Here is a 72,089-nt window from a genome sequence, read left to right as displayed (position 1 = left end):
TTACTTCACTCCAGTTCGGAGTAAACATGAAGGTTAGCTTACCAACACTAAAGGAAATTCCGAATTTATAAACAACGTATGCAATAAAGGCTTAACGACATTATCCAAACAAAACGAAATGTGTTTGAACTGTTTCTCTGGACGTTGCACCGCTGTTTTGTCAGCGTCTCGAGCTCTGTCTCACAGTCAGGTTATGTGAAAAATCATATCTTCATTTCTGGTTAACCTTAAATTACAAAAAAGGGTCCCCTCACACGCCAGGTAACTCGACGGTAGGCTTAACTACATACACAAGGCAAAGTAACGTCAAATATGAATTGAATATGACCCAACAGATATTCACAATAAGTTATTTAACATTAAACGTACCTGCAAATGTCTGTGCTTATTCCAGCCTCTTTGAGTCCTTCAAGTCCATCCTCTGTCGAGAAGAACATCGGAACAGAAGTAAACAGCTCAATTAAAGATGAATAACTGTCGCACATAATCAGCTCGCATTATGAATGCACTGCGCGGGCAAAAATCCTATTGGACAACACGAATTCAAATTTGCTGGCTGCTACTAAGCGAAAGTCAATGGTTAACATCCCGCTGTGCAGACCCGCAAGTTTAAAAAAAATCTCATCCAATGTGTCACAAAATGTAGTTTTAAGAGTATTTCAGGCGAGAATGTAGTTGTTTTAAACTCGAATCGGCAGTTTATTTACAAAAATAGCGCGTCTTTAACAATGTGCTTCAGTGAATGCGGACTCTGTCAGTGGGAGCTTTATGATTCTCTCCCCCGCCAACAGCAGCTTTACTACGGCCAGTCCATCTCGGATCTGGCGCTGGATTCAATCTCCCCATTGTAGTTAAAACATGATATTTTATACATTTTGTGTATATCTAACGGTCTTTTAAATCTATTACTTGTTCTCAGGTGTATTATTTTGGCATATTCTGTTACATTTTATAATTGTTTTATTATTAATTAATTTATTAATGCTACACTGTTGTTATATTCTGTTTTTGTTTACCAATCTGGTTACCTTTAATTCCTATTGTATACAACTATACATCTCTAACTATATACTTGTATGTCCATTGTAGTAGTTTATTAAATCTGATAATCAAAGAAAGGTCTGTGTGTAATAAGCCATTTCACTTTACATTTAGGGGGATTTATGTTAACATTTTCTTAAGAAAAAAATTTTTTTATAATATTTATAAGGCCATGTTTTATAATTAAATCATGTTATTGTTAATGTAGTTTTTTTTGTGCATTTCTTCCAAATAACCAACAACTCATGACATAAATGAAGGACCATTTCATACACGTTGACTTGCTCCTTTTTTCTTACAAGTGATTGTACCTTTCTTTGGGCCTTAAATGGCCCAAACATGGACCCTTTGACAGTTGGGAACATATTTGTACTTTTTTTTACCCTTAAATGGTACATATAAGTATCTTAGGGTGCTACTTTGAACCATTGAGGATACAACTTCACCATTTGTACCCCAAGTGTTCACAAATGGACCCCAACCGTACCCTTTTTTCTGACAGTGCATGAACTTCAGGTGTGAGGTGTTGAGGATTAAGGGATGTGTAGTCTGGCTGCCTAGAGCTGTATCAAATATTTATTTGGGTCCTCATACTTGGAGAAGATCTGGAATATAACTGTCGAAGGCAAGTTAACTACTGGATGCTAAAGTTAACATTGTTAATGTTCCTTTGTAGTCCTAATTCTAAGAGAAAATGATACACAATGGTTATGAATCTTGATTGTACAGAATTTAAATATGGGATTTTGTTTCCTCCTTGGATGTGAAAGGCTATGGTTTCAGTACTTACGCTACCGTGTGGTTAACAGATGTTCAATAATTATTGAGGTAATTTTAAAATGTGTATGTAGGTTAAAACATCAGACTAAAACTTTTTCGTTAGAAAAATTATTTATAATATAAAACAATTTTGTAACTAAAGCAACTGCATTTAACTCAAATAAACTAATCATTAACTATTTAATTAACAAAGAACTACAAACACAGGGGTGCACAAACTTGGTCCTGTATTGCTGGGGTCTTGAATAGTTACATTTTAACCACAATCAGACACAATATGACCAGCTCATTATTAGACACCAGTCATCCAAGACCAACTTTGTCACTCCTGTACTAACTTAATTGAAATGCATATCTATTATTATACAAATTTAATTTCCGAAACTCTCCGGTTTGCATGCTCAATTGCTATTGTGCATGGAAGTTATTTCACCAAATCATCAATGTTCCCATTGTATAGATGGGCTAGGATCTCGAATTCGCTGAAATCGCTGCAAAGCAGCTGCAGGCTTTCTCCCTCTTCTGAGACCCCAACAACCTCTACTTCCTCAGTTTCATGTCTTCTCTCAGCAACCTGCATTGAGTGAGTAAAATTGACATGTTTACATCTGTAATTGTTACAGTGTTATTACAGTGATTGATTTTCATTATAACTTCATTACAGAGCTATAATAATCAAGTTAATAATAAAAAAAAATTTATATTGTTATTAGCAGACCATGCAATGGCAATCATGTATGCAGAAATTATAATGTAATATTTGATTATATTATAAAAGTTCTGTAATAAGAAGAGTTTCATATCAAGTGAATCTATTTTATTTTAATAGTTAAACGTAAATGAATATGCTTATTCACAGTTTATAATCAAAAAGATTTTATATCTTATAGTTTATTTGACTTTTTTGTGAGTTCTAGATAGAGATGCACAATATTATCAAACATCATTGGTGGTCATCACTTAAAGTGATGTACTGTTCATATTTTAAGATATTTTTTAAAATCAACTGTAAAATCATAGAATCACAAAACTACCAAATAGGTTCACCCTCAACAAATGGCAAATTTTTATTATATTGAATAAATGTAAAATCTAAATGTGTGCATTGTAGGTGTGCATTCCGTGTTTCAGGTGAGATGTTAAACTGAGGTCCTGACACACAAGAGTAGGGGTATAACTCCGGCATCCTGGCCAAATTTGCCCACTGGCGATTTGAGTGTCCAGAAAAGCGCTATATAAATGTAAAGAATCATTAATTATTATTGTAGTGATGCCTACACCAGCACTTTGTTCAAGTTGACTAATATAAATGTATTATCAAATGATCTTACTTTAATTTTTAACAGCAAATGATCAACTTTAGCTTTCAAAAATGTTTAATGTCTTTAATTCTTACTTTATTCTTGGCCCACTTTATATTAGCTGGCCTTATCTACTATGTTCTTGCATCAAAAAAATAAATACAATGTAATTACTGTGTTCATAATGTATTTGCAGAACACCTGTGGTGCTCTTGAGGTGAGATACGGGTTGGGCTAGGTACAGGTTTGGTGGTATAGGTAGGTGTAAGAGATGGACAACAATGTAATTACATTTAGGCATTTTATCATAAGTACAAAAAAGATGTATTTACACAATAAGTACATTGTAACAAATCACATAGTAAGCACATAGTAGTTTGAGCCACCTAATATAAAGTGGAACCAGAAACTCATAAAGGTTTATAACCACTACAGGGTTAATAAATAATAAATACATTTGAGTTTTTGGGTCAACCATCCATGTATATTTTAACTTAAATTGATTTAAAAAAAAAAAATACTTGCCTTATGACTGCTAATTGACAACTACTGTTCGAATGGTATAAACTTTTGGTCATGTATGTCTTTTTTTAAACTTGCTTGCTTCCAAGTCAAGTCTTAAACCTTGGTTTCAGTAAAAACAGAAGTGCTCAAGTAAAGTTCAACTTTTGTTTCATATGGTTTTGCTCACTTAAAAACATAAAATAATGCTGCTGGGTGGTACCGTGTTACACAACTCTTGCAAATTTATTATATTAATTCATGTATTTATTTTAATGTATCTAATACATTTTTGGAAAATGCAGGAATAATATAAAGTTATTATATTACTAAATGTCTTGCTTCATATTTTTTTTTTTACCTTTGCTGTGGTGTAAGTTGAAGAGTTTATTTTACCCTTCCCACTCTCCCAGATGTGAACTCTCATGTGAGAGGGCTCAATCTCATCTCCTTTGAAAAGCTCCAGTAGGGCTATGTCCCTCCAAAGTGAGACATTGATTGTGTTCTCTCCACACTTCAGACTAAAGTCGAGGATTGGGACCTGTTGTTCCTGCACCTCTGTCATCCTCAGTGGAATCATGAAAGCATGAAAATCCGCTTCATTCGCGGGTCAAATTCACTTCACAACAGACGCAGATTGTAGCTTCGTTGCTAAATGGCTAACATGGATTTTATTGAGAAAATAACAGTGTTTATGTGCTTTATGAAGGCTGAAAACCAATGTCGAGTCGTTTGGGGCAGTGTCTGAGTCCACTAGATCCTTTTAGAGGTGCAGCCAGCTCTGTGAGCTCATAAACTTCTCCAGAAACTTAACCTGGAGGATGGAGGCTTTCAGCAGTGCTTCTGACTGAACCGAGCCCAGTTTGATGAACTGTTGTCGGTGTAGGCAGGAGGATTTTCCCCCGGGACACCAACATCAGGCGATACATCATAATCACGCCCCCACAAGAGCAAACTCCTGATTGGTTAATGTGCCGCAAATGTCCGCTGAAGTTCAGATTTTCGAACTCGAGCATTTCACGCCGCGTGTATCGCGCCGCAGGATGTCTATTCGCGTCTTTGCATTGACTTAACATGCAAATCACTCACGCTTGAAGCGCGTCTGGTGTGAACACAGCATTAGGAAGAACAATCATTTAGGCATTTCAACTTTTGAGAGTTTGTCACTTTGAGGAACCAAGAAATGCAGATAACATTTTATTTTCTTTACATTCAAATGCCTTTGAAGTAACTCACATTTTCCACCTTCCCTTTAATTGTTAGGAAATCTCCTCTGGAAAAGATGTCAGCAGTCTCGGTGATGACATTTGAGGAAGGGCATAGGACCTCTCTTGCTGCATTTTCCATTTTAGGAGTTATTGTTAGCGGTGCTGCCCTGAATTTCACTGATGTTCTGCCAAAAAATGTTTTGGTGGCCATATTTGCATGAAACTGTAACATTTTTTAGAAAGTATGTAACCCCCTCCTCAAATTGTGGGGTTTCAGTGGTCATGGTGCAAACATAGATGGTTTCGCCATTGCTAAACACACTGTAGGTTTTACATACTGATGATTCAATGACAATTGTCTCTCTCAACCTCTTAAAAGACAGTGCTTTGGTGGTTGTTTGGTTGGCAACACATTTGAGCATCATTGGTGCTGGACGCGTATAGGGACTCTGGGTTGCCATCCTGAGGGGAAGAGATAAAAAAACAATGTAATACTAAACTTGACCTGGTGTGGGAGGGGGGTGACTTAGGTTCAAAACATATAATTTTATTCATGCATGATCTTTACAAGACAGTAGTTCATAATAGCAATAGTATTTTGTTTTTTTTATTTGTAACTGGTATTTTGTAATCATTGGGAGAATGTGGGGGAGGAGAAAGGCAGCCTCTGACAGGATTACTTTTTATTTGTCCATTTTTACAAAATTTTCCACATAAGCCTGTTTGATAATTCATGTTACATTGTCAGTTGATTGAAAGTCATTTGTATAATTTAATGTAAAGTACACTGTAAAAAATTCTGTAAAATTTACGGAAAAATACTGACAGCTATGGTTGCCAGAACTTTTTTTTCAGAATTTTTCTGTAAAATTGTTTTTACAGAAAAATGTTATATTTTTAACAAGAGAAAATTTTATTCATTAACTGATACAATGGTCATTTACAAACCTTTGAGTTAATTATTTATATTTGCAGAAAGCAACTACGTTTTAATTGGCATTTACTGGCATTAGAATCAACATTTTAAATGTCTAAGTAATATATCTGAGCATATTGACATTGAGAACCATTGAACATCAGTTCACTACAAAAACTTTTTAAATAATGTGAAGTCATTAAATGCATTATTGTGTTCATGTGTGACTGTAATTAACAAACAGACTTTCACTGCATTAGTAACAACACAGTTACCTTTAAACAAAAGAAGATGCAGCATAACATCAGATTCACTGAGTTCATCTTGGACTTCAATTCAATTCAATTCAATTCACCTTTATTTGTATAGCGCTTATACAATGTAGATTGTGTCAAAGCAGCTTCACATAAAAGGTCACAGTAAATAGGAACAGTGTAGTTCAGTTTGTAGTGTTTAAGTTCAGTTCAGTTTAGCTCAGTTCAGTGTGGTTTAATAATCACTACTGAGAGTCCAAACACTGAAGAGCAAATCCAACGATGCGCGGCTCTACAGATCCTGAACCATGCAAGCCAGTGGCGACAGCGGAGAGGGAAAAAAAAACTTCACTAAAGGCGGAAGTGAAGAAAAAAAACCTTGAGAGAAACCAGGCTCAGTTGGGCACGACCATTTTAATTTCTCCGCTGGCCAAACGTCTTGTGCAGAGCTGCAGTCTCAGTGGCGGAGGTTGGAAGCTGGCCTCAGCGAAGACTCGTCTGTCTCTGGAGCGTCATAGGAAACTTGCACACATAGACTTGCACACATAGCACACATAGACTTGCACACAGATGCTACTATCCTCCACAATGGAGACACAAAAATGTTTTACAGTATTTTGCTGTTGTTTTTCTTGATTTTACAAAAAAAATACTGGCAGCTGTGGTTGCCAGTGAATTACTGTTTTTAACATTTTACAGTCGTAAATTTAGTTTACAGAATATTTCTGTTAAAAATACATTCCACAGTCTGTATTTTTCATCCAACACATTTAACCCCTAAAATCCCAGAGCAAAATCCACACTGGTGTCCTCACTACAGAGGGTTGAACACTCAGACAGTGATGAAGTTAATGAGATAATTAAGTGTCTAATTAAAGGAGGATTAATAATTATTGATGAACACGTGTTAACAAGCAGAATCACTGAAGGAAAGAACAACAAGACCAAATAACACAAATTACAGCCAAAATCAAAGATGAAATCAACTGAGGATAAAACTCTAAATAAAAATAATAATTAATAAAAATAATTACACAATAAAACTTTTATTTGCCAAGATCACAGCAGAGATCATTAAACAACTCCACAAACATCAGGAGCTTCACTTATTACTGACCTTTGACTATGTTTCTGTCACATGAACAAAAGCTCTTAATGAAATTTCTGTTGTTCATTTGAAGTCACCATGAAGGAGGACAGAGCCTGTTTTAGTCTAGATCTTCAACTTCTTGATTTAAAGTAGTTTACATTCTGGTTGCAACAATTAATTGTGATAATCCCACTAATTCTATAGCATGAAAAGCCAAAACAAACATAAAATTAAGTGTGATAAGATTAACTATCATATTAAAGCCACCCTTGAATTCTTGTTAAATAACATCTTAAGTATGAAAACAGAATACAATACATGACTGAAACCACTGGAGCTTCAGCAATCAATGACAGTTTAACAGGTCTAAATACACCAGTCATTATGAGACCGTTTGAACTATATGGCAGAACTTGAAAACACACAGATGTCAACAATTAGTCTTTGAATCTCAATAATGGTGACAAACAAAAAATAACAATCAAATAAAAAACAACCCAGAACAATACAAAACACTCTACTGAAATATTACACCCCAAAAACAAAATAAATTAAAGGCAAAGAAAGAAATGTTAAGAGCATAAAGCTGCATAATTTATTCATGCTACAATGCATGCTGGGAGGTTTTTGTACTATGCTGGCAAATTCACATCCTGATTCTTGATGTCTGTGTGTCTTAGATGAGTTGCTTAAGCTCTCTAGGTTTTCTGAATGAAACTCTAATGATTAATTCCATCATAATTGTTTGTTGACCTTTCTGGAAGCTGTACTACTGTCTCAGATAACATCACATAAATTAAATATGATTAATTCCAACTTTTTTTGTGAATTATTAAAATCAATTCTGTAATAACAGCATGAAAGTTTTCATCTCTTGTCTTGCTGTAACTGATGAGTTTCAGAAACATTTTAATAGTAGCATTAATGTTTAAGAGCTCAAGTAAAGCAGCCTCTGATCTCCATGATGGTGAGGTCAAATCAAACATTTTCAATAAAAATATAAACCTCTGTTAATTATCAAATATTCTTGCAGATATGAGAGAATTGAACTCAAACTGTAATCAGTGAAGCTGCTAATGCTGTTATTTAATGGAGTTGTTTAATTCTCTGTTTTAATTCAGTTGGTTTGGTGTGAGGCTGTGTCTGTAGTTTTATTTCTGGTTGTGTCCATCAGTGATTGTGCATGTTAGCTGCAGGTGTTCATCAATTCACTTATTTGTGGTCATTCACTCTGTCTAGTGGACTAAACTAATTGACTAATTTAGGGACTAGTGAATGAGGGTGTGTGGTGAGATTTCAGACACTCTGATTAGGTTCTCATAAACAAAGGTTACATCTGTTACAGTTAATTTCCGTATGTTGCACTGAAATGAGCTGTTAGTCATTTAACAGGTTTTCACTGTAGATTGCAGACTTTTACTGCTAAAATCACGGACATTTTTTACAGTGTAATTCTAAACATGGATTATAAAATGTTGAACTAATTACTAATTACTAATGTTGTCAATGGAGTCATTCTGAAGCATGCTCTTTTGTTTGAGTCATTTTCTTGAGAATTGTGTGCATGTTCCCTATGAGTTTGTATTTCTGTCAGCGGTTTTACTTTACGAGCTGCTTCTGCGTATGTTCAATTTTGACAACCTGCATACGCGGCGCTATGTTCGCCTCCACAGTTGCAGCATTTCAACTTAGTTCCTTCTCTACACTTCCCATACTGATGCTCTTCACCGCATTTTGCACAAGGCATTATCCCCTTGCAAACAGCAGCCGAATGTCCTATGCGTTGGCAGTTATAACAACAAAGGGGAGGAGGAACATATTCTCGTACCGTATATGATGAAGCCTAGTTTCACCTTTGCTGGTAAATTTTTATCCTCAAAGTGTGTCAACACAGAAAGCCTCGCACATTTTGTAATGTCCCTCCACATCATTAGTCTCCTGGCCATACCAACCTTTCCTCCACTCAAGTTCCCTTTAATTTCCCCCATAGTTACATTTAAAGGTACACCTGAGATGACCCCACTCTTTTTTGACCCAACTTCAGTACAGTTTATTTTACCACCAGCCAATGTTTTTAGTTTTAGTATTTTTACTCTTTGCATTTCATATTTACATTTAATCAAAACTCTTCCATTACTTAGACATGTTGCCCCTTTTACTAATCCTATTTCTTTTTCTATTGCTTTTGATAGTTTAACAGGATGCATATATTGTTCTGACTGCTTGACAAACGTGACTAAGATTTTAAGATCTCTTTCCCTTTGTCCCATCTCCTTATTTCCGCCTGAACAGGTTTGCTCATATTCAGACTCACCACCCATGTTGTTTATTATATCGTTCTTCATGGAATTCTGTTTCCTGATTGTCATCGTCTGATTCATCATCCATTGCGTCTACCCAAGACTTATTTCAAACTGTCCTTTCTACTCTATATTTTACCACGAGTATCCTCCGATTCATAGCAGCGTCCTAAATCCAGCGTCGTCCAAAAGCAGCGTGCACCCAATCGCTAACTCCTCACAGCACACAGAAGACATTTAGGTCAGTAATACATGATGACGTTTGGGGTTTGTCAAATAAAGTAAAGAACTTTTTGGAGAAGTATTAGAAGACTCTATTATCATATCACTACTATTATGACTACACTATATATTTATATTTGTCACTGATTCTTGAGATATTGGACAAAACATGTCCAGCTATTGTAAAAGCTAAAAAATGAAAATATGTTCATTTTAAATACATTATTAATAGAATATTTAGCACAATTATCCCCTCTGATTTAATTTGACCATTTATTCTTTGTGGTTCAGTCATTCACAATCATTAAAATGAATAAAAAATTAATTTAAATGATGGAGAATATATTGATAAGTATATAGCAGTTTACCTCTGCACACCACATCAGTGTCTTTATGAATATATGACATTTATTTATATATATATATATATATATATATATATATATATATATATATATATATATATATATATATATATATATATATATATATATACTCTTAATAAAGTAAAGGTAAAGGAAAGCCATTTTAAAATATTACAGATATTTAATAATACAGATATACTATTATTAAATGACTGTTCCAGTTGTAATTACAATAAACCTATTGTAGTTCTTCGTTATCTCATAATTATATTTTAGTGTTCTGTAAATTTATCATTATAACTGATTAAAATAATCTTGTTTATGGATTGTGAAGTAAAATTCTTACACTATTTGGAAAACATCACATTCACAGAACACAATATATGCTAACTGATCCTGAATCTGTGAACTCTTTCCCACTGATCTAAAGGTTTTAATGATTCCCTGATTTCAGTCCTTTAAGATATTTAAGTTCTCTGTATTTAATTTGAAAATTCCCTTTTATAATGTTTTTTTTTACTGATAATAATAAATAATAAATTATTGATATATTTTTTTTTTACTTTTTATCCTTAATTTTTGAGAAATGATGACCAAAACAATAGTATTAAACATCTGTATTGTAAATGAGGGATCATTGTATAATCAAAACATTTCATTAAAGCTGTCCTATTCTTGTCTTAGGACAATTTAGAAAAGCTTTTTGAATCATTTCAAATGTTGACTGCTGTATATATACAATGCACAGTATTAATAAATACACTGCCTTATTATTAGCCCCCCTGAATTATTAGACCGCTTGTTTATTTTCCCCCCAATTTCTGTTTAATAGAGCGAATATTTTTTTCAACACATTTCTAATCATAATAGTTTTAATAACTCAATTTTAATAACTGAATTATTTTATCTCTACCATGATGACAGTAAATAATATTTTACTAGATATTTTTTAAGACACTTCTATACAGCTTAAAGTGACATTTAAAGGCTTAACTAGGTTAATTAGGTTAACTAGGCAGGTTAGGGTAATTACGCAAGTTATTGTATAACGATGGTTTGTTCCGTAGACTATCAAGAAAAAATATAGCTTAAAGAGGCTAATAATGACCCTAAAATGGTGTTTAAAAATTAAAAACTGCTTTTATTGTAGCCGAAATAAAACAAATAAGACTGTCTCCAGAAGAAAAAATATTATCAGACATACTGTGAAAATTTCCTGAATCTGTTTAACATCATTTGGGAAATATTTAAAAAAGAATAAAAAATTTGATGGGGGCTAATAATTCTGACTTCAACTGTGTGTATATATATATATTTCTAATAGTGAATATAGACAAACAGATATATTGATTAAAATAAGTTTGAAAACACCTTCAGAAATAGAAAGATAATACATGTAAATTCAAATTATGTGTTGCAAACAATGAATCAAAGACAAACTACAACATTTTAACTAAATGCAATACTGTTTAATCGTTTTCTTGATTTTTTCTCTGTTTAAACATTATTCATTTATGTTTGCTGTTTTTCTTCACTGTGATTTGAAGTTATTTTGTTCATTACTTCCAGTTTTGCCTTTGGTACTGACTAATCTATTGTATAAACACACTTATTGAATATTATTGAACAGCATCATATAGAAAATAATAATATAACAGAGAGATCTGTATGAGGTGTACTCATTTATATATAAATCTCTAATCTTATTTTATAGGTTCAACATTGCAGTAAATATTCTTCAGAGACCTCTCAGATTTCATCTCAAATACCTTCTCTAAATCTTCCTTCAACACACTCGTGCTCAGAGAAGCTGCACAGATGTCTTCAGCTCCAGTGGTTTGTGTGTTGTCTTGAGGACACACCCACAGTCAGGGGAATCTCATGAATATTCATGTCAGAGTCACTCAGTGGAGCCAATAATATTTCAGGATATACTTGTAGATCACACAGGTGTGTTTTAGTGAAGTGAAAGAGTCAAAGAGCTCAGATTGTGTTCCTGCTGCACAAGAGTGTCTGTACTTCTGCATGTGAGTTTAATTCTTCTACATTACGCTTATTTGTGGAGATGATGAAGGGGTTTTAGATGTGTGAGTGTGATTTAAATGTCTGATCCTGAAGATCAAATCCTCCAACACAGATTAAACACTGAGTCAAACACGGTCATTTAAACACTGTGTCTAAAAGCTTTATTTTTTAATCCCTTTAAAGTGTTTGTTCTCTTCTATATCAGACTGACTCAACAGTTTCCAATAATTCAGCATTAAATATAACTCTAAACATTCAGAGTCACCAAATCAAAAGTAAAGTTAAAGCAGACCTTTCAGTTGAACAGGAAGAAAAGCTGCTGAAAAACAACAAGCTGACGATCCTTAAACAAAACTGCATTTAACCTTTAACCGTCAGAGTAACTCATTAACTAACCAAATAGCCTCTTTAATAGATAAGACATTTTAATACTAACTAAATCAACAGTTGACTAAACCTGAACTTATCTTGATAAACTCTATATAACATGCATTTATCTTAAATCAAATGTGAAATAGCTGGGGTGTCAGATCAGGGGTTAAACCAACTGCATTCATGTAAAGGACTATGTATATATATATATGATTGTTTCCTGAACGCTCTGCTAATGTCTGCATTGGTGTTTTATCTGCAGCATGGCAGATGAGCGAGTAAAGGACTCTCTCTCAGAGAAACACAGGTATTGACTCTGTTTTTACACCATTATTTCAACACTTTCTCTGAAGAACAAAGACCAACAACAATGCACTTATTTGTGTTGCTATTGCCTGATCAAATGATGGACAAAGCTTCAGTTTAACTTCAGGAAATGAGTTTAGATCAGTCTAGATTACAGACAGCTTGATCTGGATATTATATTAAACTGAACAAACTCATATTTGTCTGATAAACTCTTGTAAAGGAGACTGAAGTTTGTCCTGCAGTTTATTCCTCTGGTGTGTTTGTGTGTTCAGTGTGAGATCAGGATCACGTGTGTCCAGCTCTGTGTCTCTGAAGAGTGACTGGTCTAAAGGTGGTCATCCTCCAAACCTCAGTGAGAAAACACCATCATCAGTCAAAAGGTATTCAGTGTTTTACATTAAATGACTCAATGAGTTTTGCTGAATTAAGACATTTACAGACACCTAGTGATGGTTTTAGTTTCTTATTCAGAGTGTCTTTTAGACAGGCAATGGGACAAAACAAGCAATCATAATCAAGGGTAATCCACAAAGTATAATCCAATATCCAGACAGCTAACAATAAAAACAGAAATAGTCTTAAGATTAAAACACAAACCAGTGAAACACGCTCTAAGTGTACATGAACGAGTAACACACCTGTAATCCACAAGAGTACTCCAGTAAACAGAAGCAGGTGCGCCGCTAGGGGTGGGTGAGTTAGGACGATTCTAAGGGCCCATGCATTTAGGGGGCCCCTAGAGACATTATTAAGGGCCCGCTCCTACACACCCCCAACCCCCCCTACCCCCCCTCTTCACTTGCATCCTCGTTCTCAACCGATCACCCCCCTCTTCACTTTTAAAAGCGACCTCACAATCCCCCCCCCAACCCCGCTCTTCACTTTCATCCATGATGACTTGTCAGAGGGCCCGTGGCAGCTAGCGGCGCCCCTGAACAGAGGTAATGGCTGATTTTGGAGCACTGCTTCATGAAGCTTCAAAACCTTTACAATTATTTTGTTGTAAATCAGTGGATTAGAGCACATATCAAATGAGCAAAGTCATGTGATTTCAGTAAATGAAACTCTTGATAAAGTTCATAACATGAAACAATACTCAGCCATGGTTGTCTGTCAAATACATGAGTGAATTGGCTGCAGGTCATCAGACGCAATTTTATATGAATCATGGGAGGTGTGAGGTGGAAAGCATTGTGGTACATGTAGACCAGGGTGTCAAATTCAGTTCCTGGAGGCATGCAGCCCTGCAGATTTTTAGATTTCTACTTCAACCCTACTTTAACACACTTACCTGGTTTCAAACAAGCCTGAAGGACTCAATGAGTTTCATCAGGTGAGTTTAATTCGGGTTGGAAATAAACTGTGCAGAGTTGCGGTCCTCCAGGAACTGAGTTTGACACCTGTAATGTAGATTGAGAGTGGACCTCTGTGAAGTTGGCACCCCATAAAAACAAATAATCTCCAAAACCATGCCATTCTTTGTGCTGATTTATGCCGCAAAAACAAACGTTTGTGCTGAATTGAGGTCTGAGATATTTAGCTTTATTTTTTTGACCGTGTGACGTCACTTTCCACCCCCTGTTGCACAAATGACTTCAAATCAGTACTGGTCATTTGTGCTCAATTTGTGCTGGTTTGTGCCGTTTAAACAAACCCTGTATGTGTTTAATAAGCTAAATATTTTGAGAGCCGTGACATCACTCTCCACCCCATTTCCTCTAAATTGCACCAAACTGATGTCATTCGTTTGTGCTGTTAAAACAAACACTGTATCTCTTTTCGTTGTTTAGATACAACTAAAATATTTCGGAAACCGTGACGTCACTCTCCTCCCCAGATTTTACAAATCGCACAAAACTGGTGTCATTCGTTTGTGCTGGTTTGTGCCATTAAAATAAACACTGTATCTATTTTTATTGTTTAGATAATGCCAAAACACTTTAAGAGCCGTGACGTCACTCTCCTCCCCAGGTTTTACTAATCGCAAAAAACTGATGTCATTTGTTTGTGCCCTATTTGTGCTGGTTTGTGCTGTATAAAACAAACACTTATTTGGATATAACCAAAATATTTCAGGAGCCGTGACGTCAGTTCACTCTAGTTCCTCTAAATGTCACAGAAAGTGCAGTCGTTTTGTGCCGTTAAAATGAACATCAGATATCCAGCAAGAAGAGGACTGATAATTTAGTCTGCTTTAGCCAGTCTGAGATCCTCCACGACCGAGAGCAGGGCAGTCTCAGTTGAGTGGCCTTTCTTAAAGCCAGATTGCTTGTTGTCCATGAGGTTGTTTTGAGTAAGAAAGTCCAGGACTTGATTGAACACTACTTTCTCCAAAATCTTGGCCATGAATGGAAGCAGAGACACCTGTCGGTAGTTTTCAAGTAGCGTTTGATCCAGGTTGGGTTTCTTTAGCAGTGGGGTTACCCTAGCCTGCTTAAATGAAGTAGGGAATAAACCAGAGTCAAGAGATGTGTTAATTATGTGAGTCAGTGTTGGTATGAATGCAGGAGAAATGGCTTAGAAGAGATGAGAGGGAATGGGATCAAGCGGACAGGTGGTTGCATGGCTAGATAGCACGAGATTGGACACCTCAGACTCAGAGAGCTGGGAAAAAGGTGAGTGTGTGTGGTGTTGGTGGTGTATCTTGCGTGTTTGTTGTAGGTGCAGCAAATTGAGCACTGATTTTTGCCGTTTTGGTGCAAAAGAATGTAGCAAAGTCATCAGTAGTGAGTGTGGAGGATGCGGGTGGAGGAGGAGGATAGAGGAGGGAGGAAAATGTTTTAAAAAGTAAGTGAGGATTGGTGGCACTGTTGATTTTCTGACGGAAGTATGTCTGCTTTGCAGAAGTAACCTCAGCCGAGAAAGAGGACAGAAGAGTTTGGTATGTTATGAGCTGTTCAGGATTTTTAGTTTTTCGCCAAATTCTCTCTGCAGCCCGAAGTTTTGTGCGATGCTCACGGAGAACATCAGAGAGCCAGGGTGCAGGAGGACTGGCACAGGCTGGCCTGGATGTAAGAGGACATAGTCTGTCTAGACATGATGTTAGTGTGGAGCAGAGTGTATCAGTGGCACTGTTCGTATCAAGTGCAGAGAGTTTTCAAGATGGAGGAAGAGAGTCTGAAACAATGGTGGATAGTCTATTGGGTGAGAGAGAGCGTAGGTTTCTGCGAAAGGCAACTAGAGTTGGAGTGTGTGGCGGCTCAGGAGTAATGTGGATGTTGAGAGAGAGAAGGAAATGATCCGATGTTTGTAGTGGAGTTACTAGTGTTTGATCAGCGAAGCAATGTCGAGTGTAAATAAGGTTTAGCTGATTACCTGATTTGTGAGTAGCAGAAGTAGGTGCTCTTTTGAGGTCAAAAGAGGCAAGCAGAGTCTGGAAGTCAGCAGCTTGAGGTCTTTCAATGTGAATGTTGAAGTCATCTAGCACCAACAAGGGAGTGTCATAATCAGAAAAAGATGAGAGAAGAACATCCAGTTCATCTAAGAAGTGACCTAATGTACCCGGTGGGCGGTAGATGACAACCACATTTATGTAGAAGGTGTGGATAATGGTGACTGCATGGAATTCAAAGGAGCTGATTTTTGGCAGGGACGGTCTCTGAGTGAATTTCCATTCGTTGGAAATCAGTAGTCCAGTCCCACCCCACTCCCTGTCTGACGAGGAGTGTGGGAAAGAGAGAAATTAGTAGAAAGAGCTGCATGTGTAGCAGTGTCCGCCGGTCTCAACCAGGTCTCAGTCAGAGCCATGAGTAGTCAGAATGAGTAGCTATGGAGGTTATAAAATCTGCCTTGTTAACAGCAGATTGACAATTCCAGAGGCCCACGGAGAGAGAGTTGTGAAATAGAAGATACAGGAATTGATCGAAGGTTGTGAGGATTGCACCTGCAGCCTACCTCTTGTGCTTTGCGAGTGATAGTAACAACAGGAATTAGTAAACACATAGTAAAACTGCAAGGAACACAATAATAAGTGCAGAGATAAAGTAAAATAAAAAAAAGTAAAGTACTCAAGCGCTTTGTCGGCGTCTTTGCTCAGTGGAGTCGCGCAGGTAGAGTCGATGGTCTTTACACTCGTCGGCCTTCACACGAGGCGGCCGCGACCGCTGCCTCGGTGAGACTAGCTGCTTATATACACCCCTGAGCGCTTTGCTGGTTGAAGTCAGCTGGACACGCGTCCAGAGTAAAAACACCCGAAACTGCGGCGGGGGGTGCGAAACCTTCCGCGCTCGACACACAAGCTCTTACAGTAACCAAGGAAACAGGGTAAACTTTTCTAGTACCATTCACAGACAGCTGAAAACAAGTTTAAATGTACTTACACGGTGTTGGTCTAGTTGCTAAAGTGCTTCTCCTAAAGTGCTTCTCGCAGTGGCCCAATAGCACAAGTCTACTGTACTGACTGTCTCCTTATTATGTGAACTACAGAAAATGTATTGTTTTCAATGTTTTTCAGATATATCTGTATTTGTTTGTCTTAAAATATTTACAGTAGTTTTATCTGTTACCAGTTTTGAATATGAGTTACCAGATTCAAGAGACGAGACTCACAGAAGCCAAAAAAGTTTCACAGATCTCTCGAAGATCTTCCAGGTGGGAAAAATTATTTAAAATTCATATTATAACAGACAATATGTTTATGGAAAAGATCTTATATCTGTCAAACATCTCATCTGTAGTTGTAGTAATTCAGACATTAGTCAGGTTTTTGTTCTCAAACTGCTCCTTGTGTCTAGGACTTGTTCTTTACATATCTCATCCAAAGCCTTCTGCTATGTTTTAATGTGGTTTGATTGTTGTCGTTGTGAAATAAATGAAATTGTTCAGCATAGTGATATGGAAATGTAATGTGCTCAAAGCCTGCCTGAACAATTTTAGCTGAAAAAAACAGAACACCATAAAAGGTTTAACAGCCAATCAGAATTGAGCACTTACATACATGTATTATAATATATTTACTGTATGTGAATTAACGTCTTTGTGAAATATTGTTCTTCTCTTTTTTGAAATATAGAATCTTGAGAGTGAAATTATCAAGTTTCTGAAGAAAGAACTGCAAAAGTTTAAGAGAATCTTACAAGACGAAAACAGACAAGAGTTTGTAAAGGAGTTTAATGAGAACAGAAGCAGAATCACAGAAGCAGCTCTTGATCTCACACTCTTCTTCCTGAGAGAGATGAAGCAAGATCAAGCTGCTGATACTCTCCAGGGTAAGAAACTCATGGGTATCTGTCAGACTGACACTTACAAATATAGCTGGAAAAGTCAAGACTAAATCTATCTGTTTCTTTACTCCTGTGTTTAGGCGAGCTGTTCTTCATTTATCACCTTAAATGTAGCCTGAAGAAGAAATATCAAAGTGTGTTTGAAGGAATTGCTCAGCAAGGAGACTGCACACTTCTGAATAACATCTACACAGATCTCTATATCACTCAGGGTGCGAGTGAACAGGTCAACACTGAACATGAGATCAGACAAATTGAAGCTGCTTCCAGACGTCATCAGTCACTAGAGATACAGGTTGAATGCAAACATTTGTTTGAAGCAGCTGAACAAGACGAGCAGATCAGAACTGTCCTGACAAAAGGAGTTGCTGGCATCGGGAAATCAGTCTCTGTGCAAAAGTTTGTTCTGGATTGGACTGAAGGAAGAGAAAATCAAGACATCAGCTTCATATTTCCTCTTCCATTCAGAGAGATGAACTTAAAGGAGAAAGAAAAACAAAGTTTAAAAGACCTCATAACTCAGTTTTTCCCAGAGACTAAAGGACTGAACCTTACAAGAAGCACACGATTCAAAGTCTTGTTCATCCTTGATGGATTGGATGAATGTCGTCTTCCTCTGAACTTTGCTGGTAATGAGACGTGTCGTGATGTATCTTTAGCAGTCTCTCTGGATGTTCTCCTGACGAACCTCATCAAGGGAAATCTGCTTCCTTCTGCTCTCATCTGGATCACCAGCAGACCAGCAGCTGCCAGTAAGATTCCTGCTGACTGTATCGACCGGCTGACAGAGATACGAGGATTCAATGATGCCCAAAAGGAGGAGTACTTCAGAAAGAGACTCACAGATCAGAATCAGGCCAGAGAAATCATTGATCACATTAAACAGTCAAAAAGTCTCTTTATTATGTGCCACATCCCAGTCTTCTGCTGGATTTCAGCCACTGTTCTCCAGAACATTTTGAAGGAGAACAGAAATACTGAACTGAAACAATGGGCTAATGCTGAAACACTGCAGGAATCTCCCAAGACTCTGACACAGATGTACACACACTTTCTCCGCTTTCAGATCCAGCAGAGCAGAAGAAAGTATGATGGAGAAAACACACCAGATGTCTCCTGGGATCCAAACTTTATCCTTTCACTGGGGAAACTGGCCTTCCAGCAGCTGGAAAGAAACAATGTGATCTTCTATGAGAGCGATCTGAAAGACTGTGGCATTGACGTCTATAAGGCATCGGTGTACTCAGGCATGTGTACCCAAATCTTTAAGGAGGAGACGGGGATCATTCTTGGTACCATGTACTGCTTTCTTCACTTGAGCATTCAAGAGTTCATTGCAGCCCTTTATAAGCATCTGTTTCTAGACATCAACAAGAAACCTTTACCTATTTTTAGAAAGAAAAGCAAAACTAAATGTATGATTGATTTGCTGAAGACTGCAGTAGACAAGGCTCTAGAAAGTGAGAATGGACATCTGGACCTTTACCTTCGCTTCCTTCTCGGTCTGTCACTCCAGTCCAGTCGACAACTCTTACAAGGTCTGTTGACACAGCAGGATGACAGAAACCAGAGCAAAGAGGAAATAATCGCATACATCAAGAAGAAACTTGAAGGAAATCTGTCTCCAGAGAGATCCATCAATCTGTTCTACTGTCTGAATGAACTGAATGATCAAACTCTCCTGAAAGAGATTCAGTCTCACCTCAGTAGAGGAAGTCTGTCATATGCTGATCTTTCACCTGCCTAGTGGTCTGCTCTGGTCTTTGTGTTGTTGACCTCAGAGGAGGAGCTGGAGGAGTTTGAGCTTCAGAAATTCCAGAGATCAGATGAGTGTCTCATCAGACTATTAGCAGTCATCAAAACCTCCAAAAGAGCTCAGTAAGTCAAAGTCTGTTTTGTTTTCATTTAAGAAATAGACATTTGCTGATATTAAATAACTAATTGATCATGTTAATGAACGTGTACAGCATTGTTATTGTCGGCACTTCAAAATACTGTGAATAATTGTTTAATATTTAATATTTCAGATTGTTTTTAATAACCTTCAGATTAATGTATTGGCAGTGGTTGTGCAAATTTCTTCTTTTAAATTTCCTGGCATTAAAATAGGATCCAAATCCCTGCAATTCTGAGACCCACCAAAACTTTGTACCAACATTGTGTGTGACTCATCGTTCCAGAAAGGCTTTAATTAACTCCACAACAAATACATCAAATAAGCATAAGTTCTTACTGTAGTATTTCTCATTCTTGTCTGTCACTGTGCTGTTTATCTGACATGAGACGCAGCAGGAGCAATAAACATACCTCAGAGCAATATAAAGAGATCTCTGTGACTCTGACATGTGGGAATGGTGGGTGGAGAGAACCGGCTCATTTACATTAAAGGCACAGGCAACAACACAGCTACAGTGTGTTCAAAGTTGAAAATACCCATATTCTGAAAGGTATAATAAATAATCTTATGGGTATTTTGAGCTGAAACTTTACAGATACATTCTGGAGACCTTTATATAAACCATTTACTTACATTATCTGTGAACAGTAGCTGATGTTACAGGAGAGGCAAAAGCTTTTTTAACAGTACAGTTTTCTAACCTTGTCTTCTGCTTCTCTGAAATATAGTAGATGAATTTGAGAAATGCAGATCTGCTCCTCATCTGTTGTCCTCTCTCATTGAGTATCATTTTATAACTGACTTTGTATGTGTTGTACTGTTTCTGCTGTGTGGAAATTGAGTCCTTTCTGATAAGAGTGGAAAATCACACTGTTGTTTTCTCTATTCTGTTTATTTTGACCTTCTCTATTCTGATGATAATAAAGTAACACTCATCTGTGTGTATTTGCCATTGTCTTCTCATTAGTGTAGTTCACTAGTGTAGAGTTCAATATAAAGCTGGTTAGTTTAACTTCTTTATTCTTCTTTAAATCTAGTAATTCATTTATTATCATCATTTTTGTTATGAATTGTGCAGGCAGGCAAAGCAACATGAGAGGTGGATCTTGGTGATACGCACATACAGGTCTATGATCAACAAATAAGAGCTGCTTAAATACACAGAGATTAGTAAGTAAACAAGGGGGTGAAGAGTAACTGGGCCAACTAACAATGGGGTTAAACTGGGGTGAAACATAGAGTGAGCACAGGAAACACAACAGGACAAGGACAAGACAACCAGGATCAATCCGACTATAAATGAACCTAATGGTCTGATATAAAGGTCATGCTGATATGACAGTCTGCAGAACAGGAAGTGGAACAGGGGTTGATGAGCTTACACTTAATTAATTAGACTATTAATTGCACATTCTGCAGCTTGAAGTCTCGTCCTAAGCATTTGCAAGCCCTTTTTTATCTAAATTGCGTAACTGATGTAAAATTCCCATCAAACACATGACAACAATAAGCTAATATTTTGTCAGCTAATTAATTGCAAAGTTTCTCACATGCATTAGTACATTAGACTTCATAGTTTAACGTTTGCAGCTTCACTTCATTGCCTCTAAGAGTCGCCAACAGACAAAAACACAAGAAATTTGCATTCACCTCTCATGAAGTTAGTATGGATTAACACACATACTCATGTTCATTTTGGTGTTAGTACATTTGATCATAAGGGTGAAAGCTGGTGTACACATAGTTTTTGTGAGTAAGCATTGTTGATCAATGAGGTCTCAGATGACCACCTAAATATTGTGTTTGTCCTCTACACAGGCTACAGGGCTGTAATCTCAGTGTTCGGTCTTGTGAGAGTTTGTCTTCAGCTCTACAATCCTCAAACTGTGTCCTGAGAGAGCTGGACCTGAGTAACAATGACCTGCAGGATTCAGGAGTAAAGCTTCTCTCTGATGGACTGAAGAGTCAACACTGTAAACTGGAGACACTGAGGTCTGAGATCAAGGACCTGATTGACTAATTATAAATATTACTTCTAGGCAAATTACTCAAAGTCACACTGTTTATGTAGTCTGTGTTCTTCTTTCTCAGATTGGTCACATGTAATCTCACTGTTCAGTGCTGTGAGAGTTTGTCTTCAGCTCTACAATTCTCAAACTGTGTCCTGAGAGAGCTGGACCTGAGTAACAATGACCTGCAGGATTCAGGAGTGAAGCTTCTCTCTGATGGACTGAAGGATTGTCAACACTGTAAACTGGAGACACTGAGGTAAATGATTCTCCACTCAACAGTGACTACAAAAAGATAGTTACATATTGGTTTAACAAATATGGGAGCCTCTTTCTCTACTCAGTGTATTATCAGTAAAATAAATAAATTTAGTCATATATATAAAATATATGTAATTTATATATTCATATATATATATATATATATATATATATATATATATATATATATATATATATATATATATATATATATATATATATATATATATACAAACGTATGTGTATAGACAAATGTGTTTAACCCTTCCACGTGTACAAACACACCGGTGTGATCAGCCTCGGCTGGTCCCTGGGCCTGGTTTTTCAAGAGGTTTAACCCGGATAAAATTTATCAGGATTTAGTAATCCTTTTTTTTGCGATCCGTGATCATGTTATCCAGCTTACTTTTCGAGCCAGTTTTTCAAAACAACATCGGATTGGACTAGTCTGATATGGATATGAACTTTTTAGGATCACTAAATCTGGATAACTAGACCAGTGCTCAAACAGGATAGGAAATGACAATGTAGAACTATAGATGTGTAAAGAGCAACAAGTAGAATAGCCAGTGTGGGGTCAATATAACCTTAGTGAAAACACACTCATTTAAAAAATAAATAAATAAAAACAAGAAACCCCCCACCCCATCCTCTTCCAGCAGTCTGCTCATCTGAGACCTACAACACAAACACTGTACATTGAGGATATTTATAACAAGTTTCAAATATAGATGTATTGAATTAAAAAAAAGACTTAATGTCTAAAACTCCACAATAATTTCAGGCATCTGATGTGGAGAGAGCAGCTTGTCTGAGCGTAGCCTTTAGGAGACGGATCTCAAGTCTGGCCTTGGTTTACTGCAGTTTGGTTAGAGTCAGTTGTTCATTTGCCAGACAAAGCTGTGCTCCTGCCCTTTCAGTCTCTTTTTACAATTGTTAAAAGTGATTTCAAAAATCAGTGATTGCCATTTTTTTTGTGCATTTTTTGGTTATTCTGTAATCATTGCATACATCACTAATAAATATTATAAAAACAACAAAAAAAATCCCATTGTAATGAATATATATATATATATATATATATATATATATATATATATATATATATATATATATATATATATATATATCAATTAGTGACAGAATAAAATGTATTTTTTTGGTCAATTTTGACAGCTGTTTGGGGGATTATTAATATGAGGCCAAATACTTTTTACTTTGCTGTAGGCCTATACTCAACGGCTGAATATGTTAAAGCCTACCTAATCACTGTAGCCTGATGGATGAACAAATACAACTAAAACCTTATGAATAAACAGGATATCTTGTAAGATACTGCATGATCCACATGTAGTATTATTTGATACGTTTTTAAAGTTTTCATTACATTTTGGGCATGAAATCCACGCTGAATCCACGCTTCTGATGGGATCAGTTTAATCCAGACTTTTTGGATCAAAGTGATCCAAATCCTACAAAAAAGGTCTGAAAAACCCAAACTAAAGGTTTGATCCAGATCAAAACCAAGATTGGATTACTTGATCTAATCCGATTATGTAATCCGTTTTTACTTTTGAAAAACCTGTTTGCCGTTATCCAAAATCCTAGTGGATTACTTTCGAAAAAACCGGGCCCTGAAGCATGTGATCACACCGGTGTGATTAGAATGTTCAGAGCACACATCATCAACTGCTAAACTCAAATCTGACGGCACACACTGAGGTACAGAAAGAGGTGTGCTGTGCTTGTCACAATTTATCTGTGCTTTCAAACAAATTAGGTTTCAGACATTCAAATACACACAACTACAAGCAAAACATACCATTTAAGGCTTGTAAAATACACGTGCAATAATACTTATGTGTCAATATAACTGGACGATGTGCTTTATTCACGTAAGATACACACTGTTTATGCTGCTAGAATATTTTCTCTATTCCTCACTCAGATAAACAGTTGTTTACCTTCATGTATTTCAGAAGAAAATGTAGTAAATCCAGCAGCTCGGATCTCTCTTGCGGTTGTTGCTATAAGGGATACAGCTGCGATCGAAAGTTAACGAAAAGTATTTATATTATTCATTAAATTACTCATTAATTGTATTTTATTAGCAACTAACCTTACAGCAACCCTAAACCCAACCCTCACGGTAATGTACAAATATTATTTGTTGAACAGTGTCACAAAAATGATGCTATGTTGATGCGAGTATCCTCAGCTGTATCTGATCTAGCCTTCACCGTGCTACAGGTGAGGGTGAAGTCTAGATGGGATACAGCTGAGGATACTTGTGTTAATATAGCATAATTTTTCTAGCAACAACAGCGCACCATTAATAATAATTTTGAGATCTCAGGGCTTGATCAATAAGGAGAGCTAATCAGGATGTGTGTGTTCATCACTGCTGTTGACATGAGCAGAAACAGCAGTCAACATCTTCACAACACAAAGAGATGTGTGATTGTCCAACTGTGTGATGTGGACTATTGCTGTGTTTGTAGATTGTCTGGCTGTATGGTGACAGAGGAAGGCTGTGGTTTTCTGTCTTCAGCTCTGACTTCAAACCCCTCACACCTGAGAGAGCTGGATCTGAGCTACAATCATCCAGGAGATTCAGGAGTCAAGCTGCTCTCTGAACAACTGGAGGATGCAAACTACACACTGGACAAACTCAAGTATGTGGAGCATCACTGGCCTTGTGCTTTTACACTGAATGGCTTACAACAAACTAAGCTTTACTGTGAGGGTTATGGGGTAGAACATACAGGAGATACAACTTGTGTGAATTAATAATATGAAATAAGGTTAAGGGAAGTGTACACATTTTTAAATTAGTTTTCATTAATCACAATTGTTTAATTATTATTATATTTGTAAAAGAATTCGTCAATTTGGCCAACTATAAAACAAAAGCTCTAATGGCAATTTGTTTTATACAACATAGACTACATCTAGCCTTGAGTAAAGTAATTGTAAACAGGTTATTATTATTACACTGAACCTACTTATTCTGAACCATTTTTTGTAATAGTTTTGAAGATTCATTTTGAAAACAGAAACTCTGTAGCCTACTTCACTCCTCTTCTAGTCTCCATATATTAATCCAAACCTGTTAAAATATTTCAGTGCACTGGGGCTCATTGTGGGTGAAAGTGGGTGAAAAGTGACCAGAAGTTCCTAAACTCAAGCTGCACTTTTCCTCAAATCCTGGTTTTCTTAATTATACTTGTGCAATACTCCTCTGATCTAAAGAGATTTATCAAAATTAAAAACAAAAAAGTGTACACCTCCCTTTACATTATTCATATTGAATGACTCTTCATAGACATTACTGCTCCATTTAAACACACGTCATTATTATAGGGGTGATGTCTTGAGCATCTGATTTTACCTCAGTGCTTGTGTGCTTTCATTTTCTCCATCTCACTCACAGTGAGTTCAGACTATTTTAATAAGTAAAACTGGCCTCAGATCAGTGAATCCTGCATCAGACTGACACAGAAAGATCAGGCTTTGCTGAAAGGATGCTTATTTTACTGTCAATGAGGGACAATATTGGTCACCTACTAAAGGTAATGTGAGTCTCTTAATATTAAAGAGGAAATGTAAGCTTGACAACATCAGATTCTGTCAATGTCGAAACACTGAATGCTCTGACCTCTTTCCTGACAGTGATTTTTTTTTGTTGTTGACCTAAATGTGACAGCCCTCTGAATAATATTGACTAGGAATATCTGACCATATTATATATTAAATTAAAGAACCACCCTGCTATCAGACAACAATAAAACTGTTTAATCTATTTTCTTAATCATCTGTTTGTGTTTTATACACACTTAAATGCAGGAAAGATTCATGAAAAATGTAACCTTTATTACAAAAAACTGAGAAAAATATAGTTTTCTAAAAGCTTAAAAAGCATTTAAATATCTGCATTTTCAAGATCTAAAGTATATACCACACACACACACACACACGCACACACACACACACGCACACACACTATCAGCTTCAATAGTGACCATTACTGTTGTTGTGAAAATACAGTAAGTGTTTGTCTTTGAGCTCCACAATGAATCCGATTTCTCATCACAATTATGAATCTGTAAATCAGTGATTACAGCAAGTCTCATATCACTAATCACACACTCTCAGTACTGACTGAGGGACAATCTGTGTGTGTGTGTGTGTGTGTGTGTGAGAGTGTGTCTGTACTTACTGAAGGACAGTGTGTGTTGGTGTGTGTGTGTGTGTTTACTGACTGACGGACAATCTGTGTGTGTGTGTGTGTGTGTGTGTGTGCGTGCGTGCGTGCGTGTGTGTGTGTGTGCATTATAAGCTGATGTTTGTTTACTGACTGAAGGACAATCTGTGTGTGTTTACAGTCTGGATCATAGGGGAGAGACGAGGATTACAGCAGGACCACACAAATGTACGTTTACACACACACACACACTCACACATGCTCACTCTCTCTCTCACACACACACACGCACACACACACACACACAGACAGACACACTCTCACACACACACACACACACACACACACACACACACACACACACACACACACACGCACACACACACACACACACACACAGCTGTGGTTATAAATGTGTGTGTTCTTGGTTTCAGATGTCTGTTTCCTCACACTGGATCCAAACACAGCACACACTCGTCTCAAACTGTCTGAGGAGAACAGAGAGGTGAAGAGTGTGGAAGAGGATCAGCCGTATCCTGATCATCCAAACAGATTTGATGGTGTGTATCAGGTGTTGTGCAGAGAGAGTGTGTGTGGACGCTGTTACTGGGAGATTGACTGGAGTGGAGATCATGGTGTGTGTATATCAGTGTCATATAAGAGCATCAGGAGGAAGGGACGAGCAGGTGGTGAGTGTGTGTTTGGATATAATGCTCAGTCCTGGAGTTTGATCTGCTTTTCCTCTGGTTTCTCATTCATACACAATAACACACACACTGATCTCCCAGTGAAGCGGCTCAGCAGGAGAATAGGAGTGTTTGTGGATCACAGTGCAGGAACTCTGATCTTCTACAACATCTGTAGAGACACAATGAGCCTCATCCACTCAGTCCAGACCACATTCACTGAGCCGCTCTGGCCTGGGTTTATAGTTTATCCTGGATCATCAGTGAAACTGTGCTGAAGACTGACAAGAGATTTACCCACAATCCTCTACAGGAGCAGTCAGCAGCAGCTGTGTGTGTGTGTGTGTGTGTACAGGACAGACCTGCTTTCAGAAAATGTGTGTAAATAATTGGGAAGAACTGTAAGTGAGTGTGGCGATTCATTGGGAGATTTGTTTCTTGATTTATTTGTAAAACATGTTTTATCAAGTAGTTAACTTCAGCAGAACTTGCACTTGATGTTTCATTTCATCCGTTCTTCTTCTTGTTAGTTTTTTGGTGAATTGCATTCTTTGTGCATATCGCCACCTACTGTGCTAGTTGTGCATCCAGATTCTGTGATTGCTCTGCCCCAATCCCACCCTATATGGGGTATCTGCAGACTTGGATCCAGGCAGTTTTACGCCCCTGTTGTTCCTAATGCATCCAGTAGGGGGGGATGAAAGACACATGGCCAAATAATAGATTTGAAGTCAACGCTCCAGATTATTAAATGTCCTGTTTATAAATATATATTTTAATTATATCACGCTAAATATAAACGCTGAGTTGATGTATCAGGAAGTGAGTTATACACTCACTATAGAATATGCACAACTGATACACTCACCAGATAATTCAGATAATCAAAAGCCCAAGTGCAGATTAATTTAATTCATTTAATTAATCAAATTCAAACACAAATAGTTGGATAGTGTACTGGTTAATTGTAGCCTAGTTCTACGTTTACATATAGGGATATGCATTTAGTTGTATTGTTTATATCTAAAGTTACATTCTGAAAATAACACAATGATAACCAAACAATAGAGAGTAATATGGATTATTGATATGCTTTGATGAGAATGCAGTGGTATTGACTAGCAGACAGCTGCAGAACACTTACACAAACAATTGACTACTTTCTAAAACTCCAGCACCATTTAGCTACCTGACGAACACAAACCCAGACAACATTAGATTTTTCACATTTATTTATTGACCACAGCATCACTAGAGATAGCCAGTGTTCTTTAAATGAAGCTGAATCCTTGCATCAGATTCTTCACGCTTACTGAAAAATAAATCAATTCAGTTATGTATTAATACTCTGCAAAAATCCTTTCCTCACTCAAGAGTTTCTGACTTGCTTCTAATCTAAATATCCACAAATTCTTAATCCTCATAAACAGGAAGAAATGGAAAATGATAAGCAAAAACAAACCATTTCATGCCATTTTATATATTATCTGGACCTGTGCAAAACATCTCAATATATTTAAAGATTTGATTTAGGATTTTAAAATATTACGAGTTGCATCTCCCAGGATACTCTGACAGTTTAGGGCACACCAACAGTATAAGGCACACCAACAGTACACATTTTCAAGCTCTCCCTAATCCAACACACCTGAATCAACTCACCAGAACATTAGAAGATACTCCAAAACCTGAAGTGAATGGGTGAGAAAGTTGAGAAATATGTTCTGTTGGTGTGCCTCCAGGAACAGGGTTGGGAAACACTGGTTTAGGGTATGACAAAAGGACCAAGACATTATTTACTTTTTGTTGTTTGCAGCTACAAATTGTGATCCTGACTTCCCCATTTTTAACATATTTAATTACTTTCTTTGTAACAAATTGTTACAATAAAAAAATCTGAAACATTTATTCATTTTCTTTTCGGCTTAGTCCCTTTATTATTCTGGGGTCGCCACAGCAGAATGAACCACCAACTTATCCAGCATATGTTTTACGCAGCGAATGCCCTTCCAGCTGCAACCCGTCTCTGGGAAACATCCATACACTCTCATTCACACTCATTCACTACGGACAATTTAGCCTACCCAATTCTCCTGTACCGCATGTCTTTGGACTGTAGGGGAAACCGGAGCACCCAGAGGAAACCCACGCAAACACAGTGAGAACATGCAAACTCCACACAGAAACACCAACTGACCCAGCTGAGGCTCGAACCAGCGACCTTCTTGCTGTGAGGCGACAGCACTACCTACTGCATCACTGCAAATCTAAAACAATAAGTGATAAACAATATGAATGCATGTGCAATGAAACCTTTCATGCTGATATATCAAATGTACCGTATAGCTTTATGAACAACATTAGCAGAGCATTTATAATAGTGAGTTTCTCTATGCATTTATAGACATATGATAGTTTAATTGTTTAAACTAGAACAGGATTGCATTATATTACATGTAATTGAATGCAGAGCAATTTTAAAATTTAAAATCAATTCAATTTTCAGCTCTTTTAAGATTTGTTTAGATTTATTTCAATATAAATTTAGGAAAGTCAAATTTAGAGAAATAATGTAGTGTAGTTGTAGTGGAGATTTGGCTGACAACCCAGACCATGCTATAGTGTGTTGTTTAATCTATGAGAAAATATACAGTTGAAGTCAGAATTATTCACCCCCTTTGAATTTTATTTAATTTTTTTTATATTTCTCAAATGATGTTGAACAGATTCAGGAAATTTTCACAGAATGTCTGATAATATTTTCTTATAAAGTCTTATTTGTTTTATTTCGGCTAGAATAAAAGCAGTTTTTAATTTTTTAAACACCATTTTAAGGTCATTATTAGCCCCTTTAAGCTATATTTGTTTTCGATAATTTACAGAATAAATCATCGTTATACAATAACTTGCCTAATTACCTTAACCTGCCTTGTTAACCTAATTAATCTAGTTAAGCCTTTAAATGTCACTTTAAGCTGTATAGAAGTGTCTTGAAAAATATCTAGTCTAATATTATTTACTATCATCAACACAAAGATAAAATAAATCAGTTATTAGAGTTGAGTTATTGAAACTATTATGATTAGAAATGTGTTGGAGAAATCTGCTCTCTGTTAAACAGAAATAAATGGGGGCTAATAATTCTGACTTCAACTGTATATCTTTAAATAAACTATTAAATATACATTAAAGGGCACCTATGGTGAAAAATCTACTTTTCAAGCTGTTTGGACAGACATATGTGCATGTATGGTGTATAGAGCATCATATTGGGGTGATATAAACACACATAGTCATCTTTTTTTCTCATCTTTTTTTCAAATTTAGCAACATATAAATGGTGGACCAATTAGAGCGGTTTTCAGATCGACCGCAACTTTATGTAGGAGTGCAATCCCCCCGCCCACCGAATTGATTGACAGCAGTGCGTATTAACATGTCCAGGTAGTCACATGTATAATCATATCAACAAGACAAGACGTGCGCAAAACAACCGGGAATAAAAGGTGTGTTCAGTTCGCTAGGATCATCAATCATCAATAAATATGATCAAGAGTGAGTTTTACAAGTTTAAAATGTTTTTAAAACAGAGCATGTGTGTAATGAATTACAGCGATTTAGCTTAGCTTTACTTCATCAGCACAGCCGCGTGTCAGAACAATTATAAAGGAAGACGCTTCAGTCCCGGTTTGTGGACGTTAAATCAGGTTTATTTTGTACATTAATATAACAGATATCCATACAGCAATGGATATTAACCTGTATCCTGTCACATATGCGTGCAAAAAGAGTGCAAAGCTAAACGGGTGCTCTGTCTGTCTGTGTGTGTGTGTGTCTGCTGCGGTCTCCAATAATATCCAGCTGCAGACCCGCAGAACCATACACTTTTCAGGCACACACACACGATCAAGGCAGGAAAGACCATATATGGTTATCCATTGGGGTATATAGCATACGCTGTCCCGAGCACAAAGAAAGAGAAATGTATAATTGATTAATTAATTATTCATCTCCATCATTATTTTTTTATTGATAATCATTTTGATTAATCTAATAAACCAGAACATGCTTGACTAGGTTATAATGAGATATTAATGTTTGCTTTGTGACAAATACTTAAAAGTCAGAGAATACTTCTGGGCCAGAAATGAGAGCAAACCATATAGAATTAATAAAATATGTAGCACTGTTTTAATGCATTAGATGCAATAAGACCTCTCAAGTATGATCATAATATTTATATGTATTTATTACAATTCATGAAACACTTAAGACAGATCTTTTTTTACTTGATATTCATTTTGTAGTCAGGATGGGTCATTTTAATTCATGTTTGCTTTATGACAGATACATATAGACACACAAGAGTGGACGTTTTATGTCAAAAAAAGTTTATTTTAAAATATTAAGTAAACATATACTAGTCAAATAACTGCAACCCTTTACAATATGGCTGCGTTATGTAATGTAATAGTTAACATGAATTTTGATGTCATGATAATGAACAACACATCTGTTAAGCATTACTTGATATTTGTTAATGTTAACTAAACATATATGAATGGTGTTAGTAATGCATTAGTTGTGTTAACATTAACATTTAACGATGATTTCGTTCAGCATTACATAACTTGGTTAGCATAACTTTTCAACATTACATAACTTCTGTTAACTAGCACATATTCTAATGCATCCCTTTACATTAACAGCTAAATTAGTTCATGTTTACGTACACATACACTAATGCATTTGTTAATGGATTAGATAAGACCACTTAATGAAACACACAAATAATGTAAACTTAGAAATATAGTAATGTGTTGGAGAATGCATTAATTCACAAGAACAAATAATGAACAGTGACTCACTACATAAGCACTACACAATAAACAGAGATTAATGGACATGGTTTCAGGGTGTTAAAGTAGAAACCACAGCTTCAACTTGTAGGTTATTCATTTTTGTGTACTCAACTAACATGATTAATTATGGGAACCTTATTGTAAAATGTATACTATTCCTACATTATCTAATGTGTTACTTATATTTGAAGACTCTTTATTAACATGACTTACCACTAGCACTAAATTAACTGATGTGTTAAACAGTTGAGGTCCAGTAAAATCAATAATCGCTGTTCCGCTGTCGCCACTGGCTTGCATGGTTCGGGATCTGTAGAGCTGCGCATCGTTGGATTTGCCCTTCAATATTTGGACTCTCAGTAGTGATTATTAAACCACACTGAACTGAGCTAAACTGAACTGCACTTAAACACTACAAACTGAACTACACTGTTCCTATTTACTATGACCTTTTATGTGAAGCTGCTTTGACACAATCTACATTGTATAAGCGCTATACAAATAAAGGTGAATTGAATTGAATTGAATTGCTTTGTGATAAACCCATACGTGTTAGTAACACATCAGTTATTATTGGGTTAAACTTCTTTAAACAAGATCAACTAATTAGCATTAATTAGTATGGGTAAGTTAAAATGAACAATGGTTATGTGTCATGCTGAAGCGCAGTCGTGATTCATTATTTGTTATTGTGAACTAATGTATTACCTAACACATTACTATATTTGACACATGCATGCTAATCCATTAACAAATACATTATTGAATATGCAAGTAAACATTAATCATTTAAGCTGTTAATATAAAGATATGCATTGAGTTAACAATAACAACAAATACGTTTAAGTAATGCTTAACAGATGTGTTTTAATTCATTTGAACTAATGCATTAACTAATGTTACCTAATTCAACATTATAAAGTATTACCAAACATTTGAACAAAATTACACAAAAATTCTGTTACAATGGCAAACTAAATTGATTTAGCTAGTATTAGCCAACTCTTTCATTCTCCAAACGAAGAATTCACTCTGAGATTCATTTTATCATGGCACTCTGTTAAAAAAATCTCCATGTCTTTCCTCAATGAAAAACAAACTGTGAATGGGCCTCTGTCTCCCATGTTGAAGAGGTTTTGGAGAGCTTTTTCCCTGTCTTCCTCTTCCATTTGGAGGAAAAGTGGCCCTTCCACAGGGCCCACGAACATGTCTCGGTTGGCATGTCTCCACTGTTCTGCCATTTTCATGTCTCTGATCATAGGAAGCTCCTTAGTTAGAAAATAACAAGGAATACAATTTTACTACTTTTTATAACTTTATAAACATTTCCAAATTCACATATACACTGACAAATACCTCACTGCTTTTGGATACAGCCCCATGTACCAATAGTGTCCTCTGGAGCTTTTCGGTCCTGTAACACACACGCACCATAGGATAGGGTGCAATGTGGTATGAATTGTAGGGAAATAAACAAATACCTTTCTGGGAAAGTTACTGGGAGAAAACCAGTGCCCACCATCTTCTGATTTTCAGGAAATCATGCTTAAAGACAGAAATACAGAGAAATCTTTTAAATATCTATATAGCATGCAATCCAGTTACAGTATTTGTGCTCCTAATAACTTACCGTTGTGAAGTCAAAGGGGGCTCCCTAAACAACATATAGAGCACACTGCAACACAATGAGTTTGAAAGATAAAAAATAACAATGATAGAAGAAGCAAATTAAAGTCAATCTGGCAGCAATTATTGGAATAATGCATTAGTTTATGTATAGACAAAAATTATATTGCCTTACCATCAACATGAAGACTCCACATTCCACGTCGCCAAGTTGCTGGGCACATCCTTAATAAAATGAAAACGATTTAGGTTAATTGCGAGAGATTGACATATGTTGACAAATCTAACCTTGTTTTTCAGTAGCATCCATGTTCCTTGCGCAATTTCAGCTGTCATCTTACTAAAGAAAAATACAGAAGAACAAACATGAATATTCACGAACGAGTACTCAAACTACAAAAACAGTAGCCCACAGTAACTGGGACTTTGCAAATTCAGAACATCATGCAAACATTCAAATAACTATTAAGGAAACGTTTTGAACGCAAACCTTGTATGAACTCTAAACCAAGAGCAATGAACCGAACCATAAACATTTCTAAAGCAACCTGAAACTGTGCACATAGCGCTCATCACCCAACTCATAAGGATTGGTTGAATCTAAGAAGTACATGTGTCTATCTTTTGGCTTCATTACATGGAAAATACAAGTGTTATCATGTTGGAATACTACAATAGCAATTCTCAACTCTGATCACACAAGTGCGAGCAATTTACAGATACAATCATGTATTTCCAAGAAACAAATCGCAAAATACTTACACACAACATCCAGTGTCCTGGCATCCAAGCAAGAAAGACAATTGAATCTTTAAATGCAATGTCATCCTACAGATAATTGCAACAGCAACAAACAAACTATGAATAATAATGAGTACATTGTTTTTTAATTTGATTAGTTACTAATTACATTTTCAGTACTATGATTACTGGAAAAGACAGTGAAGGGTCCAAATTATTTGGAGGTAACCAGGTAGCCACAACGTATGCATCTGCTGTCCAGTCCAATAATATCCAGCTGCAGGGCCGCAGAACCACACACGTTTTAGGCAAACACAATCTAGCACACACAATCTAGGCAAACCATGGTTACAACGGATGTTATTGTTATTAACGTCTTCTAGGACAACGTCATCGATATAAATTTTAATATATATAGTTAATAAATATTGTACACAATAAACAAGTGCTTACTTTTTCACAGATATTGCGATCGAGACGGGCGAATGAGGAGCGTTGTTTCCGATCGCCAATCAATATAATAGACTGAACAGCTTTCTATCAGTCATCATAGATGATCAGTCATTATTATCTGACAGAATCAATATAGCAGATACTCGTTTGCTGGCCTTGCTGAATGCTCTACTTTGAACAGGTTTAATTTATATAATGGATTCATTTATAATGAAGGAAATAATAGCAAGTTAATACAGACAATAATACATTTTATATGTAATAAATGTATAACACTATATTAATATTTTACTCAAGCGATTTAATAGTGTGTATTTGCTTAATTTTCTAAACTTTTTCATTAATGATTTCCCACATTAAATACTGTAGTAATTTATAGTAAGCAATATATTGTTTTTAAACCAAAATTTAGCAATATAAACAAATTAACTATTAATAACTAATTAAAAATAATAATATATATATATAAATAACTAACAGCTGTGACAGTTTATTAAAGATAGTAGTTTATAATCAGATAATCAGTTAAGATAATCAGTTTATAACTATATTATACATTGTTTAAATGATTAACTATAGTAATTCATTTTAATGTGACACATTATTGTTTGCTTTTATATTTTACAACAAAGTGATTTTAACCAAGTATGATAATATAAAGATCCTGAATTAGTTTATTACACTTAATCCTACAATTAGACGGTCTATTATGTTTTCTTTGTGTATGTGGACTCATGTGTCTTTAACTAATTAATTGTATTTACATAATTTGAGTTCAGAAACTGCAGAGATGTTAAAATGATCGTTACGATATAATAATAATGACTGAAATGGGAAATCATATTTGTGAACTTTAATAGGTGGCGATAATGCTAAGGAGTTAGTTAGTTACCATATATGGTTTGGCTAAATCGTGTGTGCTAGATTGTGTGTGCCTGAAACGTGTGTTGCCGTAGATCTGCCTGGATCCAAGTCTGCAGACCAACATTATGAAGCTGCAGGCCCGGAGACCCAACCGCACGCTCAGACCTGCTCGCTCAGACCAGCACTTCCAGACCTATCGTTTTCTCAGACAGTGCCACCTGCTGTTGGAAAAATTGCCTAACCTGAATTCAACGATTTATAAATTGTAAATTACACTATTTTTCTACTATAAAATATTACACTATGATTGAATACATTATTATATAAAATATTAAACATACTAGATTATGATTTAATGCATTAAGTCTGTTGTATTTTAATTAACTGTATTTGTAAATAGATATTGTTCAGTTACTTAAATATTTTCAGTCATTTATTGTTTTTGTTGTTGTTTTTTGTTTTAAAATCATTAAGGATTTATCAAACTCTTTAGTATTGAGTTGAGGGAATGAACATTATCTCTTTATTCACATACAATAAATGATAGTACTCTGAGTAATTTTCTCACACCAAACTTTATTTTTTTATAAATATTCATGAGGTCCTACAAGTCATCGAGCTGTAAAAAATGCAGAGAAAAATTGTGAAAAACAATACTTGGATTAATAATGTATTTATTACGTATAAAATAAAATAAAATGCTTTACATTCTTATTTGGGAGATTTTTCATTTCTCAAGCAATTCTTCTGTTAAATTCCTCAACTTCACTCAAAAAAATAAATGCTGTTGTCAGAAATTGTGTTTAACATAAAAACTTAACAGCTTTTGTACAAAAAAATGTAAACATACCTTGCGTGATAAACGGGGCCCTGGAGGAAGACATCTTCAGCCTCCTGCCAAGACAAGCCTTGTAACTCGGAAATGCCATGAGTTATGGCCTGTACAAACATACAGATAAACCAATTAATAAAATAAAACACACACTGCTGAACATAAGCATGCTCATGTACATACATGTTTTGTGATTACCTCTGGGAGGAGACATCCACAAATGAACTCCACCTCATCATTGAAGGTCAGCTGTGTTTTGGTTTTATTAAGAATTCCTCTGATGTAGTCACAAATGATTGACTGGGACTGCTCATTCTCAATGTAGACAGGCACTTGAGAACGGGGTTTTAGTGGAAACCAATTTGACCTTTTCCCACCGAGTATATCCTTTGGGCCATAGAGGAAATTATATTTCATATGTAAATGCACAAGTAATTAATTATATTTGGCACATAATAGTTAAATTGTCACTTGACTATATTTAAGTCAACCATATTCAGAGTCTAGAGGAGTAATTTACAGTGGAACCATCTATACCACCAAATGCTGCTCTGCTGATTTTGATGTGATAATCAAGTCCACTAATCTTTTGTCATTCCTTTCCCGATCTTGAACTGCTTGGACATGTGCTGGAAGATTGGATGTGGTTTTTCTTTTCACCCTAAAAAGGGGCAGAATCTTTCCATCCAAGACACTTCTTGCCTCCTCAGTCCAGAAAGCAAATCTGTGCCCATAGCTTTTAATAACAAGACAAGACAAAATCCATAATAACTGGTCACCGGTAAGAGAGATTTTAAGTATGTTTTGTTATTCATGCACAAGCAAATTATATTTGTTTTAACCTAAGAGAGCTCACATTGTAAATGTTATGCAGATTAATTGATATTTTGATTTCCAGAGATCTTATTTACAATTGGTAAACTGTTATTGTGTTACTATTATTGTCTGTACCACTTTCAGATAGATAATACAGTAATACGTTCAGTAGACCTACATAGCACTTTAATATGTTACAATTAATAATTGCTTTATATACACAATACATTTTATTTTAACATTTTTACTTCAAAGTTTTTTATTTTGCCAGAAATCATTGCTAGAAAAGTGTCCCAGAATGGTACAATAACAGAAAATAAGAGCACGCTGTAAATATCATAAAATAATGCTATCTTTTGACTAATTCAAATCAAACACTGAAATATTGTTTGTTAGTGTAATAAGATGTCACATTGATTTATGCCATCAAACCTGCTAATTTTAAGAATCGCTTTAATAAAATGAATAACCTTACTCACGTGTCCGATGTTGCTACTTCCTAGAAAGTGCTGGTCTGAGCGTGGGTCTCGATACCTGCCGCTTCACCCAACCCAACAGCAGGTGGCACTGTCTGAGAAAATGATAGGTCTGGAAGTGCTGGTCTGAGCGTGCAGGTCTGAGCGTGCGGTTGGGTCTCCGGGCCTGCAGCTTCACCCTACTCAGAGAATCTGATGTTATGCTGCAGCTTCTTTTGTTTAAAGGTAACTGTGTAGTTACTAATGCAGTGAAAGTCGGTTAATTACAGTCACACATGAACACAATAATGCATTTAATGACTTTATTTAAAAAGTTTTTGTAGTGAACTGATGTACGATGGTTCTCAATATGCTCAGATATATTACTTAGACATTTAAAATGTTGATTTTAATGCCAGTAAATGCCAATTGAAACGTAGTTGTTTTCTGCAAATATAAATAATTAACTCAAAGGTTTGTAAATGATCATTGTATCAGTTAATGAATAAAATTTACTCTTGTTAAAAATACAACATTTTTCTGTAAAAACAATTTTAAAGAAAAAGTTCTGGCAACCATAGCTGCCAGTATTTTTCCGGAAATTTTACAGAATTGTTTTTACAGTGTAACTTACTTGCACCCTCTTCGTGCTTCGAAGCATGTTATGGCAAAATTGAGTGTCATCTTACCGAAAATAGTTGCAAAAACATACACGTACACATATGTGCCACAGTCCAGCCTCCATCGGTAAAGCGGCAAAGTATGTGATGAGGTGGCCGAGTGGTTAAGGTGATGGACTGCTAATCCATTGTGCTCTGCACGCGTGGGTTCGAATCCCATCCTCGTCGTTCAAATGCTCTGGCATTTGAGAGATCCCAGTAATTCAGTGGAAGGTGTATTACTTGTACCCTCTTAGCGTTTTGAAGGATGTTGCTGCAAAATTTAATGTCATCTGTATCGAAAGTAGCTGCAAATACATACATATATGCCAAAGTCCAGCCCCCATCAGGAAAGTGGCTACATGCATGACGAGGTGGCCGAGTGGTTAAGGCGATGGACTGCTAAACCATTGTGCTCTGCATGCATGGGTTCGAATCCCATCCTCGTCGTTCATTTAAGGGAGCCCGGTGCTTCCGGGGAAGTTATCTTACTCGCACCATCTTCGTGCTTCGAAGCATGTTATGGCAAAATTGAATGTCATCTTACCGAATATTTTTGCAAAATAGTTGCAAGAACATACATATACACATATGTGCCACAGTCCAGCCTCCATCAGGAAAGCGAGAACATATGTGACAAGGTGGCCGAGTGGTTAAAGCGATGGACTGCTGATCGATTGTGCTGATGAGGTGGCCGAGTAGTTAAGGTGATGCACTTCTAATCCATTTTGCACTGCATGTGTGGGTTTGAATCCCATCCTCGTCACTCATTTGCTCTGGTGTTTGAGAGAGCCCGGTGCTTCCGTGGAAGGTGTTTTACCTGCACCCTCCTAGCGTTTTGAAGGATGTTATGGTAAAAGTTAATCCAGCCTCCAGCAGGGATGGACGGCAAATCCACTATGCTCCGCCTGTGTGGGTTCAAATCCCATTCTCGTCGTTCAATTGCTTTTGCATTTTAGAGAGCCTGGTGCTTCCATGGAAGGTTTCTTACACACACTCTGCTTGCATTCTGAAGAACGTTACGGTACAGGTTAATCCAACTGCTGCGTGTTTAGGAGCTCAACGAAAGTTGCAACATGTTAAAGAAACAGAAGCACAGCTATCCTTTTCAACCGAACATTAAGCCTACTAAGAGGCTGACAAAAATTGCCAGAGCTGACTGTATTTCAAGTCATCTCAGCGAGGTATTGGGTAAAGTTTTCAACCAGCAATGATCACGCCTCGGATAGACCTCATAGGCTACGATATTGCCTCTGCGAAAGAATAGCTGTAACAGCTATGAACTCTTCTGTGTACCAATCTGGACATGCAACGACAAGGTGGCATCAAACTTTAAACTGCCAGCAATCAGCCCTCTGGCACCAATGAGTGCATGCTGTGTCTGCAGAACAGGTTATTGATTTGTCCAAAAATAATTACTTATACATTGTTTCATTTTTACTTAAAGAAAAGTATACACTACTTATGTGAATCTGGGAGAAGAGAATTGTGGGTAATCTGGTAAAGGGGGCGGAGTCACAACGCTGAAGGGCAGAGAAAAGGGAGGAGATTGGGATGTATTTATTGGGCTGTACAGGGATTGGGGTAAGGTAATGAAGAATGCAAGGGCACTGAAACCATATTTTGACAGAAATCCAAGGTCAGCGATGCTGCCGTTTTTAGACTCAGGCATTCTGTCTAGTTTCTCTCCAACAAAACCAGAAGAAACATGTTGCAGTTTATGTTGAACCATGAAGCCTGGTTTATACTTCTGTGTCAAGGGATCAGCGTGATCCACGGCGCAAGCCTTGCGTGTAGCCGTGCACTTATACTTCTGCGCACTGTTTCTGTTGCTCTGCAATACACTTCCGAAACGCTAGCTGGCAGTAGGTGTTTATGTGTCTCTGTGTTGAGTTTCTTCGCTGGTGTTTAGTTTTTTTAGTTGGGTTGCAAAACTTTACTGTAAGACATTTTCAGATCATGGTGATTTTTTTAACTGACTGAAGTTTCTATTGCTGACGACATAATGTTGAGTCCTAACATCCGCTTTAAAAATCTAAATTTCCCATCACCAGGCCCGGATTAATAATTCAGAGGCTCCTGGGCACAATGTCTTGTATGCAACCGCCTAGCGACACATTAGCAACTGTCTAGCAACCACCTAGCAACACCTAAGCAACCACCTAGCAATGCCTTAGCAACCTCCTAGCAACCACATAGCAACCACAGAGCAACACCTTAGCAAACGCCTAGCAACACCTTAGCAACTACCTAGCAACGATTTAGCAACCACCTAGCAACACCTTAGCAACCACCTAGCAACACCTTAGCAACCACTTAGCAACACCTTAGCAACCACCTAGCAATACCTTAGCAACACCTTAGCAACCGCATAGCAACCACCTAGCAACAACTTAGCAACACTTTAGCAACACTTTAGCAACCGCCTAACAACCACCTAGCAACACCTTAGCAACCACTTAGCAACCGTCTAGCAACACCTTAGCAACTGCATAGCAACCACCTAGCAACACCTTAGCAACCACCTAGCAACACCTTAGCAACCGCATAGCAACACCTTAGCAACCACTTAGCAACCGCCTAGCAACACCTTAGCAACCACCAAGCAATCACCTTAGCAACCACCTAGCAACACCTTAGCAACCACCTAGCAACACCTTAGCAACCGCATAGCAACACCTTAGCAACTACCTAGCAACGCCTTAGCAATCACATAGCAACACCTTAGCAACCACATAGCAACACCTTAGCAACCGCCTAGCAACCACATAGCAACACCTTAGCAACCGCCTGGCAACACCTTAGCAACCGCCAAGCAACCTCTTAGCAACTGCATAGCAACCTCCTAGCAACACCTTAGCAACCGCCTAGCAACCACCTAGCAACACCTCAGCAACCACCTAGCAATACCTTAGCAACCACTTAGCAACACCTTAGCAACCGCCTAGCAATCACCTAGCAACACCTTAGCAACCACCTAGCAACACTTTAGCAACCACTTAGCAACCGCCTAGCAACACCTTAGCAACTGCATAGCAACCACCTAGCAACACCTTAGCAACCCCATAGCAACACCTTAGCAACCACTTAGCAACACCTTAGCAACTGCCTAGCAACACCTTAGCAACCACCTTAGCAACCACCTAGCAACACCTTAGCAACCACCTAGCAACACCTTAGCAACCACATAGCAACACCTTAGCAACTACCTAGCAACGCCTTAGCAACCACATAGCAACACCTTAGCAACCACATAGCAACACCTTAGCAACCGCCTAGCAACACCTTAGCAACCGCCTAGCAACCTCTTAGCAACTGCATAGCAACCACCTAGCAACACCTTAGCAACCGCCTAGCAACCACCTAGCAACACCTCAGCAACCACCTAACAATACTTTAGCAACTGCCTAGCAACACCTTAGCAACCGCATAGCAACCACCTAGCAACACCTTAGCAACCACTTAGCAACACCTTAGCAACCGCCTAGCAATAACCAACTGAGCTACCCGGGCTCCATGACAGTGCCTTGCAAGTAGGCAAGGTTTAGGGTTGTGGTCGGCGCAGACCTTTACGGTACGCAAAAGTTACCGTGAGGTGGGGTTTGGACTTGTGGTTGGTGTAGATGTTGCTAAAACACAACAGGTTACTGTGAGGTTGGGTTTATGGTTGTTGTAGGTGTAGACGTCAGTAAAACACAGTAGTTTGGACTCTATGTCATGTGGGAGACATTAAAAAGATCAATGACAACTGCAGAAGGTCTTTCTGTTGTTGTGGCAATAAATGGAGACTTAACCATTGAAACGATTCCTTCCATTCCTTAGAAACGTGACTTGATCAATGCTTACCTACACAGCATGCTGGCATCAAAGGACCCGCTGCTCATATCGAATCCCTAGTCTTCCACACTTTAGGAAACGTAAACATTCAGGACGTGCCATTAGCACAGCCTGCACTAAAAGGAGGCTGGAGATTACGGATGGCATCACAGAGTGCAACGTCAATGCCACCTTGTAAAGCATGCCGTGACCCGGATTCGAACCGGGGTTGCTGCGGCCACAACGCAGAGTACTAACCACTATACGATCACGGCGAGCTACGGGACAGCCGCTGGAGCCTCGCTCTCTGTCATACGTCTTTGAAAATGGAGGGCCCCCAGGGCAGTAAGTTTGCGCGCGCTGCGGTTTTATTTTTGTTGCTTTTGCCTACCAGCACATCCCTTTTCCCCAGAAACACTGGGGTTGCAAACAATCAAGGAAAGTCGCAAACTAAATCCTGCGCGCAGCCTGGACGTAGTCGGCAGGATTCGAACCTGCACGGGGAGACCCCAATGGATTTCTAGTCCATCGCCTTAACCACTCGGCCACGACTACGAAGCTTGACCATTCCATTGTGCTCTTGCCTGGCGCATTGGTCGTGCTGCCCAATGACATGTAGAGCAAGCAAGAGCTCACCAGCAATAGATGTCGCTTATAGGGATGGTATGCAGTTTAACCCAAAGAATGACCAGTCTGTCAGACGAAGAAGAGCCGGAGTCAGAGATTTATATAAATAAATAAAGGTTACTGAAGATAGTTTGCAGTTACATCAGCAGAAGCCAGCTTCAACACTCGCCATGACTTCCTAGGCCGCTCTGCTTACAATCACAAATCAATAACAATTTTACTCTCACATAAGGTCATTAACTGCGTCACGCATATAGGTGTTCTGACCTGATTGGATAAAACACAGATAGACTAGGAAAATGTCCAGGTGGGGTGCGTGCGTACAATTCTGAACAGTATCTCAAGCATAAACGTCAGACATCCACTAGACTGTTCAGAGCTGACTCCAGACCTATGAAACTGATCCACAATCAAATAGAACACACACACTTAAAGAATAATCTGTTTCTTATCCGAGGCTGAGTGTAGTCTCAGCCGTCTTTATCAAAACTGGTTAAAAACTGGTATAATCTACATTCAGGCAGTCATATCCTTACTACACAAAGTCTATCTTGAATAAAAAGTAGAATCACCTTAAAAGAATTAACCGTAAAAACAGCAAGATCCCTTAAGACATTTTAGATAGTATTAACTCTTAGAAATAACAACGGAGACAGTTGCTTCCGGTCCTCAGCCCTCAGCTCCACTCAAGGCCTCCGTGACCTCTGACTTAGTTTGGTGGCTCCTGAAAAAGTTATAAAGAGACAGGCAAACGCACTGAACGTTCTTATATTAAGCAATGTGTTAACTTATTCATTAGTTAAAATCAATTCAAAGTTAATTACTCATTCAGATAATCAAATAATTATATAAAAATAATGAGAAACAAGATGATGAGGAAAGGATAAACGTTGATTCATGCTGAGATGGATAGGAAGGTAGAAATCCGAATCCTCCACGCTCTACAAAAGTTGGCTTACACGCCCAAACAGGGACTTGAACCCAGGAACGTCAGATGAAAAGTCTGACGCTCTACCGTCTGAGTTATCCGGGATCACTGGGGGATTAGCTTAGATTTTAGCGCTTGTGACGTGTCACAGTAGCAGCGTGCACTGAAAAGTGGGCTGTACAAAACAGGTGGCAAGAGGGGGGCGTGATGCCAATGTCACCGTAAGGAATCCTGCCGTGACCCTGATTCGAAGCGGGGTTGCTGCGGCTACAATGCAATGTCCTCATGCCTAGTACACGTGTTGTGCATCCAGATGAAACTTTCAGCAAGCGATAGTTCACTGGCAAAAACTGTGGCTCCACAAGAAGAGCCTTACACGCCCAAGCAGGGACTTGAACCCTGGACCCTCAGATTAAAAGTCAGATGCCCTACCAACTGAGCTACCCGGGCTCCACAGCTGTGTCTCGCAAGTTGGCAAGGTTTAGGGTTACCGTGAGGTGGGGTTTGGACTTGTGGTTGGTTTAGATGTTGCTAAAACACAACAGGTTACTGTGAGGTTGGTTTTATGGTTGCTGTAGGTGTACGAAGCACGAAGAGGGTGCAAGTAAGTTACCTTCCACGTAAACACCGGGTTATCTTAAACGAATGACCAGGATGGAATTTATTTTTTTTATTATTTGTATATGTATGTTTCTGCAATTATGTTCGGTAAGATGACTTTCAATTTTGCCATGACATGCTTCGAAGCACGAAGATGGTGTGAGTAAGATAACTTCCACGAAAGCACCAGGCTCTCTTAACGACGAGGATGGGATTCGAACCCATGCATCCAGAGAACAATGGATTAGCAGTCCATCGCCTCAACCACTCGGCCAACTCATCATGCATTTAGCCACTTTTCAGATGGGGGCTGGACTATGGCACGTAAGTATGTATTTGCAGCTATTTTCGGTACAGACGACATAACATTTTGCAGGAACATCCTTCAATTTTACTTGTCCCACCTACCTATGTTCCTATTGCCTAGACAGTGATCTACACCTACGTGCAAATGGCTTTTGCTTGGAAGCCAGCTATGCTCACCACTATACCACCAACGCTTGCAGACATCTCTTGCCAGAGGAGCTCTTACTCCTCCTAAGCGTCCTCTTACACTGCAGATCCTCGTTAGTATAGTGGACAGTATCTCCGCCTGTCACGCTGAAGACCAGGGTTCGATTCCCTGACGGGGAGGCCCTTTTTTTGTCTTTTACTTTTTAGCTGTTGCCTTTCAAAATGGTGGCAACAGACTAAGTGATATATACAGCAGCCAAAGGAAATGCAATGGCAGGAAATCGAACCCGGGTCAACTATTTGGAAGGCAGCTATGCTCAACACTATACCACCACTGCTTGCAGATGTCTCGTGCCAGAAGAGCAAAAAAAGAATGCTTTCAACCAAGGCCCTCTTTGTCTTGGTTCTGCACTGAAAAACATGTCCAGCATATGGATCCCAACCATCTCAAGATGCACTAATCTACCCACATGTCATGGGACATCTTCACAAGAGTGGCGCCTGGCCATGTAATGTTACGGCAGCCAAAAGGTATACATTGGCTGGGAATCTACTTAGAAGCCAGCTATCCTCACCACTATATTACCAACGCTTGCGGACATCCTCTCACAGAAGTGTAGAAATTAAAAGCTTTCGACAGAGGAGTTCTTTGTGTGAGCGAAAAAAAAAGTCAAAATGCCATCTCTTTCTGACTTTGAGGTTGGATAAAGCGTTCGAAGGTACAACCTCACCAAAAAAAAACAGAGGTCAATAATTTCACTCTGCAGTGGTGGAGTTCTCATCTTCTGTCTCCCAGTATTCACTGTAATGAGCTCCCCCGGTTTGAATGTCATTGCAAGGGTTGACTGGATGCAGCTCATGAAAGGGCAAGCTGACATTTTGTGGAGTAAAAGCTGGGCTATGTGTATGATTGAATGGGGTGCTTTGTTTGCTGCAAAACATGCTAATAATGTTCTGTGTGCACTGTTCATGTTACTGCTGATGACCAGTCGAAGGCTGATGAAGAATTAAGGAATATTAATGAAGAAAAAGCTGTCCAAGCCCAGTTTTCAACCCTCCTCTTGCCTCCTCGACGTGAATCCGCCTATTTTTAAATAGCCAACTCTTGACAGCTGCTCTCGCTTACAGCCGTACCACCCTGGAATGCTAGAGGGCAATAGTGCACTTGCAGAAAAGGAAGTGGTAGGCAGAGAGTGAGAAAGGATCACTCGATTTTTGTTTTGTTTGTTTGTTTTTTTCAGAAAAAGTTTGAGTTTTTTTTAGTTTTTCTTTTTTTGATAATTTTGTCCACTTGCCAGCAGCACTTTGCTGTCTGGGAAGTTTGTGTTCTGTTATGAGTGCAAATGTGGAAGGACTCAAACGTAAAGATATGGACATGGATAGAAAACGAAGAGGGCAACTGGATAATGGACTGGAAGTAGAACAACACTTTGGACACGGACAAATGGGCGATAAAAGGATCTATACTAAAGAAGCTACAGTGATTGTTCATATGACAGAAGTGAATGATGCTAGAGCAGAAGACATCATAAAGGCTCTGACTGAGAAGATAGGAAAAGGGAAGGTTCTGGCTGTAAGACCAAGAAAGGAAAAGGAATGTGAAATAACTCTGCCAAGTTAAGAGGACGGCGAGGATTTGGAAGATGGACTCATGATAAAAGGGAAGAATTGTGAAGTAAGACACTTACAAGTAAGAGAGTATATTGTATCTTTTATACATTTGCCGGCTTATATTGAGGATGATGAAATTCTGGATAAAGAAAGTTTTGGGGAGTAACACCTGCATCTGATATCAGAAGGCGAATGTATCCGGGTACAGACATTGCAGATGGTACAAGGTATTTAAGGGTTAAATTCCCGAAGGAGGTGATATCACTCCCAAACAGTGCAAAATTTGATTCTGAAGAAGGAACACAATGTTTCCGAATTATGCATGACCGTCAAGTGAAAACTTGTCGCTTGTGTATGGGTCCTGGACATGTGTTTAAAGACTGTCCTGATTTTAAATGCTTTCAGTGTGAGGAGCAAGGACATTTCACAAGGGATTGCGATGCAGTGAAATGCCTGGATTGCAGAAAGGTGATGCTAAGATGTGAGTGTTGGATGGAGAAAGAAAATGTTACACAAATCCCAGAGACTGTTAAGGAAGCAAGGCAAATGATGGATGAAACAGAGTTGGGAAAGATTGGTGAAGTTGAGAAAGTAATTATTGAGAATACAGAGAGTAATGCGGGAAATCGAGATGAAATTGAAGATAATTCACTGGGAGGAGCAATGGCTGAGTGGGAGGTTAAAAACTTTTTTTAATAGAATATAGTAAATGTATGAAAAAACAAAAATAAAATGAAATAAGAAAGAAGCTAGATAAAGAGTTAAGAAAAGGGACAGAGGGTGAGGGAAACGAATATATTGAAGAAATTGTAAGGTTACAAGAAAAGTAAAAATAATAGAAGAAGAAAAATGCAAAGGTGCAATAATAAGAAGTAAAGCAAACTATGCAGTAGAAGGAGAAAGATCTACACAGTTCTTTAATTTGGAAAGCAATAGGCAAAGAGCTGAATTAATAAAAGAGGTATTAAATAAAGAGGGGAAAGTAGAAACAGAAACTGAGGGGATTTTAAAAACAGTAAAGGATTTTTATAGTGATATGTTCAAAAAACAAGGAACAAATGAAGAAGAGAAAGAATATTTTATATAACAGATCAAATTAAAGGTAACCGAAGAAGACAAAAAATTTTGTGATGAAGAAATTCAAAAAGAAGAAATAGAGGTGGTTATTAAGCAATTAATGCCAAGAAAAAGTCCAGGTGTAGATGGCAAAAAAAATGAATTTTATAAATATTTTAAAAATATTTTAGTACCAATTTTAAAAGAGATCTATGAAGAGGTTTTTATTAAAGAATTATTGAGTGAAAAGATGAGAATAGGAATGATAAAAATGATATACGGCGGAAAAGGGGACAAAAAAGATCTAAAGAATTTTAGACCAATAACATTGTTAAATACAGATATGAAGATTTTAGCAAAAGTTTTAGCAAATAGGTTAAAAATAATTTTACCCAAGATAATTAAAACGACACAGGCTTATGGGGTGCAAGGAAAAAACATAACAGATGTGGTGAAAAGTATAAGGGATACAATAGACTATATGAAAGAAAAAGAGAAAGTTTTTTTTAATAGGTTTAGATCTAGAGAAAGCTTTTGACTGGGTAGAGCATGATTTTTTATTTGCAGTTCTTAAAGAGTTTGGATTTGGGGAAAAGTTTAGGAAATGGATTTAGATTTTTTCTACAGATATTTTAACATGCATAAAATGTAATGGCTTTTTAACAGAATGTCTTCAACCAACAAGATCAATAAGGCAGGGATGCCCATTGTCTGCTTTATTATACACACTGGTAACTGAACCACTGGGATTGGCAATAAAATCAGATAAAAGCATTAAAGGGATACAAATAGAAGAAAAAGACAACAGAAAAGCTGTGTATCAATACGCGGATGATACTACATTGTTGGTTGAAGATATTCAGAGTATTAAAGGGGCGATGGAGATTTTAGAGCGATATTGTAAAGCATCAGGAGCTAAGGTTAATGTTGGAAAAAGTATATGCATGAGGGTGGGAAGAGTAGAATAAATAAGACAACACATACCCCTTAAAGAAGAAAAGCAACATACAAAAATGTTGGGAATTTGGGTGGGGATGGATTCTAATAAAGCAGATATTTTAAATTGGGAGGGAGTTTTAAATGGAATTGAGAAAAGACTTAGATTTTGGAAAGCTCGAAATTTGACGTTAAAAGAGAAAGTATTAATCTTAAATGCTTTAATGTTGTCAAAGGTCTGGTATGTGTTGAGTGTAACTGCATTGCCTGAAGTATACTATAAAATAATCAAGGATGTAGTTTTAAAGTTTTTGTGGGGAAATGGAAGAGCCAAAATTGCTTATAATACTTTGATTGGGGAGGTAAAAGAAGGAGGTCTGGGACTTTTAGATAGCTTTTTAAAAATGAAAACATTAAGAATTAAGATTATTCAAAGGTTTTTGGAAGGGAAAATGGATGTGATTTGGAAAAGTGTGTTAGACTATTATTTGAAGAAATGTGGACATTTTGATATGGGATGTAATGTTTTATGGATGAAAATGAAAAAATGGATGACAGCAGGTCTGCCAAGATTTTATGTTGAGGTCTTAGATCCATTGGAAGAATTTTTAGAAAATGTGTTGATTATACCAAAAGAAAGGGCTCAGACTGTAGAACAACCACTTTTTCAGAATCCAAATATTTTAAGAGAAGGAAAAAAATTATATTTTAAGGAAAGGTGGGATGGAAGACAAGTTAAAGATGTATTATATGAAGTGATAAAAGGATTTGTACCATTACAAGTATTTGTAGATGCTGTGGAGGATGGTTATAAAAGAGTTGTTAAAACAAAATTACAAAGACAATATCATGATTTGAAAAAAGCAATACCAAAAGATTGGATTGAAAAAATGAGTTGGGGGATAAGGAAGAATTACCAGAGGTCTATTTTAAGAAAAAAATGGAGAAAAGATCAATATGAGCTTATGTACAGTTAAGAGTTTTTATGTTGTTTTTAGATCAAAGGCTTTTATAAGACCTATAGCATTCAACTACTGGAAGGAAAGATATGAGGATTTAAATGAAAAAGAAATATGGGCAAATGTCAGAATGAAATATATGGAACCAATTTTACAAAATTGTAATTATTTATTGAGACATAATTGCATATTAACAGAAATGAGATTGTGTAAAATGGGAATTGAACAAGATATAATGTGTAAGGTGTGTATAAAGGAAGGGGAAGGTTTATTGCATTTGTTCTTCTATTGTGAAAAGTTGGAGGAATTATGGAAAAATTTAAGAAAATTGCTAAATCGTTAATAGGGGACATATATGTGGATGAACAAAAGAACTGGGAAAAAAAAACATTTATTTGGTCAAAATGAATGTGGTATGTATGCTGTTAATCTATATATAACAATTGCTAAGTATGTGATATGGATAAGGAGAAATATGGCTAAACATGATGGGAAGAGAGTGGATATATGGCGTATGTTTAAAAACAGAATGGAGATGGCTGTAAAATTGATATTCAACTATTTTATAGTACAAGAAAAGGAGGATGTATTTATAGAAATGATGGTAAAAGGGAACGTAATGGTTGAATACAAGGACAACATTTTAAGTTGGTTATGGGAAAAATATGAAGTCTAATAATGAGTGTTGTAAGTATCATGTGATTTTTGTGTGATGTGATCATTTCTTAATAAAAATGTAAATATTTGATTTTAATGAAAAATAAAAAATAATATCTCATCTGAACTCGGAAGCAAGGCAGGGTTGGGCCTGGTTGGTACTTGGATGGGAGACCACCTGGGAATACAAGGTGCTGTAAGCTTTTTAAATTCCTTCATTTGGCAGCTAATACACTTCCCAAAATATAAAAAAAAACAACCTCTGAATTCCTCTCTGAACTCTGGAACCAGCCAAGTCAGTCTACCCACTTCCCCTGATTCCATTCGGGGGAAAGTGGGTACAGTGACTTGGCTGGTTTAACTTAGCAAGAGCTGTTGGTGCCCCGGAGCAGAAACATAAAAAAAAACAAAAAACAGGTAAACAATTGAGGGGACAAGGGCCTTGTTTCTGTCGGTGCTGTGTCAATGCAAGCTGAGCTGCGCTCGGCTCCTGGTGCTGCGCCTATTTTTAAATAGCTAACTCTTGACGGCTGCTCTCGCTTACGGCCATACCACCCTGGCAATGCCTGATCTCATCTGAACTCGGAAGAAAAGCAGGGTTGGGCCTGGTAGGGACTTTTGCAGCAAGTAGGCTGGGTTTACGATTGCTAAGCTAGAATCCTCTGATCCATAGTCATAAGCGTTATCCTTTGTGCCACTGGCATTCCGTTCAGCACCTTGTTAGCACATTGTTTGAAACAAGGACAAGGCTCTGTCAACCTGGAGTTCCGTCACCACACATTCTGCTTTGTTTTATAGCAAGACGTTGTGTGGATGGGATGCTCTTACAGGATTCCTGACAGTCCCTCCATAGAAGACCTGAGATCCAGGGTCGGAGACTCTCTTCTCTCCAGGAGGAGGTTAAAAGCCATACTTTCTTTTATGCATGTTTTATCAGAGCACTTAGGTATTGCTACAGCTCAGAGACTTACAAGTGGAAGAGATTACGCTGCAAGTTGGCTGGATGACTTCTAAGTGGTAGGGACTTTTGCAACAAGTAGGCTGGGTTTACGATTGGTGTAGCTGTAGTAGACGTTAATAAAAATCTAGCAGTTGGGGCAGCCTTTGAAAACAGGGGAGCACCCCACGGGTCTGGTGGTTAGGCTTCGGCGCTCTCACCACCGTGGCCCGGGTTCGATTCCTGGTCAGGGAACTTCCTTTTGAGCTCTAGCTATGAAGATATAGTTGCATTAGCGTCTGAGTCTCTGTGGCGCAATCGGTTAGCGTGTTCGGCTGTTAACCGAAAGGTTGGTGGTTCGAGCCCACACAGGGATCCATCAAGCTTTTCTGTGCCTTGCAACTGCTAACACATACACTGGCCACGTGCTTTCTGGCGTTACAAGATGACATCAGGATTTAGCAGAAGTTTGTTGTCCAGTGCCTGGATTGGCTAAGTTACTTAATCCAGTTGACTAAAACACAGCCTCAGTCTTTACACAGGTACGGAAGGTAATGATCAAAACAGTGACTAGAAAGAAAGTGTAAGAAGCCTGGCTAGCTCAGTTGGTAGAGCATGAGACTCTTAATCTCACGGTCGTGGGTTCGAGCCCCACGTTGGGCGTTTCTGTTACCTTTCTCTCTCTCTTTTCGCCAGCTTTCATTTGCATTCATCGAGCATACCTATCAAGACAAAGTTCAGCATTTCTACCACAGTTGCGTTAGTGTTTGAGTCTCTGTGGCGCAATCGGTTAGCGCGTTTGGCTGTTAACTGAAAGGTTGGTGGTTCGAGCCCACCCAGGGACGAATCAAGCTTTTCTCTGCCTTGCAACTGCTAACACATACACTGGGCATAGATCCTGGGCCACGTGCTGTCTGGCGTTACAAGATGACATTAGCATTTAGCAGGAGTTTGTTGTCCAGTGCCTGGATTGTCCAAGTTACTTATTCCAGTTGACTTAAAATCAGCATCAAACTTTACACAGGTAGGGAAGGTAATGATCAAAACAGTGACTAGAATGAGAGTTTAATAAACCCGGCTAGCTCAGTTGGTAGAGCATGAGACACTTAATCTCAGTGATGTGGGTTCAAGCCCCAAGTTGTGTTTCTGTTAGCTTTCTCTCTTTTCGGCAGCTTTCATTTGGGTTCATCCAGCAGACCAAGTGAGACAAAGTTCAGCGTTTCTACCACAGTTGGTATGGTTAGTCTGAGTCTCTGTGGCACAATCGGTTAGCGCGTTCAGCTGTTAACCGAAAGGTTGTTGCTTTGAGCCCATCCAGGGACGAACGGAGGCTTTTACTGCCTTGCAACTGCTAACACATGCACCGGGCATGATCCTGGGCCACGTGCTGTCTAACATTACAAGTTGACTTCAGGATTTAGCAGAAGTTTGTTGTCCAGTGCCTGGATTGCCCAAGTTACTTATTTCAGTTGACTTTAAAACAGCATCAAACTTTACACAGGTAGGGAAGGTATTGATCAAAACAGTGACTAGAAAGAAAGTGTCAGAAGCCTGGCTAGCTCAGTCGGTAGAGCATGAGACTCTTAATCTCAGGGTCGTGGGTTTGAGCCCCACGTTGGGTGTTTCTGTTACCTTTCTCTCTCTCTTTTCGGCAGCTATCATTTGGATTCTTCAAGCATACCTATTGTGACAAAGTTCAGCATTTCTATTACAGTCGCATTGGTGTCTGAGTCTCTGTGGCGCTACCTGGATCAGGATCGTCTGTCTCAGTCTCTCTCCTCGTCCAATCGTTGCTCTCGCTCTCCATTGTGAGAATGGACGAGAGCCAATCTCCGCACTCGCTTTCCATTGTGAGAATGGACGGGAGCCAATCGCCGCTCTCGCTCTCCATATTGAGAATGGATGAGAGTCAATCGCGTCGCGGCATATACAAATGAATGTCAACACCGCTGTCTTCTGACGAGAGCACATCATCATATAACCTATAGAGGTAAGTTATTTTTGTCAACGTCTATATCTACTGATAAAAGTTGTTTTGTCGATTGTAGTCTTTTGTTATGTCAGTCTTTGCCTCCTAATGCTGATTTATAATTTTATGACAAGAACTTTAACAAAAGTCACCCTAAGTTCACGTTTTTGTGCATAGTGTCAAAGTTCACGACCCCGCACCCTGTTTAACATTGCAGACTTTTGATACACTTGCAGAAATCATTGATTTTGTTCGAACGTGTCTTTAAATTAATAACTGTATCTAAATATACATGCATATACACTGTATATACGGTTGTTTGGATGCTTCAACAGCTCCCTCCCCCCGTATTTCTTAGCCAAAAACAAAATAAAGTTTACACAAAAATATATACACCGGTATGTCCTACACTTAACTATGTGCATAATACTTTTGGTTTGGGGGTGTTCATTGTTATTTATTTTTATTTTTGTTTGCATCACCAAAGCCAACCATGCGGTGAGTGGCAAATACAGAAGTCTAGATATTATTGAAAGTCTTTGTAGTATTATTATGGAATGCTTTAAATATGATAAGTCGTATATGTCTGTGTCTTTTTGTTCTCCATTTGTAGGAGAGCTGCTTGGTGTTGACTACCTCCTGAGTCAGACTGGACAGCCCATGGCATTGAACCCAGACTTAGAGGAAACAGAGGAAATGTTGGAGGATGTGGATGAAGGTGGGGAAAAAGATGAGGGCTTCGGGGAGGACGAAGTATATGATATAACTTTGCCAAGTCTCTCAGATGACCCAAACTTCTCCATCTCCTCCCACTTCCTACCCACCTCTGAGCCCATTGCCATTGCCCCAGCTGCTGTCTCTTCCATCCACCCTGCTGCCTCCACCGCCCTGGCAACTAACTCCTCTATCCATCCTCCAGCCTCCACTGCCCTGGCAACTACCTCCTCTATCCATGCTCCAGCCTTCACTGACCTGGCTGCGACCTCCTCCATCCACCCTCCAGCCTCCACCACTCTGACTGCCACCTCCTCTGCTGTTTTCACCGGCATGGCTGCTGCCTCCACTGCCTATCCTGCTTCTGCATCCACCCAGTCTGCTGTCTCCACTACCCTGGATGCTGCTGCACGCTCCACCCAACCCCCAGCCCCCTCCATCCAGCATGCTTCCTCCTCCCAAACTGCTGCAATCACCATCTTCTCTGATGCCTTCTCCCAACCTGTTGCCCACTCCACCCAACCTACTGAACTCTCCACCCAGCCTGATGCCTCTGCCACCCTGGTTGCTGCCTCCATGTTGCAGCAAAGCACTCCGACATCTGAGTCTGGTGTATGTAAATATCTTGTAACCTATCTATGTTTACGCATCTAACACATCAACAATCTGTGTTTTGTGCCTATGTTTGTTATATATATATATATATATATATATATATATATATATATATATATATATATATATATATATATATATATATATATATATGTGTGTGTATGTGTGTGTGTATTATAATTATTATTTTAATTTTTTTAGGCTGTGGATGGCTCAGGTGTACCAGGTATGGACAGAGTGGACAGCCTGGCAGATTATCTTGTGGACCTGAGGAATCAGCCCTCCCTTGTCCTCACCAACCAGCAGGTAAGGAATATAAACCCACTCTTTGTTCACTCTTTAACTTGTCATACTTGCTTACCTTTTGCACATTTTGCTTTCTCATTTGGCATGTATTATCTGCTTTCTCTGCTTAGGTGAGCAATATTGTTGCTCTTTGGCAGAACCTGCTGGACTATGACAAGCAGAGGGTGGTGTTTGCAGCCAGGCATCAAGCAAAGCTGGACACTGGGAGGTTTAGGTCCCCGAAGAAGAGACAGTTTACCCCAGGAGTGGAGAGTTTGAAGAGGCATGCCCTGACCACCTCTGCCCCACTTGCACAGTGGCCAGATTGCTGTCGCTTGGTTGAGACTTTTTTTGTCAGGCTCTGTGCCATACATAGAACACCCAAAAAGAAGGGGACCGGCACAGTGTCCAGATGGGATCTCATCCTGGCAGACTACAGAAAAATCAGGCGCAGCATTCTGGCCAATGCTATAGTGATGAAGCAGACTAACCTTCAACTGGTGGATGTGAGTCACACCACCCTGGTACAGTGGCATAATAAAAAAGATAAACAGCAGGTCACAGCAGCTGTGATGCGGGGCTGCAACTTCCAAGCCGCTTGTCTGTGGCGGCTGACCCCTTATTGCCTGCCAATGTGCGCCCCCCATCTCCACCACCTCAGCCAGGCCCGGCTCACCAGTACCACTTGCCCAGTAGCACTGTGGGCCAGGCTAAACTAAAAAGAAAAAGTACCATTTTGTCAGACCCACCAGCTTTGCCACCTGCTCAGATGTAGCAAGCCCAACGGCAACTTATTCCTGCTCCACCACCAGGGACTCAACTAGTCATGCTGATGCCAGTGGCCTCACACGGGTCTATGCTGGCTTCTGCTCCACCGGCTTTTGGGTTTGGCCTCCCTTCTGCCCCTCCTGCCATTCCATCCACACCTGGTACTGCTGTCGCTCCCATTCGTAAACTGACCCGCAAAGTACAGCATAATACATGTAAGAAATGTAGGCAGTTTAGAACAGCGGAGACTGGACTCTGTAGAGGCATTGCCGAAGGAGCAGTGGTTGGAAAGAATTAAAAAAGGAGAAAAATAATAAAAATGTTCCAGAAGACCTGGACACTTCCTGAAGTGTTTATTTTTAATATTGACATTTAAGTATTTTCAGGGGTCTTTTGTTTTACTTGTAGTTTTTTTTTACTTTAAATTATAATTTAAAAAAATGTACATTTCTAATTTATTTGTTTTTATCATTTATTTTACAATTGAAGTTATCTTTGCTTATTTCATTTTGTGTTGTTATTTATTTTTGTTTAATTTGTTTGCACATTTTGTATTATTTTTATTTATTCCAAGAAACATTTATTTATGTAAATTGCTTTATTTATGTGTAATTTTTTTCTCTTCTTTTGCACTTGTTTGCACTGCTTTTGAGCTATTATATTGTAAATGTAAATAATTGGTTGTGACTAATTTTAAATAAATGTTTGGTCATTTTAACTGTTTCTCTGCTTGTTTCTTTAGTTGGTTGTGTTTTGCTATAGTACATTTCAAAAAAATAAATAGGCACAAAATTAAATAGTTCAGAAAATAATGTTTCAATAAAGAAATTAATTTGTAGTTTCTCTATACTTAGCAAAATACTTAGCAGAAATGTACTTAAAAGCAAATATATTTCAAATAAAAAAAGCTAATAAAATATGTAGCATTAATCAAATATTAATAGTACAGAGTAACTTTTTTACCTGTAAATAAATTATTAAAAACTAAATGAAAAAATATTTTCCTCTTTCGCCCCTTTTTCTTCTCTTCTTTCTCTTTTTCTTCTCTTTTTTCCTCTCATCCCTTTCTTCCCTCTCTTCCCCCTCCGTAACAGACTATTGTTCCCCAACACTCACCAATGTATATAAAGCAGAAATGGGGAAGGGAAGCCAATATAAAAATAACAAATGAGGAATGGTTAACTATTTGGGAAAAACAGATGGTCACAATTAATTCAGATTCATGAAGGGAATTTATTTGGAAAAATGTAATCAGGTTCTTTATAACACCTGAAATAAAATACTTTCAAACTAGAGATCAAAAAATGGTCAATGCTGGAGAAAATGTGGAAATGTATTGGTAGATCATTTCCACATATTTTGGCACTGTAATATTATACACACCTATTGGCAAGATTTAAATAAAGAGATGAATGCAATAATGGGATTGAATCTGGAATGTAATGCAATTAAAACTGTACCTGTGAATTTACTCGGCAGAAATACCAAAAAATGATGTGTATCTTCTTAACACACAGCTAACAACTAGCAAAAAGGCCATTACAAAGAAATGGTCCAAGGAAGATCCTCCATCTGTAGGCGAGTGGTATGATATTGTTAAAGAGGTGTATGACATGGAAGTACTGACATTTACCTTAAGACAACAAGACTATAAAATGTCTGCATACTGGGGTAAATGGTTGAGAAGAAAAGTATTGTTTTAATTTCATTGTGGTGCTTTTATTTTATATGTTTGGAGCTTGTTGATCTTTGTCACGTAACCCTTAACATAATTTTATATAGCAACATTTTATCAAAGATAAATATGAATGTAAATAAGATTGTATTCGGTGACCTTTAACACTTGTATGTCTTTTTTGTTTCCATGTTCCTTTGTTTGTTTGCTTGTTTTTTATTGCTGTTTTGTTTGTTTTGTTCTAAACTGTTTTGAAAAAGGAAAAAAAACTAAAATGTATCATCATCATCCTGACGCAAACTCACAGCGTTCAGCATGTAGTTTTGCTGCTGTTAGATCAAAAACAACAGCTTTCATTTATGTTCATACACTGTGAAAAAATCTGTCTTTATAAATAACGTCTTTCATTTTACACAATCTTTTTTCATTAGGCTAGCTGCCTAATTCTCTTCAAAGAGCAGCTCTCATACAGAGCCCGTCATTTCAGTGTTTTTTTTTTCCAGGATATTGTGGATATTTGTGGATTCCTTCTTTCTTGCTCTCAGCTAATCACATGGAAAAATGTGGAATTTGATCATTAAGTTGTTTTTCCCGGTCATTTTCCTTTTTTTCTTATTTATTTCAACTATCACACACTTTTCAGGTGAAGGGGAAAAGTGTTGCACTTATCTGAAAAATCTTTTTATGTATTAAATAATGAAGTGTTTTTTTTCTTTTAAAGGATTACTCGTTTTTATTTTTTCTATACTTTATTTTTATTTCTCTTTTTTTTAAGAAAAAAACAAGAAAAAAAACATATAATAGATAAAAAAATTATAAAAATAAATCATAATAATAAATAAAATAAGTAGTACAATAAAACACCGGAACTTAAATGAACAGTTGACTGGTCGCACATTTCCTTACAGGTCACATTAACAAATACATATAGAAATCAGATTACACTGTGTAAAGGCATAAGTACAATCCATTTCTCCCAATATTGCAGGTATTTGTCCTTTTGTAGTTTTAAAGAAAAAGTCATCCTCTCCATATTTTGAACATTAGATATAATATCCAACCATTCAGATTTTGTAGGGGGTTCCAGTTGTAGCCACTTTCGAGTCACAGTTTTCTTACTGGTTGCTAGGAGTATTTTTAATAAATACTTGTCTTTTACCGTTAAGTTGGCTGCAATATTTCCCAGGTAAATTGTTGTAAAAGAAAAGTCCACATCATCACCAAAAATATTTTGTATTACTTGCATTACGTCCTGCCAGTATGACTGAATGGCTGGGCAACTCCAAAATATGTGAAAGTGGTTTGCCAAGTCTTCTCCACATTTCCTCCAGCACTGTCCCCTGTCCTTCTCCCGTGTTTGCATGCATGTTAACTTGGGGGTTATAAAGTATCTGGTAAGATTCCTCCAGCAGAAATCTCTCCACATACCAGAGCTGGAAGAGGTGGACTGCACTGAGCAGATATTCAACCAATCTTCCTCTGAGATAACTAGGTTGGATTCTCTTTCCCATTTTAGTCTGATGTCATTTGTTGAGTCTTCCTTGGTGGATTGGATGGCAGAATACAATTTTGAAACAAGTCTCCTATTGTCTTTGTTCTTGTAGATGTCAATAACTAAGTCAATTAAGTTAGGGGGATGGCTCTCCAAGCATCTAATCTCTCTATTAAAGTAGGTCCTGGTTTGCAGGTACCTAAAGAAATCACATTTGTCCAGACCATACATATCTGAGATTTTCTGAAAGCTATCTAATTCCCCATTTGAGGAAATTAAACTAAAAGTAGTGATGCCAAACCTATACCAAGCTTGAAATCTCCCATCAATTTTAGCTGGTTTAAAGTCAGGGTCAAATGCTACCCATTTAATCAATCTAGACTGTTTTTCAAGTAGTGGAGAATTACACTCTTTAAACCAGATTCTAAGGGGAACTTTGGACCACTGATTTAAGCTATTTAAATAGTGTTTATGTAAAAACTTGCTACCCAATAATGATTGTAGTGGGATATCAATTTGTGAAGTTTCCAGGTCTTTCCATTTTGCTGTGTATTCTGGGTTACAACCAAGCGGCAACCTCCCGCTCTCCCTCGGGAGGCCAATACGGAAGTAACAGAAACTGCAATTCATCAAAATTCCGCTAGTCCTGGCTCCATAATAGAGCAAGTTGTAATTGAGCCCACTGTTAGAATGGTCAACTTTACAGCAGAAAAAAAGGTGTTTACAGCCTGGTACAAAGAACGATTTTGGTTCATATAGCTATTATTACCCTCCATGACAACTGTGAGGGGGGTGAATTTTTTTATAACTCATCCATTTCCTTTATATTAGGTTATATTAAGTTTGCATAATTAAGGGCGTGGCCACTTGAGTGACAGCTAGGTCTCGCTGGTCGCCGTCACTTCACCTCAGCTGAATCCGGCAGATTAGCCACTGATCTCGGCATATTCATCGTATTTTTGTTTTGTTTTATGTGGCTTTACACAGTCAGCTGCCTTTTGGACATATTTCTTACAATTATCAGATGATATGGGATGCTGTGTGCACTTAATTGTGCTCACAAACCGTTTACGTGGCCTCCGTTTCCCATGTGAGTAAAGTTATATACTTGTATACCATCTCTATAAATGTATTTGTTTTATTTAAGATCATTTATCATTAATATTTTTCTTTAGACCCGTAAAGCACTCCAGAATGTGACAGATTGATTAGCTGTAGGCTCTAGAACAGTCATCTGAAGCGTTGTCATACTGTGTTGTGCTGGATTTTATCAATAGTCTTGCATTTACTAACACACACACATATCTAAAGTGTTTGGAAGTAATTCGCGTTTTCCTCCTGTAGAAAAACGTCATAAGAGCAATGTTTAGTGGCTCAATGTATTACTACAGTGTTTTTGAAAGTCTAAACACTTTATTGACATAGTGTACAGCCAAGCACATGTGGTCAGAACACAAACGAGTCGCAGGTAATAAAGTATCAAGCGTTTCTCCCAAAGTAAAGTCTGTCTGCCAGGTCTAAGCATAGGGTCTAAGCAAAGTGCCAGCAGGTGTCTGTAGCTCCGCCCACTCTCCGCCTCTTTGCCCTTGTTTGGTATCCCGCCGTGGGTGCGATGACGCGCGAACAAAATGGCGACGGTTGGCCGCGCCTACTTGTGGCTTCTTTTGCGCTCTTCAGAAACCTATGGGTGAGGTCACGGATACTCCGTCCATATATTTTACAGTCTATGGTTACAACAGATTAATAAGGGTCGTAACTGGGCTGCTTTGTAATAGTCAGACAAGCAAGGCAGTGATTTTCCCCCTTTCTCCTTAGACAGTTGCAATGTTTTATATTTAATTCTAGGTCTCCTGCCCCCCCCCCCCTGCCCCCCCCCCCCCCCATAAAATCTTGAAATCCACTTGTCCCATTCTCTGAACTGTTTTGATGGAATTTCGATTGGTAGGGATTGGAAGAGGTATAGAAGACTGGGAACTATATTAATCTTTATTATTTTTATTCTATTATGCATCTCTAAAGGCAATTGAGACCACCTATCTGTCAGATTTTATACTCTTATTTATAGGGCCATAATTACTATTAAGTAATTGTGTAGAATCTTTAGTTATTTTAATACCCAGGTACTTAATACTTGTTGAATTCCATTTGAAATAAAATTTATTTTGCATATCTTTCTGAGGGAAATAATTAAAGCTTAAAATGTGTGTTTTTTTGGATATTTAGCTTGTAACCAGAGTAGGTGCCAAATTTATTTAAAACTGACATCAGAGTAGGAATGCTAACTTCTGGTGTTCCAACAAACAAAAGAACATCATCTGCATACAGACAGATCTTTTGCTCTAAACCTCTAACTGTTATTCCTTTAATTCTCTGTTCGTCTCTTATCAACTGTGCCAAAGGCTCAATAAATAAAGCAAAAAGGGTAGGACTGAGGGGGCAGCCTTGACGGCAGCCTCTTTCCAAAACAAAACTCTTGGTAAGATGACCATTAATCCTAATTTTTGCATTTGGTGATAAATATAAATTTCTTATACACCTAATAAAGTCATCATTAAAGCCAAATCTGGTCAATGCTAAATATAAATACTCCCAACGAACTGAGTCAAATGCCTTTTCATCATCTAAGCTAATAATTGCTGCTCTGGTTTTCTTTTTAATGACATGATCAGTAACGTGTAGCACCCGCCTAATATTATCTTGTGTCTGCCTATCCCTTATAAATACGGTTTGGTCTAAGTCCACCAATTCTGGTATTATATCTTCCAATCTTTTAGCTAGTATTGATGCATATAATTTATAATCCATATTTAATACAGAAATCGGTCTAAAAGAACTACACTCCTTCTTATCTTTACCCTCTTTAGGAATAATCGAAATGATTGCCTCACTCCATGTTCTTGGTGGTTCACCACCTTTAAGCATGTAGTTAAAACACTCATAAAGCATGGGAATTAACAGGTCTTTGAATGCCTTGTACCACTCAACTGGGAAGCCATCTGAGCCAGGTGTTTTATTTACTTTTAATCTTGAAATCGCTTTCCCTGTTTCCTCTTTTGTAATCTCTGCCATTAGGGATTTATTCTGTGTTGTGCCTATGGAGGGTAAGTCTAATGATTCTAAGAAGATATTTATTTCTGTGGGTTTAGTTGTACTTACTTCACTATATAGATTTCTGTAATAGGTTTTAAAAATGTTATGGATATCATCTTGTTTGTGATTAATTCTATTAGTTTTAGGATCTCTAATTTACAGGATAGTCCGCTCTGCCTGCTGTTTTCTAAGCCTCCAAGCCAATAACGTCAAAGCCTTTGGGCCGTTTTCATAATATCTTTGCTTAGTAAATTTGGCTTTTTTCTCTAATTCTTCCTCATATAGTTCATTTATTTGCTTCTTAATACTTTTTATTTGGCTTAAGATATGAGGTTTCTTTTTCACAATATGTTCTCTCTCTAAGGTTTTAAGGCTCTCCTGCAAGTCAAACATCTTTTTACATTTTTCCTTTTTCTTATGTGATGTAAGGGCTATGAGTTTACCCCTAAGCACTGATTTTGATGCATCCCATAAAATACTTGGTGATACTTCCCCATTGTTGTTGTTATAGATATAATCCTTTATTTCTTTTTTAATAAATTCTTTATATGTACTATCATTCAGTATACTTGTATTAAGCCGCCACAGTGAGTCGTTCTTTTTGTTATCTAAATGTATAGTTAGATAAACAGGTGAGTGGTCAGAGATATCTCTGGTTCCTATCTTGCAGTCTATAAGCCGGTGTCTGTCTGAATTAAAAACAAAGAAGTAATCAATTCTTGAGTAGGAAATTTGGCTTGCGGAATAGAATGTGAACTGTTTATCTAATGGATGGAGCTCCCTCCATACATCTATCAATCCCAATTCCATCAACAGTTTTTTAGTTACCCTTGCTCTAGAGGTTAGCCTCTTTAATGCATTAGAGGAATCAAGCTTGGGTTGCATCTGGGCATTCCAGTCTCCACTACATATCAAAACTCCTGATGCTTCAGAAGCTATTAATTGAAAAACTTCTCTTTTGCATGAGTTGTCTTGCTCAGGGGGTATGTACACGGTAATTAACGTAACTTCTTTTTGATCTAAGAAACCCTTAACAAAAACATATCGACCCTCTTTGTCTAAAAATTCAGCAAGCAGGCAGAAGTTCACACAGTTATTAATTAATATTGCTACCCCCTTTCGTTTTCCCTTCCAATAAGATGAATAAAATACATTCTTAAACCCTTTTTGTTTTAGTTTTTCGTGTTCTAGATTATTAAGATGCGTCTCCTGCATAAATATAACATGCAACTTTTCCTTTTTCATCTTTGCAATAACCTTGCTTCTCTTGATTGGATTGTATAAACCATTTACATTCAGAGTAATCACCCTATATTCCTGAAACTGCATGTGATCTTGTAATAAAACACTTTCTGTAAGGTATATGTTATTCGTGACCAAGTCTGAACTACATATGAATATGAAAATAAATTCATATGAAAATAAAATAAGAACCCATAACTTTACAGTTGGAAATAATAGAACTAAACAGAATGCATATAAAGACCTCCATTCGAAGCAATGAACAGTTCTTACTTCTTAGTGTAGGGGAATAGTCTAGGTAAACACCAGAGCCCCTCTTCAGTGCAGCCTTAAGTGCCCTTATGGGTATTCTGCGTGCACTTACGAACGTCAAAAACAAAAAAGTCTTTCCCGTATTTGTCGGTCAACTACATTATTTACTAAGGGCGATTTTACCCGTTGCAGATCAAGAATTGAAATTGTAACAAAATTTAAGACTTGAGGTAAGTAGGATAACAGCAGCGGCCTACGTGAGATAACAGTCTAAATAGAGTAGGGGGAAGAAAAAAAAAGGATTCAGTCTTACTCCATCCCGATGTGGGTGTACGCGGCTGTCCCCTGGCATAAACTAGAATGTCCGTAACAAACAGCTGGTTCATTCACCAATTGTGTAGTTTACGGTCATTTGCCACTCGTAGTTAACAAATCCTAAACCTTTAAATCTATCTTTATCGGCGAAAATTCCGGAGCCTCTCTTTAATCCAATCCTGACGGGTCTGCCTGTTTGTTGTATTCTTAGAGCGCTGCCAGCCGGTCGTCCGCGCTTTATTCAAAACCTCAACTTCTGAAGATGTCTCGGGGCCAAACTGGAAACCCCTTTTCTTCATGTCCTCAGTCGCTTCGTCTGCGCTTCCATAGGTGACCGGCCCGCCGTCAAAGAACACTCGCAGTTTCGCTGGCGGTGGTGTCTGAAATCGTATTCCCTTCTCTTTGAGCATCCTCCTGATCTGAGAATATGCCTTCCTTTTCGCCAAGGTTTCAGCAGGGTAGTCATGATCAAAGTAGATCCTGTTGTTGTTGTAAAAGATTTCCTTTTTCTTCCACGCAGTGTGCAGAACCATTTCCTTAACTTTGAATTCTTGAAAGTACACAATCACCGATCTTGGCTGCGCCTCGTTAGGAGGTCTTGGTCCGAGCGCTCTGTGGCATCTTTGAATCCCGAGTTCAATTTCAGCAAGGTCCAGTTCTTTTTTAATAAGATTATCAATGAATTGGTACATGTTGTTATTTTCAGCGCCTTCCGAGATCCCGTAAATGCGAACATTATTACGTCTCGAGCGTGCTTCCAGGTCCGTTAACTTCATCTGCATTCTTTCCTGGGATTGTAGTGACTGGCTCAGAGCTTCCCTGAAATCCGTGGACCACTCCTCGGCCTCGGCGATGCGGGTCTCGGCCTCACTCACTCTGTCAGTTGTAGTTTTCAGGTCGGTTGTGATTTCGTTTAGCGTCTGGTAAATTTCCTTTCGAAAGTCCACTAATTCTCTTTTCAGATCGTCTCGGAAGATGTTTAGCTCGAACTTCATCTCCAAGGCCACCATCTTTATGTCTGCGTGGATGACCGCGACGCATTCGTCCACTGTTGCCAGTTTTGGATTTTCCTCTTGTCCGCCATTACGCTCTCCTTGTTTCTCAGCCCCGGCGGTATCCTCTAAATTACTACCTTTTTCCGCTTTCCCAAACTGTTTTCCTTTGCCCTTTCTGACTTTCTCCCCTTCCATCATTAGATTCGATTAGGAATTAGGTGTTAATTGTATTAATTGGGGAATTAAACTCCGACCGAACGGGAGACAAAAAGTTAAGCGGCCATGCGCTTTCAGTTAACCGCCGGAAGTCTGAACCTAGCTTTTTAAAGGTAACACTGGATTGTCTTGCACAGTCAATGTAAAAGGAACTGCATCAAAGACAACCCAGTTGGTACTTTAGGCCACTGGGCTGTTTTTACTGCCTGTGAACTGTAATATGCCTCCAGGGAGTTGCTGACACACGTAACAAAAACAGCATGAACAAAGAGTAGAGTGGATCGGTCTCACAGAATTTTTTGTGGCACTGCAGATTGCTTTTACAGGGCTCGTTGGTCTAGGGGTATGATTCTCGCTTCGGGTGCGAGAGGTCCCGGGTTCAAATCCCGGACGAGCCCTACGCCTGTCATAAAAAATGAGGCGGAGCTGTGCTCACTATGATCTTTCTATGTTAATTGTACCAACTTTTGCTGTGACTTTAGTTAATGAACATTTAGTGGACTTCTGATCTCAATCAGTCTAACATGTACAATTATACAGACAAAAAAAGGAGCGGCAATGATTCGGTTGTTAGATTTGTTTATGGATCTTGAACAACCCACCAGCTTTATATGTAAGCACCATTTTTTTGCTTTGTACACAGTCTCTTCTCTGTAGGCACCATGCAGGATTCAAAATGGCCTTTCGCGTTAGGTATCTTGTTTCCTTTTAGTCATAACAGGTAATATGCATGGCAATGCAGGAAGTTAATGACATGCAAACACATCTCAAGAAGGTTTTCACAGCTACCGCGTTTCATCCACCAAACATTGCTCCCAAATTGAGGTGAGACTTTCAAAGACAACCCAGATTGGACTTGAACCAACAATTCCAAGCCCCGAAGGTTGATGCCTTATCCATTAGGCCACTGGGCCATTTCGCCAATCATTTGTCATGGATCTTTTGTATGCCTTCAACAAGATGCCAACGCATGGAAAACTGCACTTTAGGATCTGGATGCCAGTTTGCATTCCGTCAAATAAGATGTGTGCAACTAATGGTCAAACATTTTCTTTGTGCAATCATCCACATTCGTGTCTCATTGGTCCTGGGGTATGGTTCTCGCGTATGGTGTGACTGGTCTTGAGTTTCAAATTCCAGACAAGGCCACTCTCATTAACTTGAAATCACAACCTTTCTGCAGCTATTTTCTTGTTTGCATTTCATCATCATCCACCTAACAAGAGACCATTAGTTGAAAGCCACGAGGTATTTGAAGTCAAGATCTCCATTACCAGAGCTTAGCGGAACCTTTTAGGTTCGTAACGTATCAGTGAGATTCAAGCAAGATTGGGTGAATCTTTATTTGAAGTGTGCAGCAAGTCTGAGAATTCGAAGCTAACTATTGTCCTCAGATCATCACGCCTAAGTTTTGAGAAGACCAGTCGGAATTGTTTCACACAACTTAAATTTAACCCAACAAAGACAACCCAGATGGGACTTGAACCCACAATCCCCAGCTTCGAAGGCTGATGCCTTATCCATAAGGCCACTGGGTCAACACTAGCCTTTGTCATATCTGATGTATGGCTCAGGAAGTTCTTGTAACTCAGAAAAACAGTACTTTAGGATCCCTATGCCATATTGCATTCAGACGATCTGGTGTGTACACCTAATGACAAAACAGCTTCTCTGAGGAGTTTTCCATTGTCATGTCGTTTTGACCTAAGGGTATGAACCTAGCTTTTGAGGGTAACACTGGATTGTCTTGCACAGTCAACTTAAAAGGAACTGCATCAAAGACAACCCATTTGGTACTTTAAACCCACAATCCCCAGCTTCGAAGGCTGGTGCCTTATCCATTAGGCCACTGGGCTGTTTTTATACTTACTGTGAACTGTAATATGCCTCCAGAGAGTTGCTGACACACGTAACAAAAACAACATGAACAAAGAGTAGATTGGATTGGTCTCACAGAATTTCTTGTGGCACTGCAGGTTCCTTCTACAGGGCTCGTTGGTCTAGGGGTATGATTCTCGCTTAGGGTGCGAGAGGTCCCGGGTTCAAATCCCGGACGAGCCCTATGACTGTCATAGAAAAGCAGTGGTGCTGTTCTATCTATGGTGTTTCTGTGTTAATTGTAGCAGCTTTTGCTGTGACTTTAGTGAATGAACATTTAGTGGACTTCTGATCTAAATCAGTCTAACATGTACAATTATACAGACAAAAAAAGGAGCGGCAATGATTCGGTTGTTAGATTTGTTTATGGATCTTGAACAACCCACCAGCTTCATATGTAAGCACCATTTTTTTGCTTTGTACACAGTCTCTTCTCTGTAGGCACCATGCAGGATTCAAAATGGCCTTTCGCGTTAGGTATCTCGTTTCCCTTTTAGTCATAACAGGTAATATGCATGGCAATGCAGGAAGTTAATGACATGCAAACACATCTCAAGAAGGTTTTCACAGCTACCGCGTTTCATCCACCAAACATTGCTCCCAAATTGAGGTGAGACTTTCAAAGACAACCCAGATTGGACTTGAAACAACAATTCCAAGCCCCGAAGGTTGATGCCTTATCCATTAGGCCACTGGGCCATTTCGCCAATCATTTGTCATGGATCTTTTGTATGCCTTCAACAAGATGCCAACGCATGGAAAACTGCACTTTAGGATCTGGATGCCAGTTTGCATTCCGTCAAATAAGATGTGTGCAACTAATGGTCAAACATTTTCTTTGTGCAATCATCCACATTCGTGTCTCATTGGTCCTGGGGTATGGTTCTCGCGTATGGTGTGACTGGTCTTGAGTTTCAAATTCCAGACAAGGCCACTCTCATTAACTTGAAATCACAACCTTTCTGCAGCTATTTTCTTGTCTGCATTTCATCATCATCCACCTAACAAGAGACCATTAGTTGAAAGCCACGAGGTATTTGAAGTCAAGATCTCCATTACCATAGCTTAGCGGAACCTTTTAGGTTTGTAACGTGACAGTGAGATTCAAGCAAGATTGGGTGAATCTTTATTTGAAGTGTGCTGCAAGTCTGAGAATTCGAAGCTAACTCTTGTTCTCAGATCATCACGCCTAAGTTTTGAGAAGACCAGTCGGAATTGTTTCACACAACTTAAATTTAACCCAACCCAGATGGGACTTGAACCCACAATCCCCAGCTTCGAAGGCTGATGCCTTATCCATTAGGCCAACATTAACCTTTGTCATATCTGATGTATGGCTCAGGAAGTTCTTGTTACTCAGAAAACAGTTCTTTAGGATCCCTATGCCATATTGCATTCAGACGATCTGATGTGTACACCTAATGACAAAACAGCTTCTCTGAGGAGTTTTCCATTGTCATGTCTTTTTGACCTAAGGGTATGAACCTAGCTTTTTAAAGGTAATACTGGATTGTCTTGCACAGTCAACTTAAAAAGAACTGCATCAAAGACAACCCAGTTGGTACTTTAAACCCACAATCCCCAGCTTCGAAGGCTGGTGCCTTATCCATTAGGCCACTGGACTGTTTTATACTTACTGTGAACTGTAATATGCCTCCAGAGAGTTGCTGACACACGTAACAAAAACAACATGAACAAAGAGTAGAGTGGATCGGTCTCACAGATTTTTTTGTGGCACTGCAGACTGCTTCTACAGAGTTCGTTGGTCTGGGGGTATTTTTCTGGCTTTGGGTGCGAGAGGTCCCGGGTTCAAATCCCGGACGAGCCCTACGACAGTCATAGAAAAAGCAGCGGTGCTGTGCTATCCAAGGTGTTTTTATGTTAATTGTAGCAGCTTTTGCTGTGACTTTACTTAATGAACATTTAGTGGACTTCTGATCTAAATCAGTCTAACATGTACACTTATACAGACAAAAAAAGGAGCGGCAATGATTCGGTTGTTAGATTTGTTTATGGATCTTGAACAACCCACCAGCTTTATATGTAAGCACCATTTTTGTCTTTGTACACAGTCTCTTCTCTTTAGGCACCATGCAGGATTCAAAATGGCCTTTCGCGTTAGGTATCTCGTTACCCTTTTAGTCATAACAGGTAATATGCATGGCAATGCAGGAAGGTAATGACATGCAAACACATCTCAAGAAGGTTTTCACAGCTACCTTGTTTCATCCACCAAACATTGCTCCCAAATTGAAGTGAGACCTTCAAAGACAACCCAGATGGGACTTGAACCAACAATCCCAAGCCCCGGAGGCTGATGCCTTATCCAGTAGGCCACTGGGCCATTTCGCCAATCATTTGTCATAGATTTTTTGTATGCCTTCAACAAGATGCCAACGAAAAGGAGCCGGGTAACACTTTATTTTGATGGTCCCCCTTTAGATAGTCTGCTGACCGTAAGTTACTTTTCAAGTTCTTATCTGTTTACTTTCATCTGGATAGTATCTGTAGATTGTCTTTAAATGTTCTTAGGCAATCAATACAATGTCTACAGCATGTAAACATTTATTAAACTTTCGGTAAGATAAGTGTTACCAAATTAGGTTGTAGATGTTCAACAGTGTTTCAGTAGATATGCAACTAATCTTCAACAAATTTTCAGAACATTGACCACCAAGATGTTTGTTGTTATTGTCTGCATGTAGTTGTTATCCAGTTTATGAATAGACTTTGAGTAAACATTCAGATGCCTATAAGTAGCAACGCAAGATATTTTAACATGAACTTTAATCAAATATAAAATTAGGGTTAGGTACAATCTAAGAGTGTTCAATTAACTATTTGTTGCATTTAACCTAACTTTCAGTAGACAGTTATTTTACTTTAAAGGGCACATAGTTTACCTCTTTTTTATGATTTAATATTAATATTATGGTTCTTCTGAGTGTGCCAGTTTAGGTTCAGTTTAAAACAGAATTCAGATTTTTTTATTATAATGTGTTAAAAGGTGTCATGTTGGGGGCGTGTCCACAGTTCGTTGATTTATGGGTGTGTTGCTTCACATGTAAATTAGTTTCGGCTTCCAGCCAACGTAACAAGTGGCGGGGCCATGAGCTCACCCACTCTGCGTTTGAAACAGAGTCTGACAGGCAGACAGAGAAGGAGCAGGAGTGAGAGGTTCAGCAATCAGTTGTACATGTACGACTCGGACACAGACCAAGCAGAGAGTACAAAATCATATGTGTCTTTGTACAGGTTTACAGCCAACCGAATCATCGCGCCACGCATTTTTTAATTCTAAACATAGGTTTCTACCAGGGTACACACAACAGTAATTCAAGTCTGCAGCGGTCGGAGGTGCCCAGCCGTTGACTTGAGTGTACCCTGATAGAAACATATGTTTAGAATTCTAAAACGCATGCTAGTTAAGATCACAGGGAGCTTCTGGGATCGCGAGAAATGCAAACGGCTGAAGTATAAGGTAGACTCAATGAGAAGTACACAATGACGGCGTGAATCAACAAACTGAGGATATGATGACGCGCCTGTCAATCAATATTGGTGGGCGGGGGGACCGCTCTCCTACGTAAAGTTGCAGTTGGTTTGAAAACCGCTCCAATTGGTCCACCGTTTTTATGTTAAATTGAAAAAAAAAAGCACTGGGTGTGCTTATATCACCCCAATATGATGGTCTATACACCATACATGCACATATGTCTGTCCAAACAGCTTGAAAAGTAGATTTTTTACCATAGGTGCCCTTTAAGGTATATTTATCAGCTCATCTGTTGTCACACTGGGCCCATCAAAATGAAGTGAAAACCTAAGAAATGCTGTTGAATGACAGTAAGGAGCCAACATCACAGACAGCATGGCTACTAGTCTGTAAATGTTCAGCAGATAGTCAACAGACAGGTAGTAGTGACACTGATGCAAGTATTTGAAGACCAAAACACAACAGCACCACACGTACAAGAACATACAAATAAATACCAGAGTCATTAGTTCGTCCAACTGCTTTTAATTTATTGCTGTCAAAACAAAAATAAAATAAAAAAATTAACAGCCCAGGTAATTAAGCTGAAGAAAACATTTGGTTCAGGACAATTAAGAACAATTGTTGTTACATCCACAGCGGAATGAACCGCCAACTTATCCAGCATATGTTTTTATGCAACGGATGCCCTTACAGCTGCAACCCATCACTGGGAAACATCCATACACAATCATTGACACACATGAACTAAGGACAGTTTAGCCAACTCAATTCACCTCTACCACATGTTTTTGGACTTGTGGGGGAACCGGAGCACCCAGAGGAAACCAACGCGAACACCGGGAGAACATGCAAACTCCACACAGAAACACCAACTGACCCAGCCGAGGCTCGAACCAGTGACCTTCTTCCTGTGAGGCGAACGTGCTGCCCACTGCACCACCATGCAGCCACTATATACATTTTTTTTTTCTAAAATTCATAATTTTTTCAGGCTCAGTTCAGTAATTTAACTATTTTGTGGCAAAGAATTGTTTTTTTCATTGTCTTTAACATAGTCGGCTGAAAAATAACTAATTTTAGAAATACAATTTAGATGACGAGGTGACATGGTGGCGCAGTGGGTAACATGTTCGCCCCACAGCAAGAAGGTTGATGGTTTGAGCCTCGGCTGGGTCAGGTGGCATTTCTGTGGCATACCATGTTGGCGTGGGCTTCCTTCCAGTGCTCCAGTTTACCCCACAAGTCCAAAGACATGTGGTACAGGTGAATTGAGTAAGCTCAAATTGTCAGTAGTGAATATGTGTGAGAATGAGTGTGTATGGATGTTTTCCAGTAATGGGTTGCAGCTGAAAGGGCATCTGCTGTGTAAAACATGTGCTGAATAAGTTGGCGGTTCATTCTGCTGTGGCGACCCAGGATTAAAAAAGGGAAAGACATTTAATGAATTTAGACGGCATTTAAAGGTTTTTGCATCTGATCTCAATATAATATATATTTTTGGCATTATAAGCTGAGCTTATTGTGCTCTACTTTTTTGCTTTGAGCTGGGCCACTGCAGTTCGAGAGACACCTTCTCTCTGGAATGCTCTGGTCATGGTTGCTCCACGTCTTGTCAGCTTCAAAAGCCTTTTATAGCGCTGTATGACATCACGAACATTATTAGCTGAAAAACTATTTAAAACAACTAATACCTTCATCACCAAATAATCACAATGCAACCATCTATCCTAAGCCTAATGAGCACGTAAAATTATAGAAAGTATCATTAACACTGGCACATCTGTGTGTGTGTGTAAGAGCGTGAAAACAGCACATTTGAGACAGAGAGATAGATAGTACAAGAGTGAGTGTGTTAGTGAGAGTGTACAAGTGTGTGTGTGTTTGTGTGTGTGTTTGCAACAAGTTTGTGTACAATATGTGTGAGTGAGAGCATGTACATGTTTATCTAAGAGGGAGCGCATGTATACGACTGGATGTGAGAGAGATCACATGCTTGTGTGTGTGTGTGTGTGTGTGTGTGTGTGTGAGTGTGAGTGAGAGAGAGAGAGAGAGAGAGAGAGAGAGAGAGAGAGAGAGAGATAACATACTTTTATTCCAAAAAAAGTTACCACTTTTTCAACATCCTCAAACTTTAAACAGTATTCAAAAATTAAAAAGACAAAACCAACTCTCCATCACTATCCACAATACACAGAACACTTTCAACAGACCATTTATCCACAAAAGATTTGAA

At 38.2% G+C, this 72,089-nt stretch overlaps 1 protein-coding gene and 10 non-coding genes across 11 annotated transcripts; 7 read left to right on the top strand and 4 right to left on the bottom strand.

Annotated features, from left to right (window-relative positions):
* The first annotated feature begins 12,635 nt into the window (after positions 1-12,635).
* Positions 12,636-27,860, top strand: LOC130222039 (NLR family CARD domain-containing protein 3-like). The gene is given in 9 exon segments (XM_056454656.1): positions 12,636-12,682; positions 12,957-13,064; positions 17,193-17,274; positions 17,696-17,891; positions 17,987-19,784; positions 21,622-21,795; positions 24,575-24,748; positions 26,459-26,505; positions 26,712-27,860. Coding segments are annotated over 9 exon segments (3,153 nt in total). The 5' UTR covers positions 12,636-12,638; the 3' UTR covers positions 27,242-27,860.
* Positions 27,861-38,378: 10,518 nt separating this feature from the next.
* Positions 38,379-38,460, top strand: trnas-gcu (transfer RNA serine (anticodon GCU)). Its single transcript has one exon. It is a non-coding gene; the product is annotated as a tRNA-Ser (tRNA).
* A 179-nt stretch (positions 38,461-38,639) lies between these two features.
* Positions 38,640-38,721, top strand: trnas-gcu (transfer RNA serine (anticodon GCU)). The gene has a single exon. It is a non-coding gene; the product is annotated as a tRNA-Ser (tRNA).
* Positions 38,722-39,395: 674 nt separating this feature from the next.
* LOC130224147 (U4 spliceosomal RNA) lies at positions 39,396-39,536 on the bottom strand. The gene has a single exon (XR_008837222.1). It is a non-coding gene; the product is annotated as a U4 spliceosomal RNA (small nuclear RNA).
* Positions 39,537-42,290: 2,754 nt separating this feature from the next.
* trnah-gug (transfer RNA histidin (anticodon GUG)) lies at positions 42,291-42,362 on the bottom strand. The gene has a single exon. It is a non-coding gene; the product is annotated as a tRNA-His (tRNA).
* Positions 42,363-42,560: 198 nt separating this feature from the next.
* trnas-aga (transfer RNA serine (anticodon AGA)) lies at positions 42,561-42,642 on the bottom strand. Its single transcript has one exon. It is a non-coding gene; the product is annotated as a tRNA-Ser (tRNA).
* Positions 42,643-44,019: 1,377 nt separating this feature from the next.
* On the bottom strand, positions 44,020-44,092 carry trnak-uuu (transfer RNA lysine (anticodon UUU)). The gene has a single exon. It is a non-coding gene; the product is annotated as a tRNA-Lys (tRNA).
* A 7,349-nt stretch (positions 44,093-51,441) lies between these two features.
* trnak-cuu (transfer RNA lysine (anticodon CUU)) lies at positions 51,442-51,514 on the top strand. Its single transcript has one exon. It is a non-coding gene; the product is annotated as a tRNA-Lys (tRNA).
* Positions 51,515-51,622: 108 nt separating this feature from the next.
* Positions 51,623-51,696, top strand: trnan-guu (transfer RNA asparagine (anticodon GUU)). The gene has a single exon. It is a non-coding gene; the product is annotated as a tRNA-Asn (tRNA).
* A 13,109-nt stretch (positions 51,697-64,805) lies between these two features.
* Positions 64,806-64,877, top strand: trnap-cgg (transfer RNA proline (anticodon CGG)). The gene has a single exon. It is a non-coding gene; the product is annotated as a tRNA-Pro (tRNA).
* Positions 64,878-66,468: 1,591 nt separating this feature from the next.
* trnap-agg (transfer RNA proline (anticodon AGG)) lies at positions 66,469-66,540 on the top strand. Its single transcript has one exon. It is a non-coding gene; the product is annotated as a tRNA-Pro (tRNA).
* Positions 66,541-72,089: the final 5,549 nt, after the last annotated feature.

Source organism: Danio aesculapii, chromosome 4, assembly GCF_903798145.1.
Source record: "Danio aesculapii chromosome 4, fDanAes4.1, whole genome shotgun sequence".
In the NCBI taxonomy this organism is placed as follows: Eukaryota; Metazoa; Chordata; class Actinopteri; order Cypriniformes; family Danionidae; genus Danio; species Danio aesculapii.
This window is presented reverse-complemented; position numbering and strand designations above follow the sequence as displayed.